The sequence below is a fragment of the Quercus suber genome, unplaced genomic scaffold (genome assembly GCF_002906115.3).
Source record: "Quercus suber isolate HL8 unplaced genomic scaffold, Cork oak 2.0 scaffold_19, whole genome shotgun sequence".
Classification (NCBI taxonomy): Eukaryota; Viridiplantae; Streptophyta; class Magnoliopsida; order Fagales; family Fagaceae; genus Quercus; species Quercus suber.
In genome coordinates this window covers 967,554-1,032,830 of record NW_027069484.1, presented here as the reverse complement: position 1 = coordinate 1,032,830, position 65,277 = coordinate 967,554, and the positions used below count along the sequence as shown (strand labels likewise).

At 35.1% G+C, this 65,277-nt stretch overlaps 4 protein-coding genes and 2 long non-coding RNA genes across 7 annotated transcripts; 4 read left to right on the top strand and 2 right to left on the bottom strand.

Moving 5' to 3' along the window:
* Nucleotides 1-695: 695 nt before the first annotated feature.
* LOC136062554 (uncharacterized) lies at nucleotides 696-1,956 on the bottom strand. The gene is made up of 2 exons (XR_010624280.1): nucleotides 1,710-1,956; nucleotides 696-1,603 (listed from the first exon to the last, which is right to left on the bottom strand). It is a non-coding gene; the product is annotated as an uncharacterized LOC136062554 (long non-coding RNA).
* A 589-nt stretch (nucleotides 1,957-2,545) lies between these two features.
* LOC136062750 (uncharacterized) lies at nucleotides 2,546-3,169 on the top strand. Its single transcript, XM_065762247.1, has one exon. It carries the CDS (start codon nucleotides 2,546-2,548, stop codon nucleotides 3,167-3,169), a length of 624 nt encoding a protein of 207 aa, XP_065618319.1.
* Nucleotides 3,170-27,238: 24,069 nt separating this feature from the next.
* LOC136062552 (uncharacterized) lies at nucleotides 27,239-29,090 on the top strand. The gene is made up of 2 exons (XR_010624278.1): nucleotides 27,239-27,494; nucleotides 27,957-29,090. It is a non-coding gene; the product is annotated as an uncharacterized LOC136062552 (long non-coding RNA).
* A 571-nt stretch (nucleotides 29,091-29,661) lies between these two features.
* Nucleotides 29,662-42,113, bottom strand: LOC112000338 (transcriptional elongation regulator MINIYO). Of its 2 annotated transcripts, none has more exons than XM_065761710.1 (10): nucleotides 41,741-42,113; nucleotides 38,581-39,895; nucleotides 36,327-36,454; nucleotides 35,879-36,066; nucleotides 35,254-35,359; nucleotides 34,900-35,160; nucleotides 33,130-33,318; nucleotides 30,722-33,001; nucleotides 30,363-30,572; nucleotides 29,662-30,169 (listed from the first exon to the last, which is right to left on the bottom strand). In XM_065761710.1, exons 1-10 carry the CDS (start codon nucleotides 41,969-41,971, stop codon nucleotides 29,981-29,983), a joined length of 5,097 nt encoding a protein of 1,698 aa, XP_065617782.1. In that variant the 5' UTR covers nucleotides 41,972-42,113; the 3' UTR covers nucleotides 29,662-29,980. The 2 variants fall into 2 exon arrangements, with proteins under 2 accessions (XP_065617782.1, XP_065617786.1); XM_065761714.1 differs by having other exon boundaries at nucleotides 38,581-39,879; nucleotides 41,741-41,836.
* Nucleotides 42,114-46,067: 3,954 nt separating this feature from the next.
* LOC112000335 (F-box protein SKIP23) lies at nucleotides 46,068-51,797 on the top strand. The gene is made up of 3 exons (XM_024032445.2): nucleotides 46,068-47,349; nucleotides 50,536-50,605; nucleotides 51,472-51,797. Exons 1-2 carry the CDS (start codon nucleotides 46,123-46,125, stop codon nucleotides 50,566-50,568), a joined length of 1,260 nt encoding a protein of 419 aa, XP_023888213.2. The 5' UTR covers nucleotides 46,068-46,122; the 3' UTR covers nucleotides 50,569-50,605; nucleotides 51,472-51,797.
* Nucleotides 51,798-59,334: 7,537 nt separating this feature from the next.
* Nucleotides 59,335-60,881, top strand: LOC112000340 (F-box protein SKIP23). Its single transcript, XM_024032451.2, has one exon. The coding sequence runs from the start codon at nucleotides 59,409-59,411 to the stop codon at nucleotides 60,537-60,539; it is 1,131 nt and encodes a 376-aa protein (XP_023888219.2). The 5' UTR covers nucleotides 59,335-59,408; the 3' UTR covers nucleotides 60,540-60,881.
* The last annotated feature ends 4,396 nt before the right edge of the window (nucleotides 60,882-65,277 follow it).

The window sequence follows — 65,277 nt, the reverse complement described above, 5'->3', positions numbered from 1 at the left end:
TTTTATCTGTTTCAAGGCACAGCAGAGCTATGTTAGGGACTCAAAAACAGTATCACAAAAGAAACCGAAAACGATTAAAATACAAGGACTCTAAGCCTATGGTTAGTGTGCCTAAATCTAACATGGCCCACCTGGCTTTCCACGCTTAGTCGGGCAGTGATGGCCGTCATGCCATGCACCCGAGACGATCACATAGTCGTCTTTCATCCCTTTGTTGGATTTGGGGAGGCAAGAAATGAGCCTGACCACGTCCGACCGGGATTTTAAGTAGTACCCCGCGTCTTGCTGGCTGTGGCATTCGTACAGATGCACTACATCGAGCCAGGTGAGGCCCAATCCTAGGTGGAGGTTAAGGTGTTCAATGGCCCCTAGAATCCTAAACATGTTGGGCGCGCACTGCCAGGGAGTGATCCTATGGTTTCGGAGATAGCTAGTAGTAATGGGACCCATGGGGATGGTCATCCCCCCTTCTTTGAAGGCGATAAGAGGAATAACTACTTCTCCCGTCTCCCGGTCCGTTAGAATTTTTTCTGGGGGGCAGTACCTCACACCCACGTTGGGGGGAATGTGGTACGTGGACCTAAATGCTTCTAAACGCTCAGGGGTATCCACCATGTATTCGAGTTTTCCCATGATGCTCAGTTGACACTGATGGCCGAAGAGAAAATTAAAAGATTTGGTGAACGATGACTCACCGGGATTAAATCGGAGAGAGGATTTCAGGCTTGTGGGAAGGTTTTTGATGGCTCTCAGGAAGCCTGAAAGCAGCGATTGGGAGTTTTGGACGGAGCGGTGCGTCTGTTCTCTCTGGAGCGTCTGAAGATTCGCGAAGTGAAGAAGAAATAATGTCCTCTGAAGCTTTATACGGGGTCAAACGAGGGGTCAGGGGCACTCCCGCCCAAATTTCGAAGAACAACCTCAGCCGTTGGATCATTTAATCACCGTTGGATAGGAAGGGCGAAGCGTCACCTGGTGCAATTAATGAGGCGCCTGGGGAATAAGGAAGCCGCAGCGACATTAATGAAGCAGCAGTGCCTATACTTATACACGTGTCAATTCAAGTTTGCCTGTTTACAAGCTTTTGCCCCAGGGGAAGTCAAAATCCTACTTTTTCTCTTCGGATGCGTACGAAAAACTACAATTTTGAGGGGCTAATGTGGGGGGAGAAAAACCCAGCCCAACTTATTGGGCCCGAGGCCCTGAATGAGGAACACTCTTCATCCGAGGAGATAAGGCCTTCAGTCGGAAGCCCACGCCAATGGGGGACGCCTGGGGATGAGCACGTATACCATCCGAGGAGATACTCATATGTCCGAGTAGTCATGCGTCCTCGGATCCGAAGAGGTTTGATCAAACACGAGTATGGGAGGTTCAAGTGATCTATTTGACAAGTGTCAAGGGGGAGAAGGACCTCGGACACACATAGAGATAACGACAACAGAGAAATATCAAGGAGGCATACTTCAACCACCGCATTTAATGCACTGCACCTACCTTCCTGGCCGCATTTATGTGGATAGGACCCCTGAACAGTGCTTTCTCAGCTACCGCCACTCGCATAAGGCTAAAAGTGGGGTGATGGGACATGTACTCAAGTGGGTGCCTGGATGACGAACAAATGGACGGAGGAGATGTAAGAAGGCAATGCTATATAAGGGAAGGGTACCTCTGATAGAGGGGGATCGAAAAACAGGAGAGAGAAAGGGTACCTTACATGGTTGTAGCTCCAGCAATTGTAACCCTTGATTATCAATGAACAACTTCTCTTCGGACAGAGTACTCATTAGTCCGAGAGCACATTAATTCAACTTCTCTCATTGGTGTTGCTGTTTAATACTGTAATTTTCATTATTTGCCTAGCCCTTTCGCCCACTCTCTACAAAATTTATTGTTTTGGGCTCAGAGGGTTCCAAATCCATACCTCCTTGGGCTTGGGCCGCAAAAACTGACCCTACAATTGGCGCCTCTGTGGGAAAGAGCTTGTGCAAGAGTGAAAACAACAGTTGATGATGGCGGGACAAGGTGAACAGCAAGCAGAATCCAGGGCATCCCAACACATGGACCATTTCGCCAACCTGGAGGGAAGGCAAAATCGTGAGGGTAGCGTACACACAGTGCGCCTTAGCCAGGGCCAATCGCAGAGCGGAAGTCACATGTCCCATGCAAAGGAGAACCGCGACTTGCAACTGGAAATAGAAAAACTAAAGAGAGAGCTGCGCCATGCAAAGAGGAAACGGGCTTCCTCGTATTCTGAGGATGATCTTGATGATGAGCGAGATGTCTCTTATCAGCACAAATCCAAAACACCAGCCAGCGAGTCCTACACTTGTGAGGAGGAATCCCATCGTAAGAGACAACGTAGAAGTCCATCACACGAGGACATGGAGAACGATGCCATGAACAGGGCTTTGAACCAGATATCTGAGTCGCCTTTCACGCGCAGGATAGAGGGGCTAGACTCCCTCGGCGTTTTAACCAACCAACGTTCACCATCTATAATGGTAAGACTGACCCCGTGGAGCATGTGAGTCATTTTAACCAAAGGATGGCTGTCTACGCCAGAGACGAAGCCCTGATGTGCAAGGTTTTCCCTTCCAGTCTAGGGCCTGTGGCCATGAGGTGGTTTGACGGTTTGAAGGCAGGCTCCATCAACTCCTTCAAAGAACTCACTCAGGCATTCGGTTCCCGTTTTGTTACATGCCGAAGAGCGGTCAGACCTGTTTCTTCCCTGCTATCCTTATTCATGCGGGAAGGTGAATCCTTGAAGGCATACTCAGATAGGTACTGGGAAATGTTCAATGAGGTGGAAGGTAACAATGATGCAATGGCCCTCAGCACATTCAAGCTCGGCCTCCCTACTGATCACGGTTTGAGGGCGTCTCTATCTGGCAAACCGGTTGCAAACGTGCGTCAGTTAATGGACCGCATAGAGAAGTATAAGAGGGTTGAAGAAGATCAGCAGCAGGGCAAGGGAAAAGACAAGGTTATCTCTCAGGAGAGGAGGGATTCGCGGTCGGACCGCTACAATTACAATAAACCGCGAAGGGATTTTGCCGGGCAATTGGGATCGATGAATCCTCAGCCGGTCAACGCCGTGTTCAAAGAGCCAGTACACCAGGTCCTGGAAAGATCAAGAATGAATCGTTCTTCAGGTGGCCGAATAAGATGATAGGAACCCCGAGAAACGCAACTATAATCTCTACTGTCAGTACCATCAAGACCATGGGCACACCACGGAGGATTGTAGGAGCCTGTGGGATTACCTGGACCAACTGGTCCGCGATGGTAAATTGAAACACCTCCTGCACCCCTCCAGTGGCCGAGAGCAAACGGGATCGGGGCCACGCAGAGATAACCTCCCAAAGCCGCCGCTAGGGACTATAAACGTCATCCTCGCTGCGCCAGGAAGAACAGGATCCTGGCCATTGAAAGTTATGTCGGTAGGTCGACCACCCGCAGGGAGTCAAGCCGAGGGCCTAAGAGAACTAAGTCTGGCGCCCCGTTAGTCATAGGATCTCTATGTGTGTCCGAGGTCCTTCTCCCCCTTGACACTTGTCAAATAGATCACTTGAACCTCCCATACTCGTGTTTGATCAAACCTCTTCGGATCCGAGGACGCATGACTACTCGGACATATGAGTATCTCCTCGGATGGTATACGTGCTCATCCCCAGGCGTCCCCCATTGGCGTGGGCTTCCGACTGAAGGCCTTATCTCCTCGGATGAAGAGTGTTCCTCATTCAGGGCCTCGGGCCCAATAAGTTGGGCTGGGTTTTTCTCCCCCCACAACCCCTATTAATTTACTAATTCAATTTTTTAATAAATTTTTTTAAGGATAGTTTTGGAAATTTATACATTTTTAAAAGATAGACAAGACAATAAATGATGTTCCCTTAAAAAGTTTGACATTTCAAACAGGACAAAAAAATTAGGACGGAGGGAGTACTACTTTTTTTCCCCTTTAATGATGGTTGATGTGGAATCCCATTCTTTTATTTTCTATAAAAATCGAATACCAAGGTATACTTTTTTTTTAGATTACTATACCAAGGTATACTTAATTGGGAAATTGGCCTCTTTTTTATTTATATATAATTTATTTAAAGCAATCCATGGCTCTTAGGCCTCTTTTTTATTCAAGGCAATCCATGCCTCTTTGAACCCATGTCTACTACTAGCTTACAGTTGGCTTGCACTACTTAAGAAATTGATAAAATATAAATAATACTAATTTTGATGACAATTTGTGTGATTTCATTTGGGTGACATTGCAAAATCCAAAAAGATTAGTGTGAAATCTCACAAGTAAATGAGAAATTATCAAAATTGAATTTTTATTTTTTATATTTATTGTTAGAACCTTGTCAAAACCGAATTAGAAGATAAAGAAGTAATACAATGAAAAGATTACATGGGCATTAATAATAATCATTATAGCGTTAGAAAATGATAAATTTGTCATGTAATAATATTTGACAATATATAAAAAATTAAATTAAATTATGCTTACAGAATTATATTAATAAAAATTGTCACAATTGTTTCGTCAAAATAAGTTTTTCAAAACTAAAATTCAAGAAATCCTATCTAAAATCTATTATAAGTAATGAAATTAAATGGATTTGTCTTATAATCATTTGATGAAAAGTAGATGTTAGAACATTAGCTCATGCAAAATTCATGTATATTTTAATGTAAGAACTACTTTTTCTAGTTTACATATTCACGTTTCAAAACACTCTACATCAGATTACCTATTTTACATTACATTTCATTAAAATATCTTTTTTTTTCTTGATCTTTTAATTATTTATCTTTCTTCACACACAACAATCATCACACACTCTCTTCCTTCATTCTCGAGACATGTAAAGAAAAAAAAAAAACTAAACACAAATGAATAGCACCAGTTTAAATTTACATAATTACCTTAGCAATTATGTTTTTATTTTACAAAATTTTGCATGACTGGATGTGTGTGAATTTTGAAATTAATTAGCTAAAATGTAGTTATTTTTCTATTAAATAAATACTAATAGTGATTTGAGTGCTCTTAACAAACTTAAATATAAAAATTTTATATTAAAAAACAAAAAACAAGAGTTTTAAATAAAAATTTTAATTAAATAAATTAAATAAATATTATTTAAAAAATTAAATAAAGCTAGCCAATTACGTTGGGTAGGAAAATTCTTGGAAGCTTCATCTTTTTCAAATGCCCCTAACATCTATATTTATTACAGAAGAACCAAATTGTTCTAGCCAATAGTTATGCTGTTTCCACGAAATTTCCACCAACTTGGTAGAAATCTTGCGCATCTTCAGTTGTTCAAGAAGGTAAAAAAGTGAGAAAATGACATAACAAATTCCTCTAAAGTTTTGTTTACTTTTCGCACAATGCCATTATTATTTATCGGAAATCAGATAAATTCCATGAAAGTAATTGAATGTTTGGGTTTACTACCAACTAAGTGCAAAACTTTTAAAATTAGTTAATTTCATGTTTAATATCAAATTAGTTTTTAAATATTGTTTTAAAAATGATGAACTGGCCTAATAGTATATAGGGACTAAGTTGGATTTAAGAACCAAATTGATTAGTTTTGAAAAATCTTGGATCTGGTTGACATTTAACTAAAACTTCAGGATATGATAATGAAATTTACCTTATTTATGGCTATTGAAATCTTTATATTTGTGTGTTTTGGACAAATTTATAAGCTAATTTTTTTTACTCTTTAGCTCTTCAGTTGATATATTTTAGCACACTATTAAACTAAAATTTTTTTAGCAAAAGGCTGAGGCAGGTTCGCTAGCTGAGCTGTGAAAGCCATTGGGATGAATGAGCAGAAGATTGATAAAGGTAAGGAAACGAGTAAGATAAGAAAGGGAGTAAAGTAGTAAACGCCTTGAAAAAGAGGCAATAATGAGTTAAAAGTAGGCATGGTATCCTTTTTCCACGAAACGGTGCAACTCATGCAATTATTCGATCTAGCACTACCAGTGCCACGCTTGGAAAGTATCACTTTTTTTCCTCATCCGACAGCACGTAATGCATGTTGGAAGGAACATCCTTATTTAATTCCATAGTTTTATTTTTTATTTTTTATTTTTCACTAAAAAATAACGTATTTTTAATTTTTTAACAAAAACTCACTTCATTATAAAAGCTCTTAAAACCTCCCCACCACAGTCTTACAATTTCGATTTACTTTACCTTATTTCCATCTCCACTTTACAAATGGCTAGAGTAATTTTAGTTTAACACCAAAAAAGCCACTACTTTTGAGAAATCCTATTCTTTTATTTTCTATAAAAATGAATACCAAGGTATGAATTTTTGGAAAAGATCCCCAGAGAATGATTATGAGTTCTTAAAAGTTTTTTTATTTTTTATTTTTTTATATAAGATAGAAATTCTACTTTAACTAATTTAAGTGTATGTACGTGAATCTCTTTCTTGGAAACTTGAACCACAGCCCTTGCGGAATGACCATCACACCAAAAGAGTGCGGTGGTGAGTTCTTAAAAGTTTTAATTGGGGTATTGTTGTATTGATTTCAATTAAAAACTTTTCTTTCTCCCTAATCAATTCTTCACACCTTAACATTGTTGAATTATATATAAAATACTAAAAACTAGAAAACCCAAAGGAAGGTAAAGCGCTAAATTTTCGGATAAAACTTACACTACCTTAGGCGATCCAATTAAATTCAAATACCATATTATATTCAACTTGAGAAATTACCTAATTAAACAAGACAATAGTTTAGACCTCTCAATTTTAATTATACAGCTTAATCAATTATGCCATGTGTACATTAAAAAAAAAAAACAGGAGAAGCAAACCAAAGATAAAATGCTAACATATTTTTAGTAGGAGTGAGGCCTGGTCTACAGTCTACTCCCTTTCTCTTTCAATATGCCTTTCCAGTTGCTTAGTTAATTTGAACGGAGGAAGTTAATATGAGATACTTGTTTAAGATCCAACGTAATTGGTGACAATTTCTATAGTGTTGATAAGTTTTTTTTTTTTTTTTTTTTTAAATGTAATAAAATCTTGTTAGAAAATTCAACAAGTACACCTGGAGTATACTAGCTGAGAGTTACATGATAGTTCTAAAATTAAGTGTTGATAAGTAGGACACTGTGGGAGTGTTTTGATTTAACTTGACATAAACAAGTGTAAGCATTTAATGGTGTGGATGGAAGCCTCTGCAGATACTTGCATATTTGAAAGCTCAGTTGATTGGGTAAAACAGTTTTTCCTCTTTACCTTGGACTCCAGGTGCCCAATTTTTTTTCCATGATTTATTTGATGTCTTGAATTCTTTGTTTGCTCAGACATTAGTACATTACACATCCGGCTCCAGATCTAACTAGATATATCACAGAGTAGCAGATATACAGGCAGTTGCACAAGTGACAGGTAAAGTTTTAAATGAATCTCATTTAACATAGTAGTTCAATGATGGGTAATAAATTTCAGGGGGATGTGGGTTCCTTATTATCATAATTCAAGCAACTCTCTCACTCTCACTGCCACTGCCACCGCGCCAGCCACAGTCAGGTAATCTCTCTCTCTCAGAGCCCTGCCTATGTCACGGTAGGGACGAGGAGGCAACTCAAAAAAGTTTACCAGTAATATCTGGAAAGTCACTCACTCTACTCTATTTAGAATGTTTATTTGAGAGAGATGAAGGATTTGTACTTAGACTACTCCCGCTCACTCTTAGCTCTTTTTGTGTGTGCCATAAGCTATTGAGTATGTTACTAAGAGGACTACGTGTGTGGCTATTAATTTTTAAGGATACTTCTAATATTTAACTGGTTAAATTGGTTTAACTTGAAAGTTGAAACGTTTGAGGTTTTTTTTTTTTTTTTGGAAAACGTTTGAGGTATGGACTTTTCTTATCTTCTCTTTGTTTACATTTTTTTTTTTTTTTAATTCTCAATCAGTAGAGCTATAAGGTTTGAAATTGAAGAAACATTTGAAAATTAATTAAATAAATGACAGAACAAAGTAATGGAAACATTAATTTTTATAAGATAATCTCATTTAGTTACAAGTCAAGAAATTTTTTTAACATATTTTTTGCCCCCCCTAAGTCATAAGTCTGGCTCCGTCCCTGCTTCTTCTTGTTGGTTGGGACATGCTGACCTTAGTCCGGACTAGCTAAGAATTTCCCTACAAATACAAATAGAATGTGTGAAAAGAAGAGGACAGTCAAAAAGGAAAAAGAAAACGAGAAAGAAAGAAAAAAGAGAAAAGTCAAAAAGAAAAAAAAAAAGAAAAAGAAGAAAAGAAAATATAAAGAGAAGACGTAGGAACAAAACTGAGTGGGGTGGTCAAAAAGGAGAAAGGAAATTGTGTCCTACTTTCTTTAAGCTAAATTTATGGAAAAGTGTGAAAGTGAATAAAAATTGAAATGTAAGTAACATAAAGTTGAGTTTTTGAATGGAAGACCCATTGAGATTTTTCAGCCAAACGACCCAGAGAGCAGAGTTATTGGTTTGTTTGAGTTAAGAGTTATAAGAATTGAGTTATGAGTTTGAAAGAGTAGATTTGAGTGAGGGGTGATGTGTGATGAGTGACCTCTAAACCACACAAGGCCTTAATGTTTGTAGTCTTTACTTTCCAAGCGTGGCACTGCTAGTGCTAGATCGAATAATTGCAGTTGCCCCAAGAAAGTTTCGTGCAAGGAGGACATACCATATCTATTCCCACCAATACAGCTTCTACCTTCTACTTTTCAAAAAACATTTGTTCCAAAATTGATTCATGTCTTTGGAAATTTACTTGGGGTCATGCTGGCTGAGGAGTGAGGACAAGAATTCTTTTTACCCAATATCCTAAAAAGGATAAACTTAATGGTTTTGTGCTTGTGCCAATTATAATGATAGATAAACAAATTTGAGAGTAAAGAAGGCCGCGGGTCAAATCAATTTAATTGGTGATATACTAAATATAGCATAAAATTTGAAATTTGACTTACTTCCAATACTTTTCTAACTAAATTAAAAGTGAAAATTAAAATTTACTATTACTTGTTTTTGTGTATTTAAAACAGAAGGAAGTTTTCAATTAAAAAAATATTTGAGGTAATAAGCTAAAACCTTAAAATTTGTTTCATCAATCTACTATTCGACAACCCAAAAAAAATTGCAAAATTTGTACCGCATTTACTGCCAAAAAAAAAAAAAAATGCAATATAATGCTTTCAATTTGCATGTTGGACATCGAACTTCCATATTGGAAAAATGTAAGAACAGAAGAACAGGATCCTTTCCATTTCGTCAATTTCATTTTATTTTCTGGATCTAAGAGCGTAAAAAGTATACAGACTATCACATTATTAAAATTTTTAAAATACATGCTTGTCGGGATTTGAGAATTAGAAAGATGGTAGACAACTTGGGGTCATGATGGTTTGTGAGCCCAAATATTGTGGGGGTTTGAGAATTAGAAAGATGGTAGACAACTTCAACCCCACTCACCCCCTTTGTTGAGGAAAATTGTATTTAATAGACAATGAGTGCTTTGTTTGTTTCTTGGACATATATACCTCAAAAAGTTCTTTTATGGTGATGTGAATTGGATTTGTTTCAGCTTGTGTTATTGAAGTTTTTGTCAGGTTCTACATGCTTGGCTTTTATACGAGTAATAAGGTCACGGCTTTGTAGTCAAAACAGTTAATCAAGTAGAAAGAGAGTTTTTAGATTGGAAGATAATTGCCCTGTTGTGACTGTAGCTGGCTATATCTGTTTAATCAAGTAATAGTAATAGAGAATTTACTCTTTTACTCTTTAATAGTATTAGAGGACTACATCAAATGCTTGGTCTGCATGACTATGCACTTGCAGCTGTAGCAAGGGATTATATTCATTGCTTGTGTTTGTCTTTTGATTATTGGCTCTNAGTTAAATATTAGAAGTATTCCCTTAAAAATTAATAGCCACACACGTAGTCCTCTTAGTAACATACTCAATAGCTTATGGCCACACACAAAAAAGAGCTAAGAGTGAGCGGGAGTAGTCTAAGTACAAATCCTTCATCTCTCTCAAATAAACATTCTAAATAGAGTAGAGTGAGTGACTTTCCAGATATTACTGGTAAACTTTTTTGAGTTGCCTCCTCATTCCTCAAGAACAATGCAGAATGGGATGTCAAAGAGGTTTTATTTATTTATTTATTTATTTTATATATATATATATATATCTCTTACAGTTCAAGGATTTGTTACTTGTTTTTGGGGAATTTGTTTGTTTGTTTGTGGAGAGGCCATCAACTAAAGTGATGGATTTTATTTTTCATTTTTTTTTAAAAAAAAAAATCTATTTTGGATGGGTTGTAAGGGCCAATTTGTAAATTGTTGGGGGAGAGGGGTGGCCAAGAGTAATTATCTTGGACCTAAATGTTAAAAAAATTCAGAATATATATACTATTATGATTTTTTTTTTTTTTTTTAAATCTATGGGGGGCCATTGCCCCCCTTAGTCAATGAACAGCTACGTCCCTGAGAAGAAGACAAATCATCAAAATTGATGACATAAGCTTATTTGCCACATCACCCCACTCCAGCTTATTATTCTCTAACATCCGTCTAACTCATTGAAAGCAGAATCAAAATAGCAAATTCAAAATTAAGATGTGAATAGGCGGGTATTAAAAATTTCGTACCTGAAATCCTTTTCAAAATTTGTTTTACATATCGTGGGTCATTTCCCCAATGCCAAACAAAATTCTTTTTCTGCTGAAGCTGGGTCATTGTCCAACTTCTCACTCGGCACTGCCCCGCTTATCGCCGCACGCCTCCTTCAGATTTCCTCCTTATAATCCCTCACTTCCTGATCTGGATATTCAAATGCTTTGATGAGCAATCCAAACTTTTAAATCTGAGAGGTAGTTGTTCCTCTAACAAAGGATGATAATGCTTGCTCCAAGATTCAAGCAATCACATATCCTTTCAAGCAATGAAGAGGGTAAGTCTACTTTCCCTTTCTTAGAACAAAAACAAAGAACCAAAATATCGAGTCCCAAATCTCAAACACACATTTTATTATCTCAATGAAAAGAAATCATTTGTAAATACCAACATATAGAGAATGTGATAAAGTAAAGGAAAATAGGCTAAAAACACTTCCATTTATCCAGATTTAATTGCCTTAAGCAGGCTTCCAAATCCACACACACACACACACAAACTCGAAAAAGCACTCTAAAATCTTCATTGGCTTTTTACTTTCATTCTTGTGCTCATACCAATACTGCACTAAATAGTAGTAAAAAAATTGCAAAGAAACATATTAATTATGAGTTCTAAAATAGAATTAAAAAAAAAAAAAAAAAACTAATCTCATCTATTATCTATTAGAAGGTTTTTTTCTTTTCTTTTTTATTTCTCTTTAGTATTAAAACAAAATACATTTATGACTTCCCCACACCAAATCCCAAACAACCTAAGACCCAAAGCCAATTACAACTTTTACAAAACCCACAACTGATGACCTCAAAATCAAAATCATAAGTCATCATCAGTCAATAAAAAATGCATGCTCACTTCCTTGACCGTAGCCAACTCATACAGATTACGAGTAGGCGGGATGGCAATGTTGGCATTAGGTAGGTGTCATTGAAAGGTTGAAGGTAATTGATATCATTCTTGGTGTTGGTGTATATGAGATGGGATGAAATTAACGATTGTGGGCAAGTGTACACAAAGGAGTAGAAATACAAAAAGTGAAAAGGGATCGGAAGAGTTCTTACTTTTTAATTGAAAATGTCTTGAAACATTTAACCAAATGAAAAAAAAAAAAAAAAAAAAAAAAAAAAAAAAAAAAGTCTTACAAAGAATCTAGAAAAGTCTTAAAACATTGAACATAAGAAACAAAAAGTCTCTATTTTTAATTTGTCTTATCTCTGAAGTGGCTTAGGACTGAAAGAGTATTTCAATTCTCTTTTCAAAAAGTGTGCTACATGACAGAACTTCATACTTATCCACATAAGATCTCTACTTATATATATATATATATATATTGATGACTAGCATTATGCTCATCTAATGCATGGCTTAATCAAAATTCACATGTAAATAATTTTTTTTATTAATTTACTAAAAATTAGATAATAGAATTGATAATAAAAATAAATGAATATTTTACTTTTAAGTTATATAATTAATGCATATTGTGTGAAATTAAGGTATTATAAAATGCATATATATATATATATAGAGAGAGAGAGAGAGAGAGAGAGAGAGAGAGAGAAGAGAGAGAGAGAGAGAGAGAGAGAGAGAGAGAGAGAGAGAGAGAGCTTTAAGGCTCAATTAATCACCAACATATATTTAAATAAAAAAACACGAATTTAATAATTAAAAATTATCCAAAAAAATAATTGAAATTATATTTAAGTGAAAACCCAATTCAATAATTAAAAACAATCTAAATTACTAAACATTTAAAATTAATAATGAAAAATTTTGCAAAAATATTAATGACAAATTCAAATTCACATAAGTTTGAAGCAAAGCTTACAAATTTTATTTCATGAGATTGGTAAAAAATAATATACGAAAAAAAAAAAAAAAATAAATCATCTTATGCATTTTAAAAACAAACATATTCATTGCACTCTTTTAATAATTTATTACTTATATATATATATATATATAGAGGATTATATTTGTAAGCTTCATTTAAGTTACTTTTTTAAGTTACTTCATTTGTCCGCTATAGGATTATATTTCTTTCTTTTTTAAGCTTCATTTAAGTTACTTTTTTATTATTATTTATATTTCTTTCTTTTCGATACTTCATTTAAGTTATAATTAAATAAGTTTAATCTTTCAATCTCTTTTTTTATTTATGTGAAAAATTGCACACGCGCGCGCGCACACACACACATATATATATATATATTGGTAATAGGATCTTAACCCATGTGCTTGAGGCAGCAAATGAACCAACTAGATTTACTAAATTTTGTTTAGTGGAGCATAAAAATAGAATAATTGATATTAAATAGAAGAATTTTTATTCCCAAAGTGATATGCACAGTGACTACTCAAAACTTAGTAGGTATATAACATAAGAACTAGGCTTTAAAGTTTAAACAATAATTTATGAGAAATGAAATGTCTACAACATTTTTACAACAAATTCTAAGTGGCAGGACGTTGTACCTGGTTATTATTATTGGGGCAAAAAAGTAATCTTAGTGTTAGTTTCAAATTTGAACCAATAACAACTAACCATTTATGATTTGTTGTAAAAATGTTGTAAACGTAGCATCTCTCATAATTTATTGTTTATGCTTTCATTTATTTTACTATTTAAATTAAAGAGTGAAACTAATGATACTATAAATTTTATTATATAAACCTTACAAATTCACATGTGAACTTTTAAACACAAAACAAAAAAGTGGCTAAATTTTTATTTATTATAGTATTTTATGGATCAATTACATTCATTATTATGTCAATTTGTAAACTTTTTGTGATAAAATTTATTTATCTATACTATTATTTAAGGAGTTTTCACTATTTGGGTTCTTCATTTTGTGATTCAAAAATATCCCTACACCTAATGTTTAAACATAGATAAAACTGGAGGATAACCCAGAAAAAATACATTTCTAACTCCCACGTAAAACATGGCATACAAAATAGGACCACTCTATCGTTGATTTTCAAACTCAACTCTCCAATATTCCTCCCATTACTGAAAATTAACTCACCCCAAGCCTTTTTCCTTTATCAAGAATTATCTGTTTCTTTTGTCCCTTTTTGTTTTGCAGTTTCCAAACTCTAATATCATGTTTTATTTTTTTCTTTTCTTTTTTTCAAATCTCTTCTTCTTTATTTTGAAATTTTTTTTAAAAATCCTACTATAATTTCTCATTCATATCCTTAAACTTAGACACTACCGTATCTTCTTTTCTTTCTTTCTTTCTTTCTTTCTTTCTTTTTTTTTTTTTTGAAAGACAAGCCAGTTCCCAAAATAAAAAACATAAATAAATATCCTCTCCCTTCCCTCTCTTTTTTATTGAGACATAAGTAGAGGTAATTTTCTTAGTATTCATTCTTTTTTTATGTTTTCTTGCTCGCATTTTTGTATGTGTGTCTCTATTTTATATACAACTTTAAAATTCTAAAAAGATTTTCCTCTAACTCTCTTTAGGTGTTCAAAAAACACTTTTTTTATACTAGAACCATTGTATGTTTCAAATTTTCATTTTGTATATAGAAATACAAAGAAAGAACAGAAAATACAGTATAGAAACACGAATTTTTTTAAAAAAAAAAAAACACTCTAAACACATGCACTATTTTTCACTTTTTTTTGTCATGTCAATTTATAAACCTTTGTAATAAAATTGATGAGTTTTAACAAGAAGCTAAAAACCCCCACCAAACAGTAAGAAATGATTCAAATGAAAGCCCAAACACCAACAAAATCTTAGAAATAAGTTGGTAAGGGCCTTTGATATATAATTAACAAAAGTCGAAACTGGAATTAGGCATAGAACATGTATGGAAATTTGTTTACAAGATACTTACAACTTACAAATAATAAAATAAAACATTTCTTACAAAAGAATCCTTACAAATTTCCTTGACTCTACACGTATTTCATAGAGAAGCAGAAATAAGGGGCATGGTAGGAGAAGTCTCCTCCTTTTTTTTTTTTTTAAAAAAAAGGTAGCTGAACGAGAGGTAGTACATATACATAAAAGAGCATACCTTATCACTAATTCCATTTTCTCCTTTGCCTTGCCTTAAGCCACTCACTAATCCCAAACAGAATAAAGTAAAAACCATGACTTTATGATAAAAGAAAAAACCAATTAATCGAGCTTGATAGACACGTCTCCTTTTAACGTAATAGGTTTTATTTTTTTGGTATGAAACTCTCTGAAGAAACCCACATGTTATATGTGTCATCTATCTTACAGCATTTTTTTTATCCCTATCTTACAGCATATTGATCCCTTAGATTGTAGAGGCCCAGATGTTTCTGAGAGAAACAATACGCGTATCATATGCATAAGACAATTATTATACGAGAGGAGGATGTGATCCACCGGATGTGCGTACGACACCTTCTTGAAGAAGTGCAGCCTTAAGTCTCTTCTTTCTATCACTATAGCAAACGAAGCCAAATACCAAACAAAAGATGACAACGGTAATGATGAACATCACCACACTCTCGGTGTCAAATACCAATCTGCGATTTTTAATATCTGATACAAGCGCTGCCACAAACAGGACAATAATGAATATAAATATACACTAACAGACACAAAAGTCTGCAAATTTCCATTTGGACCTCCTCTCATCCATTGCAGCATTATTATTCATAGTGATAGTGGTGCCCAACCTGTTCTCTATATCCCCCATATTTCTTTCCATTTTTTCTTTGTCTAGGGAAAATTCAATAAGATACAATACCAAAGTTGTCTGTGTTCTTGTAATGATCTACAACTGTGTAAGAATGGTTCTTATAACTGTGTAATAGTGTAAGAATGGTTCTTAAATACTGAAAACTAAGTTGGTATGAAGGGACGGTGCCAAAGATTATATACCTCTATGATATAACCAAAAAAATAAACTGACATGAAAAAGCCATTATCTAATACGGCATTTGTTAACATGTGTGTGGATACAAGCTGCTATATCAGAGAGCTTACTATTTTATTTTAAAAATTTTATAAAAACAGAAAGCTTACTATTAATAAAGAAGAAATGGATGTTGGATTTCAACATAATGTAAAAACAATGTTAAAATTTTATTTTTATTTATGAAAAAGTGTTAAATATTTTGGTCCCAAAATAAAAAATGATACATTGTAGTATGTCGTGTGTCTAATAATTTTATTTATTTATTTATTTTTAAATTTAGATATTTTATAAGGAAAGAAGAAAGATATTTTGCAAATGTAATTATTAGAGCATAAAAGTAGAATACTTAAAATGAGATTTTTTTAAAATTATTCCTAAAATGATAGGCTGGTGACTATTCAAAATATAATAGATATATATAACATAAGAACTTAGCTTTAAATGATAATTTTATTGTTTCTGCTTTCATTTATTTCACTATATAAATACTAAAGAGTGATATTAATGATAATATAAATTCTATGACAAAGTTTAGTTACAAAATCAGTTGTAACCTAAGGCTATAAACTACTCTAATAAAATGACGTGTAAAAAATAGTATGTGCGCTGCACATGATTACTTAACTAAACTTAACCCAACAAACCCTAGTTAACCACACCACCTATAAAATAAAAAAATAAAAAAACCTATACGAATGCGTATTTTCTCTCTCGCATTAACATCTCTATAAGATTGTAAGTCTATAATTCAAAAATAAATAAATTAAAAATTAAAAAAAAAAAAACCTATACGAATACGTATTTTCTCTCTCGCATTAACATCTCTGTAAGACTGTAAGTCTGTAATTCAGCCCCACTGGTCACCCCCAAACTCTCCTTTGTCTCCACCACCAGTCACCCTCAAACCCTCATCTGTCTCCACCACTAGCCCACCCTCAAAGCCTTTTCTGTCTCAAAGAAACTCTTGATTAGACTTTGTTTTTGTCCTTTTGTTCCTTCTAGTTTGTTTTGTCATGTACCAGCTTGAGCCTCATGGGCGGCTCTAGCCTTTGAGGTCTTAATTACCTGGATGTTTTACCCAGGTCTTAGTGTTTTTTCTTATACCATTGGTTTGGTTTTCGAAAAAAAATTTTCTATCTTTGTCAAATGTAAACTAGCTAGTTTGACATCGTTAGGCCCAAACCTTTTAGAACAATTTTTAGTGATATGGTACACAACAACTGCAGAACAAGTGGTAGCATTTTGAACCACAAACTTTATCACTCACAATAGCTCAAATAAATTCAGCCTAAAGTGTAGACAGAGGAGGGTTTGAGGGTGGGCAGGCGGTGGAGATAGAGGAGGGTTTGAGCCTCTGAGGGTGATCGATGGTGGAGACAAAGGAGAGTTTTGGGGTGACCGGTGGAGGGAGAAGAAAGCTTGGGTGATTGGTGGGGTTGGGTTACTGAGATTTCAATGAGAGAGATATATATATGCTATAGGTTTTTTTTTTTTTTTTGATAGGTGGTGTAGTTAACTAGGGTTTATTGGGTTAAGTTTAGTTAATTAATCATATGTAGTGCAACTGTGCAAACGCTATTTTTTACACGTGTTACTTTATTAGAGCAGTTTGTAGCCTTAAGCTACAACTGGATTTGTAGCTAAACTTTGTCCTAAATTTTATTATATAAATCTTACAAATTGATGTGTGAACTTTCAAACGCAAAACAAAAAAGTGATTAAAAATTTTATTTATTATATTATTATATGGTATAATTACATTTATTATCATATCAATTTGTAAACTCTCCCGTAATAAAATTGACGAGTTTTAGAAATTTGCTAAGCTTAAAGTCCCACAAAATAATAAGAAATTATTCAAATGAGCATAAACACCAACAAAAAATGAAAACATGATTATTAACATCTATTGTCCTTTCCTCATTTCCATTTCAAGTGGTCGTTGGCCACCAGGAGTACTCTTGTAACTCAATTGATAAACTTTGGTGTTTCAACAGATTGAGAAATTCAGGGTTTAAATCTCTTCTTTTCCAATAATTGCATAATTTAAATAAAATAAAATAAAATAAAAAACTGTTCATTAGCCAACTTATTGTCCATATCTGCCATCCTTTTTTGTTTTATTTATTTTTCTATTTTTCCCTAGGTAAATACCACAGTTATCTAATTTATAATTTCACAAAGCTTCACAGGTGTGTAAAGCCATTGATCGAGAAAGCGAGGAAACTAATTGGATGGGGTGCTTGTCTTCAAGTGGGCAATGGAAGATCAATAAATGTGTGGGAAGATCCATGGTTTCCAAGGCTTGAAGGTTTGAAACCCACTCCGAGACTGTTGGGAATTTAATCAAAATTCCAACCTATGAGAAACAATAAAAATAGAGAAAAACACACGCCAAAGAAAAATAATCACACGCACAAGACAGTATTTACGTGGTTCGGCAATTTGCCTACGTCCACGAAGTTGCAGGGATTTCACTATTATCAGGGAAAAAAATACAAAGTGCGGCTACAGTGTTTTTCTCTCTCCCTAAAAAACACAACAACAGTAGTAGTCTAAAAAAAAACCTAATTATAAAAGCGGCTTTTATATCCTACTTACAGGGTTATAATGGGCTAGGCCAAAAAATAAACTAGGCTCCACAAAACCCAACAAATCTCCCACTTGGAGACTAGTTCAATCATCAACATCAGCCGCTATCCTCCAAAAACAATCCCTCATCCCTGCAACTCATCCTCCTGTCCTCAAGCTAGAAGGCCAACTGAAGCTGCACACAGCTTCAGTTTCTCAATAGTGACACCCTTAGTCAACATGTCTGCTGGGTTCTTAGATCCACAAATCTTCTCAAGTATTACCAGTTTATCTTCAACAAGGTAACGGATAAAGTGGTATTTCATTTGTATATGCTTCGACTTTGAATGAAAAATCGAATTTTTGGCAAGAAAGATTGCACTCTGACTGTCACTGTGTAGAATGCCCATCTCTTGCTTCTTACCCAATTCATCTAAGAAACCATGTAGCCAAATCATCTCCTTTCCAGCTTCAGTTGCTGCAACATACTCAGCTTCTGTAGTAGACAAAGTAACAATCTTTTGCAGATTTGAAGCCCATGATATAGCTGTACCACCCAGAGTAAATACAAACCCAGTAGTACTCTTTCTACTATCAATATCGCCAGCAAAATCAGCATCTACATAACCTTGCAACTTCAAACTTGCACCTGTGAAGCAAAGACATGTATCTGATGAACCCTTCAGATATCTCAGAATCCACTTGACTGCCTCCCAATGCTGCTTTCCAGGCCTACTCATGAATCTGCTCACAACTCCCACTGCATGTGCAATGTCTGGCCTTGTACACACCATAGCATACATCAAGCTGCCAATAGCTGAGGCATAGGGCACCTTGCTCATATGGTCCCTTTCTTCTTCTGTCTTCGGTGACTGTTCTTTGCTCAGTTTGAAATGACTACCCAAGGGTGTGCTCACTGGTTTAGATTCATTCATGTTGAACCTGCTGAGAACTTTCTTCACATACTCTGACTGTGAAAGCTTCAATGTACCATTAGCCTTGTCTCTAATGATTCTCATACCAAGGATTTGCTTTGCAGCTCCCAAATCCTTCATTGCAAACTGTTTTGACAATTGCTTCTTCAGATTATTAATCTCCTCAATGCTAGACCCTGCAATGAGCATATCATCCACATACAACAGTAAAATGATATAAGAATTGTCAAAGAATTTAACATAGCAACAATGATCAGCTTCACATCTCTTGAACCCAATTCTATGCATAAAACTGTCAAATTTCTTGTACCACTGTCTAGGAGCTTGTTTTAGGCCATACAAGCTCTTTCTCAGTTTGCAAACTAGATTCTCTTGTCCCTGAACAATGAACCCTTCTGGCTGAATCATGTAAAGGTCTTCCTCCAAGTCACCATGAAGGAATGCCGTCTTCACATCTAACTGCTCAAGATGTAAATTTTCTACAGCCACCATTCCCAGCACCAGTCTAATTGTTGACATCTTCACAACTGGAGAAAATATCTCTGTGTAGTCAATGCCTTCCTTCTGCTGGAACCCTTTAACAACTAATCTGGCCTTGTAACGTTTGCTACCATCATGCTCATTCTTTATTCTGTATACCCACTTGTTGTGCAAAGCCTTCTTTCCTACTGGCAATTCAGTCAGTTCCCATGTCTGATTCCCCAACAAGGAATCCATCTCATCCTTCATGGCTAACTCCCACTTGCTTGAATTTTCATCTTGCAAGGCTTCATCATAACACTCTGGCTCACCACCATCAGTCAATAGTAGATAATTTAAAGCGGGTGAATAACGCTGTGGAGGTCTAATGTTTCTGGAAGATCTGCGGACTTCAGCTACAGGTGTACTCTGATCTACCTGTGAATCTACATTCTCCTTATTTTCTTCACCCCTTTTCTGGACAGTACTTTCAGTCAATCCATCTAAGTTGACAAACTCAGATTTCTTTTGATCTATCTCTGCAATATCTGAGACTACAGTTGACCTGTCCTTGTACATAACCTGTTCATTAAATATCACATTTCTACTTCTGATGATTTTCCTGTTTTGTTCATCCCAAAACCTATAGCCAAATTTCTCATCACCATAGCCAATGAAAAAACATATTTTAGACTTAGCATCAAGTTTACTACGAGCATCAGAATCAATATGAACATAAGAAACACAATCAAAAACTTTTAAATGGGAAAATTTTACCTCTTTACCGCTCCAAACCTCCTCAGGAAGTTTGAACTCCATGGGAACTGATGGCCCTCGGTTTATCAGGTAAGCTGCAGTGCTAATAGCATCAGCCCAGAAAGTTTTTGGTAGTCCAGCATGCAACCTCATACTCCTAGCACGCTCATTAAGAGTTCTGTTCATGCGCTCAGCCACACCATTCTGCTGTGGTGTCCCAGGAATGGTCTTTTCCATCCTAATTCCCTGTGCAGCACAATACTCACTGAACCCTCCATCTATGTACTCTCCTCCATTATCAGACCTCAAACATTTTAGTTTTAAACCTGTTTCTATCTCAACCATGGCCTTCCACTTCTTAAAAGTTTCAAATACATCAGATTTATTTTTCAGAAAATAAACCCATACCTTTCTGCTTGAATCATCAATGAAAGTGATGTAGTACCTTGAACCTCCAAGGGATGCAACCGGAGAAGGCCCCCACAAATCAGTGTGTACTAACTCCAATTTTTTTGCCTTCGGTGTCCTGCCAGTTTTCAAAAAACTCACCTTTTTCTGCTTTCCTAAGATGCAGCTTTCACACATGTCAAAATCAATGGACTTCAATTCTGGTAGTTTTCCTTTTGACAGCAGCATCTTCATCCCTTTCTCACTCATGTGACCAAGCCTGCGGTGCCATAGGCTTGTATCAGTACTTGCATCAGCAACTGCAATTGTGTCTCTTGGACTTGAGGTCATATAGAGAGTGCCAGTCTTCTTTCCACGAGCCAATACTCTAGCTCCCTTTGTAACCTTCCAAGTACCACCAACAAATAGTATTGCATGCCCTTCATCATCAAGTTGTCCAACAGAAATCAGATTCCTCCTTAGGTCAGGAATATGTCGAACCTTCTCCAGTAACCAAACAGACCCATTGGGTAACAATATCCGGACATCTCCCATACCCACAACATCCAGGGCTGAACCATCAGCCAAATACACCTTACCAAAATCACCTGCAGCATAGTTCTGTATGATTTCTCGGTGTGGAGTGGTATGAAACGAGGCTCCTGAATCCAAAACCCAATCATCAAGTGGACTGTCTACTGCAAGAAGTAATGCATCCTGTACCTCTTCTGTTACAGCATTAGCAGAATCATCTTCATTCTTCTTCTTAGGACTTTTGCATTGGTTCCTAAAGTGACCTGTTTTCCCACAATTCCAGCATTGTACTTGTTGGCCTGATCTAGATTTACTTCTGTTCTGATTAGTATTTCTGGATTTTGATCTGCCTCGATTTGAATTTCTGTTATTACCTCTGCCTCTTGTCTCAAGGTTTAGGGCAGAACCAGATCCTGAGGTTTCACCTGCATCTCTTCTGCGAATCTCCTCAGCCAGAATTAAATCTCGTATATCATTGTACTTGAGCTTTTCCTTTCCTGTAGAATTGCTTACTGCCATCCTCATTGCCTCCCAACTGTTTGGCAAAGAAGCCAAGACGATCAAAGCACGAATCTCATCATCAAAATCAATTTCTACAGACGACAATTGATTTGTAATAGTGTTAAATTCATTCAGATGTTGTGCTACTGATGCGTTCTCTGCCATCTTCAGATTGAACAGTTTCTTCATCAGATGCACCTTGTTGTTTGCTGACGGCTTTTCATACATACCAGACAAAGCCTTCATCAGATCTGCTGTGGTCTTCTCCTTTACAACATTATGTGCAACAGACCTAGACAGAGTTAACCTGATAACTCCTAGTACCTGTCTGTCAAGAAGAGCCCATTCATCAGCCTTCATCGCCTCAGGTTTTGTCCCCAAAAGAGGCAGATGCAATTTCCTCCCATAGAGATAATCTTCAATCTGCATCCTCCAATACGCGAAGTCTGTGCCATCAAACTTTTCTATTCCAGACGTCTTTCCTGCTTCCTCTGCCATTGCTCCCACTCACACCTAACCCTAGGCTCTGATACCAGTTGTTGGGAATTTAATCAAAATTCCAACCTGTGAGAAACAATAAAAATAGAGAAAAACACACGCCAAAGAAAAATAATCACACGCACAAGACAGTATTTACGTGGTTCGGCAATTTGCCTACGTCCACGGAGTTGCAGGGATTTCACTATTATCAGGGAAAAAAAATACAAAGTGCGGCTACAGTGTTTTTCTCTCTCCCTAAAAAACACAACAACAGTAGTAGTCTAAAAAAAAAAAACCTAATTATAAAAGCGGCTTTTATATCCTACTTACAGGGTTATAATGGGCTAGGCCAAAAAATAAACTAGGCTCCACAAAGCCCAACAGAGACACCCATCACACTTATTCACAACCCCTCTTATGGTGGATCGATTAATCAATCCTACCAACAAAACTTGGAAGCAAGAGAGATTGCTGTAGTTGTTTGATGATGAGTCAATAGTAGCTATTAGAAGAATCACCATTCCTCAAACAGATAGATAGGACATGCTCATATGGATGAAAAAGGAAAATTCTCAGTCAAGTTAGTGTACCACCTAAGCTAAGCAAAAAAATCATCTAAGCTCAAATACATGACGGGCTAAAGATGTTAATTTGGAGAATAGGAATAGATGTAGTGTACTATCAGCAAAAGATAGACTTGCACAAAGATTGAGAATAATAGACACAAATGCACATCTTCTTTTATTGCCCAATTACTAAGGGGATTTTGGTATTTTACCCTTATTTTAAAAAAAAATTGGCAATATGTTCCTGTTTTCAATCTATTTAGGTGCGTGTCTCTGTTTCGATATTCGATTACCTTAAAATCGAGTTTCAATTAAATACTCAATTTGTAAAAAATCGAGTTATGCCCGATTACCTAAAAAAAAAATTTGCGCCCCATATTTCAGGGAGCCTTATAGTAACGTTTTTAAGCCCTATAGTGACATTTTAAAGCCCTATAGCGGCGTTTTTTCTGCAAATTTTTCCACATGAACCCTATAATGGCGTTTTTAAGCCCTATAGTGGTGCTTTTCTGCAAAAACCCCATACCAGGTTCATGGAACCCTATAGTGGCGTTTTTTAAGCCTTATAGTGATGTTTTAAAGCCCTATAGTGGCGTTTTGGAACTCGATCTCCATAAAGTCGAGTTCCATGCATTTTTTTTTTATAAGTTTAATCAGGCATAACTCGATTTTGATAAAATCGAGTATCGAAACAGGGACACGCACCTAAATAGTTTGGAAACAGAGGCATATTGCCAAATTTTTTAAAAAATAAAGGTAAAATGCCAGAATCTCCCAATTACTAGAGCCATACGGTTTGGGAGTAGATGGAATATCCGCCTAGGTATAACATGTACTGAGGATATTAAAATAGTTCTTGAGCCACCAATTCCAAGGGATCTTAATTATTGGATAGGGGTTACTACCAGCATCATTAGACGCCATTTGAAGAAGAAAATGCAGCAGACTAGATCCCATTCTAGCTCCACAAACGAATCAAGAAAATAGGCTAGGAATCCACCAAAAAAATTCGAGAAAATTCTCAGAGAAGTACTACTTTATTTCAGTTTACTAAAAAATAGTCTTAAAAAATACATATTTATAGGAGCAAACTAGTCTTAAATTTCTTACCATATCATAAAAGACCAAACTACCCTAAATAAAGTAGTTTTTTTCTTTTGAGAATCCCCTAAATATATAAAGTAGCTCAAATAAATAACTAAACCTTTTTTTTTTTTTAAGAATGAAATAAATAACTAAACTTAAGTATGAAATTAAGCGATAACAAACAAAAATAATTAATTACGCATCCTTCTAGCTTGACTTCTAAATATCCAACTTCTCAAAAAAATCTAGGAATACTTGTCCTACATTATGGAGCCTTTGAAATAACAACGTGGTGTACACAATGGTAGCAAGGTGAATTTAATAGTCAAATTGACTAAGTGTGCATTTGACATGACTTAATTTTACCAGCTTATTTTACTATTCAGCTTATTTTTGTTACTATTTATGAGTCCCACTGCGATAACAAACAAAAATAATTAATTATGCGTCCCTCTAGCTTGACTTCTGAATATCCAACTTCTCAAGAAAATCTAGGAATACTTGTCCTACATTATAGAGACTTTGAAATAACAACGTGGTGTACACAATGGTAGCAAGGTGAATTTAATAATCAAATTGACTAAGTGTGTATTTAGCATGGCTTAATTTTGCCAGCTTATTTTACTATTCAGCTTATTTTTGCTATTATTTACAGGTCTCACTGCACTTTTTGGTACTATTCATGGGTCTCACTACGCTTTTTGATACTATTCATGAGTCTCACTGTACTATTTCAACTAATTTTTACCTTTATCTACAGTACTTTCAGCAAAAAAATTTCAATTTTAGCAAAATAAATGAATCCCAAACATACTCCAGTTAGAAAATTTTTGTGAGCACACTACTCTCATGGAGAGTCTATTGGGAAATGGTCATCCACAAGAATTTTAGAGATAGAATAAGCCTTCTCCAAGAGCAATAAATGTGATATAATTTTGGCTTGAGCTAGGCTTATTGATATCGATGACCCCATTGTTGCAGAAGCTCTTGCAATTAATTGGGCTTTATATTTTGCTTGTGATGATGATGAGAACCTCCAAAACATAGTATTGGAAGGGAATTTGAAAGTTTGTTTTCATGCTCTCACTAGAATTTCAAATGAAGTTGAGTGCTACATCTCTAGCTTAATTAGTGATGCTGGGTTTTTGTAGTAAAATCTTTTGTTTTTTGTAATTTTTGTGGAGGTGAAAAGGGAAGCAAATGGTATAGCACATGCTTTGAGCCTTTGTGCAACTTTGTCTTGCCTTCATAAACAGTTTGTTTTAATAGTTTCTCCCTCCCTGCTCAATTTCAGGAAGCAGCTTGGAGAAAATTATGTTTTTTAGGTTCTTAAGTATATGAATTTTAAAAAAATTGTCTCAAAAATAAGTTAGTAAGGGTTTTTAACATATATAGTTAACCAAGGGCTGTGTATAACATGATTTTCCCATTAACCAAAATTGGAACTAGAATATGGCAAAGAACAGGTGTAGAAATTTGTATGCAAGTGTTGTTGAGTATGAAAATTCCTAAATTAAGATGCTTATAGCTTACTAATAATAAAAGAAAAAATTTCTTACAAAAGAATCATGCAAATTTTCATGACTCATAACATAAAATGGTACAAATGTTCATAGAGAAATAGAAAATTTTAAATGCCATCCTTTTTGAAGAATAAAAAAATAAATAAATAAAACCGAAGAAACATTAACTTTATGAAAGGAGCTACATATACTTAGATAAAAGAATTGTCTTATCATTAATTCAAATTTCTCCTTTGCCTTGCCTTAGGCTACTCTCTCATCCCAAACCACACACCAAAAAAAAAACCCAACTTTATGTTAAAAACCAATTAATTAAGCTTGACAAACACATCTCATTCTCACATAAGGGTAGGCTTTTTGCATGAGACCCACCCTTATGCGGTATCTTCACTCTTACAGCATATTAACCCTGTACAATGTAGAGATCACATGTTTATGAGAGAAACAAACACGTGTCATATGCATAAGATAATTATTGTGTGAAAGGAGGGCGGCGACCGGATGCACGTACAATACCCTCTTCAAGAAATTCAGCCTTCAAGTTCTTTCTTTGCCTACAGAAAATGAAGCAAATTACCAAAATATAGAGGACCACGATAATGGTGGACATCACAATATCAAGGGCGTTGAATTTGCCAGGATGAGAGTCCGTTGGGTATTCATTCTCAAAATGAAAGTCTATTGGGCGATATTCCAATTCCCCTTTCTTTGCCTTTGAAATCAATAGTAAAACTATTGCCAAAAAAGGCATGAGAAAAATGAATGAAAAAAAACAACAGCAGCAAACAGTGTGTTTCCAAGTCCAATTTTCCCTCGTCTCCTCCTCAATATTTCCAGCATTCACAGTGGTGCCCAAGTTGTTCTCTACATGAGCCATCATTTTTTCCTTTTCTTTCCTTTTGTTTTTGTCTTCGAAATCTTTGGTTTATACCACCCCGGATGATTCAATAAAAATGCCAAAGTTGTTTGTGTTCTTTCTTGGTTTTTTGATTGAAATTTGTTTGTGTTCTTGTAACCTATAATTGTGCAAGAGTGGTCCTTAAATACTGAGAAATAAGTTGGAATGTACTAACGTTGCCAAAGATGATACCCCTATGACATAACCAAAGAAAGACAAACTGACACGGAAAAGCCATTACCTGATACGGGATTTGTTAACAAGCTGGTGGATACAAGCTACTACATAAGAAAGCTTTACCATTTAAAAAAATAAATAAATGAAAATAAATAAATAAAAAAACCAACAACAACAACTTCGATATACTTTTCTCTCTCTCTCTCTCTCTCTCTCTCAAAATAAAACTCATGCTTGTTAATGTAGGATTTATTTTAAACAAACTTACTAAGATTCTTGTAGCTCAATTGATTGACAACTTCTTATATGTCCATGTCATCTACGATTTAAATTTTAAACCACAAGATTAGGATTCTCGATCTAAGTTTTAGAATTTCATGCCCAAGCCCATTATTTTTCTAAAGGAGATATTGTGTTTCTAAAGGAGATATTGTGTTTCTAAAGGAAATATCTTCTTTTTTTTTTTTTTTTTGAGGGGGTCCAAAGGAAATATCTAGGAATCAAATTGTCCTCTCTCATTTACCGAATTATCGAATATATAATTTATATTACTATTTAAAGGGCTTTCACTGTTTAACATGGATTTTTTTTTTTCAGTTTAAAAATACCTCTATTTTCTTAGGTTTAAGTAGAAACAAAATTAAAGGATAATTTGATAAAACTATATCTTTTAACTCTTTGTAAAAACATTCTCTATAAAATAGGATTGAATCGCCCCAACAACCCACGACCTTCCCACAAACCCAGTTCCCACTACTGCATCTTCTTAAAAAAAAAATAATAAAAAAAAAATACCCATGTATAATGCAAAACATACAGCCAACCGGTTATTCAATCTTACCACCTCCGCATCTCTTAAAAAAATAAAAACTCGATCTTACCCACAAGGCCACAATTAAACGGTTTCTAGAAAATTTTACTCCCCATTTCTCTTTTAAACCACAACCATGGCAATCCACGGCCACACAGCCACCCATACGACAACTCTTTGCCCAGAGGTTTTTCCTCTAAAAAGGCTTGGTTCAGTTTCTTTTTTAGAGAATTTTTTTGGTTTGGTTGGATTTGATTAGTGGGTTTGATTGTTTGGTGGGTGAAAAATAGTCCAAGGGTGTGGAATTGAGAGAGAGAGAGAGAGTTCCATAGCAGAGAGTATCATCTATACTATTCAACTAGCAGTATCATCTATAGATAAGGATGGTAGGATGAGATGTTCGAGAGTATCATATTGTTTGTTTTAGGATGGAAAAAACCCTCATTGGAGGGACCATTTGGGTTTGTTATCTGTTTTAAGCATCTCAATTCCTATTTTATTTGTGATTTTTTTTAATAATGTCTGCAGTTAGTTTTTGTTATTCCTAAATAATTATGATTGGAACAATCTACAGCTTTTAACATAAATCCATCTGGTATGGTTGCTAAAGATGGTTTTGAGAGGTTTGTTCTTTTTCTGTTTGATACAGTTGTTTCACTTGCGCCGTTTCCCTTCTATTGTGGAATTTAATCAATTGCTAGGTGCCACTGCAAGAATGAAGCATTACTCTGAAGTCATTAATCAAATTAGAGATATGGAATCATTAGGAATTGCTCCCAATATCTTTGGCTGAACAGTAGCAGATAGCAATGGTACCTATTACTTGGTTTCTAGGCTTAATTATGTTGCAGTTGATCTATTCGTTCTTCCATTGTGGCTCAACTTTCAATGCGTAGATAAATTCAAATGCCTTTCCATGTTAGCGAATGCTCAGATTTTTAGTGTGCCACTCTTATTGAAGTAGTTGATTACATCTCTGTGGGTAGGGATGTTTATGAAATTTCACATAAAAAGAAGTATGTCCCAAATGTAAGGAAAGCGTGTATTATATAGCACCAGCAACAATATTTGCAGGGTTATTGATAATAGTAAGGAATATCTTGATTCTTCATTCATTTTGCAGGAAAACCTGTGGAACCAATGGTGTTTCAGGGGAGAAAGAAAAAAAATTAAGGGAATGAGCATCAATGATGAAGCTGTTATGGCATTCTGATGAAATTTTCTTTGCACTTGCATGGAAGCCTTTAATTTCTTCACAAAAATCTATTAAGGGGAAGCTAAATCAAGGCTTCCATGAATGTATAAGTTGGCAAGGTATTCTTTTAGTGTCAGATTGAAGATTAAAGAATAAAAGATTGGAAGGGTCAGGTTTTATTTGCAAAGATCAAGAAGGCAAAGGGATCAAGGGTCAAGTTACTAATATTTCAACCGAAGTGAAATATCCAAGTTACATACTCTATCATAGCATAGGATTTTCGTTTTTTAGTTGGGATTGTTGTGTAGCTACCATTATTGCCTTTTATTTTATGCAAAGTTGCTACCTGATGTTGTACTCTTGACTATAATATTAAAAAAAAAAAAAGTGATACAAAAAAAGAGAGAGAAATATAAAAGAGATTGTTGTAAGCATACTTGCAAACTCGAAAGAGCTATATGGATTAGGAAAGAGGAAAAATAAACCATTTTTCTAAGAAGTAATTACGCAGAAGATAAGATCATGTGCAAAAGTTATGCCAAATCTTTTTTGGCACACATTAATAGTGGGTTAGATATTTTTAAAATATGTTTTTGTGCTTAATTTTTTTTTTTGCAATATATCTAATTAATTTTGGATAATAATAATAGTGTTGAAATTAAGGAAAAATGGACATGAAGAGTCCTATTTAATTGGCCTAGTAAAAAAATATAATGCAACTAAGTAAACAACGGATTAATCCCACATTGGAAAATAAGTGTGAGTTAAAGAAGTTTAAAGTCTGTGTTGTGTATTCAAGAGTTAAGCCCTTTTTAATATACATCTTTGTCAGTTTTTTTAAGATCTTCTTTCCTTTTCTTGTGTATGTGTGTGTTAAAAATACTTAGTATTCAAAAAAGTAAGACTCTACTAAAATAATAGTCCTTCACAACATCTTATTTATTTTTTCACTCCCACTAAACAATATACTAGCCTCGTTACATGTGCAGGCTTTAAGCTCTTTTTTTGAGTTTAGTGTTATAATTTTCCAATCATTCCAATTTAAGATTTTATATGTTTATCCACTAATATTACGCATTTGCAATCTTTTGATACAGCCAAAAGTAAGGCTAGCTCCAAAAAATGAACACCAAAATAGCATTGAAATACAAGGCACAAATGCGGAAAAGGTGTTTCCAACTTTTCTGAATAATTCATCATTGAAGCTTTTGCCCAGATATCATACACATGCTGGTTTCATTTCCACGACAGATTCTCCCCTTAGCAACTCTGCTTTAGCATCTTACTTTTAGGAAGAACGTACAAAATAAGCAGGATAGTATACCCATGTCGCAGATATAGAAAACAAAATTGACAATCTTTCCTTTTTCTTGTTGCTCTGATCATATTTACAGAACATTGTTGTGAATTAACTAAGTTGGTCCCCCTGTCTTCATATCTTTCTCGCACATACACTAATATATATAAGTTCTATGTGTTTACAAGATTTCTTTGAAGGAGGACTTTAGCTTGTCCACCACAGTCAACAGAGAGGAATTTCCTTCACAAGCTTCTGTTAATACCTCGAGCCTCTTCTCCATACTGCTTCTCTCCAGTGGTGAACCATTTTGGTCAGGCATTTGAGATGTGGGTAGCTTGTTATATTGGATAAGATTCAACATCATTCCCTGTAACAATATTCCACAATAAACAATTAGAAAACTTTCACTCGTGTACTTCTCTAGTAATTGCCCTCTCTATGTTCATTGACATGTAGTATTTCCACTTCTATCTAAATACGTTCAGTTTGTTTGACCCACTCATTTTACCAGACTCATCTGGAGTTTGACAGATTTATTAGGCAAAAAAAAAAAAGAGTACCTCATGGTGTGGCTTCTGGGAGTAGTCTCGCAATAGAGATTTTACAAGCTTGTTGCGCAGAGATAACTTATCAACAGTGTAAGAGTTAAAGATAAAAGAAGAAAGGTGGTGGAGAACCAGTGTATTTGCAATTGATCCTCGAGTTGCAGCCCTGTCAAGGGCACCAGAATTCCATGACTTCAAATAAGCCTCCAAAATACCAGCATTGTCCTGTAAAGAAACCGGTTAAAAAATTTAAAGACATTTACATTAATTTATCATGTATTTTAGAAACTTTTCTGCTCAAAATAGAAAAATACATGCAATGAGAAAGAGAAGCAGTTTTCCAATTAAACAAGTTGACAATTAGGCATTCATACCTCAACAGGTTCTAGGTATCCTTTGGCCTGGGCAATGCATTTCTCAAGAGGTGGTAGAAGATCAAGAACACGAGCATTAGATAGCATATTCCAGGCCGCAAGTCGTACAGGAGCTTCAACACGACGGTGTAGATAAACTGCTACTTGCCGGGCAAAAATCAAATCACCATAAGATATGGCAGAAAACTGCTCCACAAGAGTTTCAATAAAGGTTGAGTAACTCTCAAAAATCTCAGATTGAAACATTAGGACCTCAAAATTGTTTTTATTCCTAGATTCTGGCAATAAATCTGCATTCCTCTCCAAAATGACATCAACGCTTATACTGGTCCTCGCTTGGTCAAGAAGTTGCCCATAGATATCTTGCAAAGCTTCATAAACATCCCTGCTCTTTTCATCTTCAAGCACACCCATTCCAACAAGTAAGATTACAGATAAAGAATGGAATTTCCAAACTAATGGAACGCTCTGAACAGGAGAGGGGACATCAGTGGAATTGAAAGTGGAAATTGCTTCAACACCTAAATTAAAGAAAAGTCCACCTTTAGCAACTTCAAACAAACTGTTAGAGTCCTGCACAAGATTTTGTGACTTATCTTTTTGCAGGCCAGCATGCTTACTATCACAGATGGTTGAGATTGGACTAAGAAACCAGTGCATTGGAAGTGGCAGTCTCTGATAAGCCCACTCTACTAATAAAGAAGAACAATCTTGATTATTCTTATTTGATGTGTCCACGTCCTCATATATGGTATCCAGACCAACACTACCCTTTTTAAATGTTTTATTTCCAGAACTGTTGTGGCCCACATCTTTTAACTTTTTCTTTGTAGACAACCATCTGTTCTTGAAGTGAGAAGCCAATGTTTCACTGAAAACCAGGTAGTCCTCTTCTTTATATTCCCACACAAATGGTTTAAATCTCTTATCAAGGTGGAGAAAACGTCGAGTACAGAGATCAATGAACTTTAGAACAGGGATATGGAATAAAACATTTATTGCCTTTTCCACAATAAACCTATCCCTTGGGCCAGCAGTCAAACATACAAGCAAGGCAGAATTGATCCTTTGCATACTAAAGGTCATTTCTTCAACAGTTGGTGCATCTGCAGAAGACTCAAACTGAAAAGTTTCAAGCAAGTATATGAGAAATCCTGCATCGATTTGTGTCAACAAAACAGCTGCAGACCAAAATCCTCCACCAGAGGCACCCCAGCCGACACCCAACCCTGGAGCAGGGCCTCCCCTGCCAAATATCTCAATGGACTGAACAAGGTGCCACTCTGAAGCAACTAACTTCATAAAAGTATTCAACAGACTTCTCAATTCAACCATAGAACCCTTAAGTATCCCATCCTCAAGTGTTTTCCCTTCTCTTGAGATGCTATATTCTTGGGAAGAACCATGGATGTTATTCTTGGCTAGCTGGATCAAGTTATCAATGTTTACAACAACCTGGACAATTCCATTAAGGCAACGTACAGAAGCCAATGATGTTTCATAGTTACTTTGTTGTCTCAAATAACATAGTGCCTCAATGAAAGAGCTAGCAGGTTGCTCTGAACTATTGGCACCTGAAAAGCTCAAAATTCCATTTTTGACAATTTCGAGTCCAACCTTAGGAACAAACTCTGGCAGCCATGGCACGACTCCACCATGCAGGTTAACCCTATCCTCTGGCATCACCCCTTCAAGCACTCTCGAAATCATGTTCATGACAGCTGAATACACCCACAACAAGGGAGTAAGAGAAAAATCTTGGGTGATAAAGTCCCTCCCTAATCCTTTTCGCCATTCAAAAAGTTTAGAAATATGTGGATCACTATTCAACTCCATCCACTTCATTGCTAAATCAACCATTGGACCAACACAACTCCAAGACCAGACTTCTGTATCATCACCAGCACGCTCCTGAGAAAAGAGATTTGGAAGTCTTCTAGCCAAAGCCTCAAGAACAAGGTATGCCTCCTTAGAGATGGAAGCAAATTCAGTAAGAACATTGTTCTGTATAAGTTTTTCAACTGTAGGTCGATTCAGCCACAAGCACAAGGCAGGGAAAATATCTGAAAAGTATGATATACAATATCCATACTGAATGCAGACCTTCCAAAAACGTAATTGTTCAACCATCAAAGCTGATGAGAGTTTACAATTTTCTCTTCCTGATTTTATCCAGTGGTCAAGGGAGGGAACACATTGATACAAATGCCATGTCATAGTTCTGAAAGTCCCTTTCTTTAAAAATTCAATACAAGTCTTCTTGTTGCATCTAGCCAAAACCTTGTTTGTTATATGAAAAAACAGTACAATAGTATCAGTTTATCTAGCATAAATGCAGGATCACTCACAATCTACTAAGAAACACTATAAAAACAACTCTCCTAAAAAAAAGTAATAAAATCGCTTACCTTCAAAAGAGTAACTGAAATTATTTTTGAAGGATGAATTTGTATGTTATCTTTCATAGTAAATCTGCGGACAACTGTTTCAACAAGCCTTTGGCATTTCATGATTGCAGTTGCACCTGCTGGTGAATGCCTTGCTATTCCAACAAGTATAGAGATTATGCATTCTTCTAAAGCTATTGTAAGGTCTGTCTGAAACCATTTAAATGAAAACCTATTAGAAACTACAACATGAAGTACACTAAACACTTCAGATTGTGGGAAAACCATTCCTACAGTCACATGAAGCATGATAGAGAAGTTCAAAAGAAATGTGCCAAAAAAATCACAACATAAATGATGCCTTTTCCTAAAAATCTTGAGATCATCAACTAACAAGTGAACCCCTATTTTTCATGATTTTATTGTGCACATCTATTTGATGACTGGCGTGTTTGACAAATATCAATACAACAACCACATTCACACCAGAATACTCTAATAAAAAAGTTTGCCCTTATTTATTTAAATATGAAAATCAATTAGGAGATAGACATTTTCTTTTTTGTGAATTAAACTAAGTTACTATATTATTCTCCTTATGGGACAGTCAAGGTAGTCAAAGGTGAAAGGTGATCTTAAGGCGCCTAGGCCTTGTATGCCTGAGGCATGAGGCAAAGAAAAGGTGCTTGCCTGATTAAAACCAGGTGCCAAATTCTTTTTGTTTTTTTTTTTTTCTTTTTAGATAGGTTCTAAATCATATGTACCTACTACCTAGTGTATTATAATCAAGTGTTTTGAAAAATGTTGCATGAAGAAATTAGGTCTATTGATTGATATTAAAATAGGCTTAACATGGTTTAGGCTCTATTACTTATTCTAACAATAGGTTTTTACAACAAGCTTCTTGATGTGGTCCCTTCTATAAATTGATTAATCGAATAACAAGTTCTACAAGAAGTTTCTATAAATTAATTCATCTAGCAACCATTACAAGCTTCTGTAAATTAATAATCCATTACTAGGTTTTACAACAAGCTTCTATAATAGAAAAAAATAATAATAAATAATAATAATAGAATAGAATAAAATAAATAAATAAATAACCGAGGCTCTTGCCTTAGTTCCTTTTTCATGGCTTAAGGCAGTCCCCTTGTTTGCCTGGGCTCTAAAAGCGAGTGCCTCGCTAAAGGTGCCTCACCTTAGAGTGTTAGTGGTGACTAGGCGAGCACCTGGCTTGCCTTTGTCTACCATGGGAACAGTAAAACAATAAAAAATTGACAACATGCACATGTATATGACTGTTTGTGCGTGCTCACTCATGAACATGTGTCACAACATACGTGCACACAAACCCAACACACAAGTGCTCACATAAATTGATAAATGACATTGTGCTTAGCTCATATTGAGTTTCTGTGCCCAGCAGGCACCAGTGCCCGGAATTTTCTTTTATAAAGCCCAGAATTCATATTTTTATACCACAGAATTCATATTTGAATACCACATTAAGGGAAAAATAAGATATTTTTTCAATATTCATTAAATCCTTTTCAAATTTGACTTAGCAATATCAACTATCTCATGGTCTCACTTAATTATTTTGACAATAGAGGAAAGATGAGCTAGACAAATATGAAGACTGCCGGAGGAGGAAGGATTTTTATAACTCAGAAGAAGTGTCTGGTTCTCTTTCATAAATCTAGGACAAGTAGCAGAAACCTTGGTCTGTTTAATTATAGCTGACAAAAGTAAGGAGACAATAAGAAACATCTTTTCTATTATCATTTTTACCTCCAATAGATAGCGAAGCCTTGGAAGGATTCCCATCCGGACTAAACCTGCAGCAAAATCCTGTCCAGCAACCACAAGATCATCCTGAATTGTATGCTTTCCCTCAGACTCATCTTCCACCATATCCTCTTCAACAGGAATAATATTAGAAGGCTTAGCACTGTACTTCCAAAATCCACCATGTAGAAAACCAACATCAATCTCTGGTTTACTTCGGAACACAGGGGCAGTAAAGATTTCCTTCTCATAAGTCGATATTTTCTGGAAACAGAATACATTAAATTGAACTTAGAATAATATTGATAAAAAAATAAAAATTTAAATGAAAGTTAAAAAAAAAAGAAATTATTGTACCTCCGAGATCTCAAAGAAGTTCTCGTTCACATCACAGCTTAATATACATTGAATAACTTTTGCACAAGCTAGAACTACAGAGTTATGGTTATCATCAAGAGATATCCTATAAATTAAAAAACAATATATATTAATTAAATTGCAACATTTATAGCCAAGGCTCAAAATATGGTTATAAATTAATAAATAGAAGGGAAAAAAAAAATAGAAAACCACTATTTTCATAAATAAGAACCATTGCATACCAACAAAGAAACATTAAATATACTTGGACATACATATAAAGCAACAAAAGAGAGCATGATGAGAAGTTTTTTTTTTTTTTTTTTTTTTTTTTTTTTTTTTCCAGAAAAATAATACTATATATTCATGAATTAATGATAGCATATAAGATTCATTTAGATTAGGTTTCTTTCCTTTTGTGATCCAGGATATGACAAAAGATTCAGGATAAGTTGTATTGCATGTATTTGATGAATTATAAGAAAACTAGTGGAAATCTAGGGATAATATTATGCCTCTTGAAAATATTATTATAAATGTAAACTTCCCAAAGGCATAGTATAATAACATACACTGATAAAACAATGGAAATCAGCAATATAAGCATTCAGATGGTATTCACCTCAGTGATAAAACAAGCTCAGGTTCTGGGCCAAGTGCAAAAGCCCAGATAGCCTCCCAGTCAGTAGATCTGTCAAGTTTGTTAGCATCTCCCAAAGTAGATCCAACTGGCTTCTGATTAATATTATGCAACGCCTTATCAAGAACTGAGTAGATCAGATGCAAAGCAAGGGCTCGTTGTCCTGGAATCTGAAATGGCCAAACATAGACAAGAATAGAAGAGGAGAACAAGAAAAAAATATAATATATCAGTTGTGATAATTAGTATTTCATTAGGAAACCATTTTTGTGAGTAATTTATTACATATCAGGAAAGCATAAATATCTTACATTGCTTGGCTCAAACATCAGCAAAATTTATAATACAGCTAAATCAAACAGAATACCATTCAAAAATCATGCAATCAGAACAATTAAACAATAAGATACAAAATATAGCATAAACTGACCACACTTCGAGTGAGTGCCACAGCTTCTTTGATTGTGTAACCTGATGCACCAGGATCGCCCTCTGTCCGCAGGAAGTCCCTCTCTGAAACATTATCAACACTATGCCTATTCTGAACAGAAATATCACCTAGAGCAAAAGAAATAAAGAAGAAATTGATCAATATCATATTGAGGCATGCCTTATTCCTTGATCTTAAATCAAATGAATACTATTGTACTTCACATTATCTAGACAGAAAATATTACTAGTTCGCTAGGAATTTTATTGTCAAAACACATGAAAACTTTTTGATTAAGAAATCAAGTCAAACAAAAATTTCTGTTAATAGGTAAAATGATGATTTTTAAAGAGAAAAAAAAACTATAAAAGCAAAATATTAAAAACAAAACTTTTTTGTTACTAGTTAATGCTTTTCGCTTCGAACTATCTCATACAAAAGAAAGTTGAATGGCAATAGAGAATAGGGTTAAACATTTAAAACTTCAAGTTGTAATTATTATCACTAATTATTATTTTGAACTTTAGTTACTCTATTTTTTTTATAGTTACTCTATATTAAGTATTATCACTAATTAACATAAAATATGCTTACAAATTCAAAATATACATAAAAAATAAATGAAATTATTTTAATCGGCATGCCACAACCGTGTCATAGACGTGTCTTAACCTTGTTTAAAAAATAATCCCTAGACATCTAGGTAACTGTGTTCAATACAGACATGCTAGCATTTTGCCATGCTTGTGCTTCCTAAGACATAGCCCTACTACATGGGAGATATACAATGGGACACCCTAAAAGAGACAATAGCCAAGTTGAGCATCTAAAGCTCCAAGTGTCAATAAAAATCAAAAAATCAGAAGTAGAATACAGCCTGGCAGCTTGTTCCCACTCATAAAGAGTTCCCAGAAAGCTAAGCCTTTAGTTGGATCTCCAAATTTCCAAGAGTTCTCTTTCTTCAAAAGCATATCCATTCTTTCTCTCCATATACTCCACATCAGATATAAAGGAATGGCCACCAAAATTTCGGCCAGTGTCTTTTTGCCAAAAACCCCTCTCCAACAAGTCAAGGAGTGAGGCATCAATGTTGGTTTATTAAATTGGGCGAGCTTTTGTTCTTAAATTGTGGGGATTCTCCACTTAAAGTGTGCTTTTGTTCTTAAATTGTGAAGCTTTGGACAGATCAATAGTGTGGGGATTCTCCACTTAAATTGACTTTTCCAAGTGTGTATGGGATTGCATCCAATAAAGTTGGCCTCTTCTCTTGAATGGTTGGGGATAGAGGAACGAAGAAGCTGTGGTGTTCATTTTACTCGGAGACCAAATGATTGGGAAATGGGTGGTGTGGATGATTTTCTCCGTACCTTGGGCTCAAATCTACCTCCCACTGAGAACGGAGATCAGATGCGATGGAAGTTGACAAAGAATGGGGATTTTGATGTCCGATCGTTTTACAATAAGTTGAGAAGCTCCTTGCCCATTATTTTTCCTTGGAAAAGTGTTTGGAAGGTTAAGGCTCCACAGCATGCGTCCTTCTTTGTGTGGACTACTGTATGGGATAGGATCCTTACAAGTGATAATTTGAGGGGTAGAGGGATGGATTTTGTCGACTGGTGTATCATGTGCCGTAGTAATGTGGAGACGGTGGATCATTTGTTACTACATTGTGGCAAGGCTTATCGGTTGTGGAGTTTGGTGTTTAGATCTTTTGGGTTTTCTTGGGTCTTGCCTAGATCGGTTGCAAATACTCTATTTGGTTGCTGGAATTGGCTTGGAAAGCATTTGTCTAGCATTTGGAATTTAGCTCCTTTATGCTTGATGTGATGACTTTGGAGAGAGCGAAATAGGAGGACATTTGAGGACATGGAAAGTTCGGATGACCAGCTTTTGGCTTCTTTCAGTGGCTCTCTGTTTGACTGGTCTAGGGCTTGGGGACTCACCTCTAGTGATTCTCTCCCTATGTTCCTTAGCTCTCTCCTGTATATTTAGTATCTTTTCCTTTCTTTTTTCTTTTTTCTCTTTCTTTTCCCTCTGTATTTTTCTCTCTGCCTTACGTTTTTCTGCATAAGGTAGTGTTCTTCAATATATATCCTTATTATTTATCAAAAATAAATAAATAAATGACTAAATCTTTCTCATCTGAGGTAACAATATGCAGAACTTGAGATAAATAACATGGTTGGATAAACAATGAAAAGCCATATGATATCATTTAAAAAGTAAAACAACAGTAACAAGTAGTTGGCCTTACCACTCCCAGGTACCTGGACAAAATCATTCTCAATAACAGTCCCTTCCAAGGAAAATCTTAAGTCCCTTACAGCCTCAACTCTTTCACTCCAGGCACTCCACAACCTGCTACTGGTTGTGCCTACTAACTTCTGTCCTTCACCTTTGTCTTGCCTACTTTGTGTATCTTTAGTGTTTGTTGTCAACATACTAGAGAAATCACTGTCAGAATGTGCAAAACCTTTTGCATCTTGGGTATTCCTGTTCTGGGGATTACTCACTTCACCATTGGTGCCTGCTTCTGAGCTTAAGCCATTCTGGATTTTCAGTTTGTCTTGACCTCTCTTTTTTAGTGCTTTTATAATTGCAGGGTCCATTTTCTCCATTATCTCTGCCTGTGCTTCAGCAATCTCGTCAGGTGACATTTCCTGTAATCGGGCACAATTCTCAGCATCGATCTGACTCTCAAGAGATGTGGACTCTTGTTCATTACCAAAGTTGTTGGACTTGGAACTAGAAACTATGTTTGATTGCTCTCGCCTTCTTAGAACCTCCGGAAACTCAATACCGGTATTATTGGTTCCTACTTCTGAGTTTAAGCCTTTCTGCCTTTTCAGTTTGTCTTGACCCCTCTTTTTTAGTGCATTTATAATTGCAGGGTTCATCTTCTCCATTATCTCTGCCTGAGCTTGAGCGATCTCATCAGGTGACATTTCCTGTAATCGGGCATGATTCTCAGCGTCGATTTGACTCTCAAGAGACATGGATTCTTGTTCATTACCAAAGTTGTTGGACCTGGAATTAGATACTGTGGTCGATTGCTCCCGCCTTCTTAGAACCTCTGGAAACCCGATACTGTCATATTCTGTTCTCTCCAAACTAATATGGTTGTTTTTGGACACAAATTCTTGTTCGCCCTTGAAGTCAACTGGGCTGGCATCTTTAACATTCTCCTTCAGATTTGTTTGGTTCAAGTTCTCTAATTCCATGTCAGTAACTGAACTAAAACATCCATCCTCTGACACACTTCTCATGGCCTCACCAGATTTATATTGATGCCCACAGGCATGTATATTTGGTTCTACGTCCATTTTTCTATCTTTTTTAGTTTTCTGAGTGCATAAGTGATTTTCTTCCACTTTATTGGCCATGGATAAATTATCGCCCGGGACAATCTCCCTCCAGCTGTTGAAATCTAATCCTTTTTTCTCCCTCCTCTGCACTGGATTGGCAAAAGGCGCTATTGGCTCAAAGTTCATTAAACTTTTAGCTTCCTCATCATCCACAGTATTGTCACTATCTTTATCATCCTTTACGCTACCTATTGGACCCCAATGCTGGTTATTAAATTTAAACATCAGTCATTCTCAAAAACAAATAAATAAATAAAAAAGGTATTCTTTATTCTCAGAATAAAATAAAAAGACACATAAAGACACCTTTGAACCACATTACAACCATAATTCTCAATTTAGTAGCTGAACAAATAAACAGAAATAATTTTTCAATGTTTAGAGCTCCATTTCTATTTTACTATTTTTTTTTTTCTAAAAAAATAACCAATGAGCCCTGGCTCAGATAGCAATTGCTCCTCCCATAATAATTGAAGGAGAGCAAGGTTTTTCAAAACCTATTGGGTTTATATGTAACTTACCAGTTAAAAATAACCCAGCTAAGTCAAATTTCTATATTCATCAACTAATCCAAAGTTAATTCCATATATTTCCCACATTTTATCAGCAACCAAACTAGTACTTACTAAAAAAACCCCATCTTTCTAGGTCTCACAGATAATAGTTATTTCTTCCATCCCTACACAATGAAGTTTAATTTCACAAATTCTATTCTATTTCCAAGAGACAAAGTACCATTTCACAATAAAAGCTTTCATTTTTTTCATTGCTCTTCAGCATTAGCATTAACTATTTAGCCCATCAAGGGTAAAAGCCCCTAGATTACCCGGCAACCAGTTCTAGTAAGTGGGATCAATTGTCCATAGGTTTTTCTAACTAGAGGCGAGTCCAAAGGGCCCTACATTATCAAAAAAATAAAAGCTTTCATTTTTCACCAGCATTTGAAGGTCAATTATCACTACTTGGTAAAATAAGATTTTAAATAACGCAATACCATGTACACGTTTTGCCCTAATTGCTTTGTTTTCCACGTTATTTAAAATCAGTTATCATTCAAGGCAGTACTACCATGTACTCCTCCTGCCCTAATTCCAAGACAAGACAAGAAGTCTCATTTCACAGTAAAGCTTTCACTTTTTCACCATTCCTTTAACATGCAGCTATCATTCCTTACTAGAATAAAAAATTTTAATAACGCAATACCATGTACACATTTTTCTACAATTCTATATAATAGTAAGGCTTTAATTTGTTTTCTGCATCATTTAAAATCAGTTACCATTCAAGGTAGTACTACCACGTACTCCTTTTGCCCTAATTCGAAGACAAAGAAGTACCATTTCACAATAAAGCTTTCATTTTTTTTCACTATCATATAAAAATCAATTATCATTCCTTCCTTACTAGAATAAAATTTTTATTAACGCGATACCATGTACACATTTTTTTCAACAATTCTATATAATAAGGCTTTGATTTGCTTTCCACATCATTTAAAATCAGTTATCATTCTACCATGTACTTTTTTTTCCCTAATTCCAAGTCAAAGAAGTACCATTTCACAATAAAGCTTTCATTTTTTTTTTCACCATCATATAAAAATCAATTATCATTCCTTCCTTACTAGAGTAAAATTTTAAATAACGCAATACCATGTACACATTTTTCTACAATTCTATATAATAGTAAGGCTTTAATTTGTTTTCCGCGTCATTTAAAAAATCAGCTATCATTCAAAGTAGTACCATGTACTCCTTTTGCCCTAATTCCAAGTCAAGAAGTCCCATTTCACAATAAAGTTTTCACTTTTCACCATTCGTTTAAAAATCAGTTACCAAGTACACATTTTTTTTTTCAACAATTCTATACAGTAAGGCATTAATTTGTTTTCCGCGTAATTTAAAATCAGCTATCATTCAATGCAAAACCATTTTCACATTAACTTTAAAATCAGTTATCATTCGCTTTTTCGCCGAAGCAAAATTTTAAATGACGCGACACTGAATGAATACACAGGGTTGGTAAAAGTGAAGAGAATGGCGAAATTACCGGGCCGTGGGAGCGGTGGCGAGCGACGGGGAAAGGGAGGACGGAGAGCTTGGGAGGCGCAGTGGGAGGCGGAGGGTTATCGGAGATTCCTTTCTCGACGATTGAACCGATCAAGCTGTTCGAAACGACGCCGTCGTTGTCGTCGCCGATTTGGAGCGAGCTGGCGCCGAAAACCTTGGAGCGAGACGAGGTCTTGGAGTCTTTGCGTTTGGGCTTTTGCTTTTTGTCCATCACTGTGAGTGAGTGAGTGAATGAGAGAGTGAAAAGTGTGGGGTTTGTGAAGAGAAGGGTTTATGGAGTAGGGGAAAGAAAAGGGAGAGGTGGTGAGAGAGGTTTCGCGAAAAGGACTCAACGCTTGGACTTGGCGCGGGCTTAACTTGCTGTATAGACTAATTAAGGTTTTTTTTTTTTTTTTTCCTTAGAAAAAGGGTGATGGAAAATGACATTCAACTTTCATATTATGGAAAATATATATATATTAGAAACTCTTTATGAAATCGTTTTAAAACATAATTTCATAATCTTAACTGAAATAGTTTTTAAAAAAAATACAAATTCATAATTTTAACTAAAATTATATTTTAAAAACATAATTTTAAAATGCATTTAATACTTAGTGTGCAATAAAAATTGTGTGATAAGATTTTTTTTAAACAAACCCTAGTTATAGAAAAGAAGTTAGAAGGTCATGTTCAACCTTCAAACATATAAATATATGAAGCCATTTCTAATATAAAAATTTTCAACCTATCACTCGTTGACACATATGAGGATTCGAGAAAGATATCAAGAATTTGAATAGTGAGTTTGTGGAAGCTGATATCTAACATGACGAGAAACAATAGGAACGATGACTAAGGGTTCTAAGTTTGAATCTTGAATTCATAAAAAATAAACTTATTGATATGTTGAAATCCACATTAAAAATGACTTGAAGCTGGCAAAAAGGCTACAAATTATAGACATAGGAAAGAACCAATTCTTATTTGAATTCACACGTCTGTGGATAAGGAAAGAGTGATTTTTTTTGGAGGAAAAAGGGTGATGGTTAATACTTCATACATATGTGATAAAAACCTAGTTTATGTTAAAGAACTTCGAAGGTCAAGCTCAACCTTCAAACATACAAATAAATAAAGCCACTTTCTAGATACAAGTTCTCAAGCTATCACTCATTTACACGAATGACGATTCTTAAAAAAAAAAAAAAAAAAAAGAAGATATCAATCATTTTTTGTCATTTCAAATATCAATCTCTTATACCCACGATTATATTACATAATTAATAGTCATGTAATTTATTTATAATACATTTTAATCAATCATGTATATATGGATGATTGGAGGGTCTTCTTACCAATGAATAAAACTTTCCTTTACCGTGTACCACACAACACTCAAACTTTCCAAGTTTAAGCCAAGTCAAACCAAATCAAAGCAATCTATGTACTCAACCGTCCCCCTCATTATTGTAACAGTCTAAGAGAGTAGATTCTCCTTTTTTTATTTTTATTTTTTAATAAACAGTAACTTTTACTTACTTTTCAAGAGAAAACATTTTCCTTACTCGTTTCACTCCTATTTTCCCACACTTTTCTGAGGATTTTTTGAGAAAATAACTATTAAACTCAGACTATATCATTAGTTAGGCAACGTATCAAATTAATTTGGTTTTTAACAAATCCAGTTCAAAGGACTCGATTTTGCTATGTGAAATCGCATTGGAAGTCGAGTGTCTCACACTCTCATTTGAAAGTCGAGTGTGAGACACTCGATTTCCAGTAAGCAAAATCGAGTCTTCTAAACTTGATTTATCTAGAAATGAAATTAGTTTGAAACGTTGCCTAACTATAACTAATAATATAGTTTGATTTTTATAGTTGTTAACATATATAGTGTTGTGGGCTTTAGGCCCAGTTAGGTTACTTGTATAGCACACATATTTACTTGTACTGCACACATATGCCTCCTATATAAAGACATCTATGTACATTCTTTTATACAGGAAATACAATACAATTACATTCAGTATTTCTAACATGGTATCAGAGCCACTACTCTGACCTTTTCTTAGCAGTCTTATCTTTGTTGGTGTTACTGCACTCTCAACATCGCTTTCGCCATCACAACAGCCGCCGCAGCCTCTCGCCGTTGAACCCCCGACGTCTTCCAAACGTTGTCTTCGGATTCCGGACCTGCAGCCGCCATCGTTGAGAAGTCCAACACCGCATAAGATCACTGCACGTGTTAACAGCCCCCCTGAAGATCTTGCACAAGACATTCCACCTCATCACTCAACTCGGGTAAGATCTATTCCTGCACATTTACTTGACTATCATTGTTACACTGCTCTTGCTACACTACACGAACCTCACACCTATCGTGAGGCTTCCACTGACCCTTTATGGCAGATTGCAATGAAAGAGGAACTTGATGCATTATCTAAAAACCATACTTGGGATTTGGTGACACTTCCTCCTGGAAAATCTGTGGTTGGTTGTAAGTGGATCTACAAGATTAAGACTCGCTCTGATGGGTCCATTGAGCGCTACAAAGCTCGTCTTGTTGCAAAAGGTTTTATTTACATATGACTTATAGTTGTAGTCTAATATACATAGAACTTTTCCCATTTACACAAAAGTGGATTTCCCATATCCACGAACACAAACATTTTTCATAATTGCTATTAGGTCATTTTCTAGTAAGAATAATTGGTTGAGCCAACTTTGGTTTAAGAACTAACGCAATGTTAAGTTCCATAATTGACACTTTTATATACATGATAGGATTATGATAAAATTTTAACTTATGACATTCACTCTATGATTATTGTTCATATTATCAAGATAAGACACAAATCATTAATAAAAAAAAAAAAAAAAAGAAAGATATCAATCGTTTTTTGTCATTTCAAATATCAATCTCTTATACCCACGATTATATTACATAATTAATAGTCATGTAATTTATTTATAATACATTTTAATCAATCATGTATATATGGATGATTGGAGGGTCTTCTTACCAATGAATAAAACTTTCCTTTACCGTGTACCACACAACACTCAAACTTTCCAAGTTTAAGTCAAGTCAAACCAAATCAAAGCAATCCATGTACTCAACTGTCCCCCTCATTATTGTAACAGTCTAAGAGAGTAGATTCTCCTCTCTTTTTTTTTTTTTCCTATTTATAAAATAAACAGTAACTTTTACTTTTATTTTTACTTTTAAAGGGAAAACATTTTCCCTTCTCGTTTCACTCCTATTTTCCCACGCTTTCTTGAGGATTTTTTGAGAAAATAACTATAAAACTCAGACTATATTATTAGTTAGGCAACGTATCAAATTAATTCGGTTTCTAACAAATCCAGTTCAAAAGACTCAATTTTGCTATGTGAAATCGCATTGGAAGTCGAGTGTCTCACACTCTCGTTTGAAAGTCGAGTGTGAGACACTTGATTTCCAGTGAGCAAAATCGAGCTCTCGAAACTTGATTTATCTAAAAACTAAATGTAGGGTTCAAATTCTTTACGTAAACCCAAAGACAATTAATTTGTAGAGTATGGGTCAAAGAACTAGAATTAGCAAGGGATTGATAACAATGGATCTTCACTATTTCAACTGTGTATTCATCAGTTTGTATATATTGATAGTTTTAAACACACTCCTGTTTTTCTTCTCTCTCCTTTTCTTCCGGCCCTTATTGACAGGTGCTCCTCTCCATTTTATAGTCACTCTTACCCTCATCTCCATCGTCCACGTGCTTCCCATCCATGAACTTGCTCAAGTACTTGTCACGTCAGGCAGCTTCTTTTCATCTCTGTGTGAGTGGCGGTAGGTTAGGATGCACTGTTCAGAGGTCTTCTCCACATAAATGCGGCCAGAAAAGCTATTGCAATGCATTGAATATGGTGGCAGCAGCCTTTCCTTCAGATATTTCCCCATCCTGATCGTTCCTGAATATGCTTTGAGCTTATCTTGATCAGGTGGAGTCCTCGGGCAGTCATTCAGGCTTTTCCCCTACTCAGTTAGTCTTCGATATTACATCAGAGCAAAATATCTTCCTCGGACAGGAGATGTCCTCCTCGGACAGAGAAGATCCTTCACCAAGAGGATTCCACTCCAGTCTGGGCCTTATCCTCTTCGCATCCCTCTTTTCGGATGTGCAACAGTCTTCTCGTGGGCATTCGGCTCATTAACTTGGGCCTGACCCCTTATTCCCCCACACTAAATTAGTTAGAAATGTTGCCTAATTATAACTAATAATATAGTTTGGGTTTTATAGTTATTTTATAAAAAAAAAAAAAAACCCCTTTCCAGAGAATCAATAAGAAAACAAAATAAAAGCAAACAAAAATCAAACACCCATCTCATCTCTCACGATGGCAGATTGGTCCCAACTCCCCAAAGACCTCCTAGACTTAATCGCCAAACACCTCGACAGCCCATTCTACCAACTCAACAAGCTCCGTTTACGATCCGTCTGCTCCTCATGGCGGTCCTCAATTTCCGACCACCGTCCCGGCCGCCGCCGCTTGCCTTTCCTCCCAAACGACGGATTCATCACCACCCATCAATCCACCTTCGCTTTCCACCTATCCAAACGCACGGTATTCCTCATCACCCTCCCCACCGATAACAACAATTCATGGCTCATCAAAACCGAAGAGCACCACCCAAGTCAAATGCAATTGCTAAACCCTCTTTTGAGGACCCAGATCAAGTCTCTGCCTAAGGATTCCCCAAAGGTGATAAATTTGTTGAATTTCAGAATTTTGGAACTGGGTCATGAATATGTTCTCCATTACATGAATTTTAAGCCTTTTGGTACCTCATCTTTAGGAGATGTGTCGAGTTTGTACATGGAAAAGGTTGTTTACATTTGTTTAGGTTCCGAAAACGAAACTGATGATTTTGCATTGCTTACAATTCATGTTTCTGGGAAATTGGCTATGTTCAAGTCTGGGAATAAAAACTGGTGTATAATTGATGATATGCCTTCGGTTGATGATATACTTTCGCCATATGATGATGTTGTTTTGTTTAGAGGCGAGTTTTATGCTGTTGATAATACTGGGAGGACTGTTCTTGTTGGGTTGTCGTCGAGTTTGAGTTTGGTTGCAGGGTCTGTGTTTGGTGGTGATAAGAAGTTTTTGGTTGAGTCTGTTGGTCAGTTGTTGTTGGTTGATATGTATTTGAGTGTGGTGTTTGATGACGTGGATGGTGGTGCTGAGGATGTTGATGAGGCTTTTTTAGATGGGATTATGGGGGAGAGGACGGTGAGGTTTAAGGTTTTCGAGTTGGATTGGGAGGGGAAGAAGTGGGTGGAGGTGAAGAGTTTGGGGGATCGGGTGTTGTTTTTGGGAGACAATTGCACATTTTCCGCCCCGGCTTCAGTGTTGTCGGGTTGTAAAGGGAATTGCATATTTTTCACGGGTAACTTCAATAGGAACTGCGAAGAATGTGGTAGCAGTGATGGGGTTTTCAGGAATAGGGAAATAGGTGTATGTGATTTAGATAATGGAAGTATAAAACCTTTGGGGGATTATCCAGAATATTCGAAGCTGTTTTGGCCTCCTCCTGCTTGGGTTGCATCAACAATGTTGGGAGTAAGTATTTTTCTTGGTGTAATGAAATCTTTACTTCTTTAATTTGGTTCGCATGATACTCTTTTCATATTCATTTTCATGCTTATTTTGTGAATCCATTAGTCATGCAAAGCTTTAATGGGATTAAGCGTTTAGGATGCGAGTGTTTGTGGGAAAGTGTTAGGAAATAGAAATGAAATGGCTAGTTTTGAGGTACTCAACCTCCATAATAAGAGAAACAGATTGAGAGAAGAGAATCTAGAAAGAAAGTAAAGGAATGTGCATTATTCAACATTATGGCAGTTTACAAAGGCTACAGGTATTTATAGGAATGCTTATACAAAGCATTGGCCAATTGAGGCTAAAGAATGACTAACTAACTAACTGACCAACTGCATAACAACCTCTAACTTCTTAACTCACTATTACTTGCATAGGTTAAACTATCACTTAACAGCTTATCAACTAACTAGTCACTTATCAAGTAGTTAATCGTGCACTAGTCAAGTTTGCACATGTATTGCTCATGAGCTAATGCCAGGCTCATGACACTACCTCTTTTAAAGCGCATTGCCCGCAAGGTCAGGATATTGCTGTTGAGCATTGCGAAGATTTTTTTAAGTTGCATTTTCTTCTTGAGTGCCTTGCCACTGGATCAAAACTGCACTGACTGCCTGATCCTGTAATTTCTTCGTTCTCCTTTGCAAAATAGCTTTAGGCTTGGAGTGAAATGGTAAGTCCAGCTTATAAGGCAATTCTCCTACTTTTTGGATTACTTTGAGAAGTTTAAAGAACCTAGGAGAGAGCTTGAGATTCCTTCTAGTTGCTAGTGATTTATGCTTATAGGGCACTAACCTAAGGAACACCCAATCATCAACAAAACGCTCTCTATCTGTTCTTTTCTTGTCAACTTGTGATTTGATCCTCTCCTATGCTGCTACAATATTACGATTGAGATGATTGAGAATAGCCTCCCTCGTTGTCAAATGTGCATCCACAACTTGGCCTCTGTTGAAGCGTGGAAGTTGGTGTTGTTCCAAAACTCTGAAAAGGGGAGCCATGTTGACCATTGCTTGGGATGTTCACCAGCATAGCATCTTAGATAATCCTCCAGTCCCTTGTTAATTATTTCAGTTTGCCCATCTGTTTGTGGATGATAGGCAGAAGACATTGCAATAACAGCACCCTGCAGCATGAACAACTCCAATGAAGGTAGAATACTAGAATCCCTTTCACTGACTATGGATCTTGGTAATCCATGCAATTTGAAGTCATTTTGCATGGATAATAGGGCTACCTCAGAAGCAGTGTAGGGTGTGTGAGAGGTAAGAGTCGGCATCTTGGTTAATCTGTCCAGCTATCACAAAGGTCACATCAAAGCTTTAGGACATTAGTAGGCCTTCTATGAAGTCCATGGGAACATCCACCCAAGGCCACTCTGGTTGGACAAGGGCTGTGGCTTCCCCATGGGTGCTGTGTTCACAATTTTCTACCTTTGACAAGGATCAGATTCCCTCAAATGTCGTTTAATGTCATGCTTTATTCCATTTCAATAGAAATCCCTCTTTTATCTTTGAAGAGTCTTTTGAAGCCTTGAATGTCCAGCAATAGGATTGTCATGAATGTGCTGCAGGACTTTTGAATTCAAAGCAGAGTCTTGCCCCACAAAAATCCTTCCCTAGTACAATAGTATGTCAACCTTCAAAGAGGACCCTTTCCCTTTGTGACTGTTGTCTTTAGCCTTGAGGGCTGTGATAATGCCCTTGAGACTTTCACCTCTTCTATTACTCAATGTAGTTAGGGAAATGATATAAGGAACAGGGCTGCTGTTGCTTCTTGAGTCTCTTCTTCCTTCTTTGAGGTGGGGTTCACAGTAATAGGTCTGTTTGCAGTGAACAATTGTTGTTTCTAATCTATGAAAGTGCTACACAGGTTAAACTTTGTTTTTTATTGTTTCAAGATAATGACTCTCCCCAAATGATTATCTTTTTGAGAATTGTCTTTTTTGTGAGAATTTTAACATGTAACCAGGGTCAATTATAGATACTCATCAAAGCCTAGTAAAATAAGAATATTTTTTTTGATAAGTACTTTATCAGAAAAAAGAGGGAAAGACACAGTGTGCGTACTAGCCCTACTAAAAGAATAAAACTCAAAAGATAAGAGAATCAACAAAAGACATGGAAGGGATGCCATAGATTCCACATTACACCCAAAAGAATAGCTTGCCACACCTTGGCACCTCTATCATGCTTAAAACGACCCTCCTACCATTCCAATAGATTAATCACAGATTTGGGCATCACTCAGGCCAACCCAAACAAAGAGAAAACAAAGGACCATACATCTGTTGCCATAGAGAAATTGAGAAGCAAATGGTCAATAGATTCGAGTAAAATAAGAATATATTACTCGACTTTGTTGTACACGTCTAGCCGAACATGGTTATGTTTATTATGCATGAGAGAAAACATTTATAGGGAAATGATTTTTACTTGGGAAAGATCTTCCAGTAAAATTAGTGTAATACCAGAGATACCTTAGGTAATTGAGCACATCGAGGATGTTGTCCCTCAATTCTAGTCCCAGGATCAAGTACTGTAACCCCAAGAAAACTTATTTGATGCATGTGTTCCTGATCCTTTTGATTTGAAGATCTGCCATTCAAGGATCTGCAAGGCCTTGTTGACTATTATCTAGTGGATTGGCAACCTCCAAGCACAGGTGTCATGAGCGGCTATTCTTGAGGCACCAGAGATCCTTAGTCCCTTTTGATGCTGAGAAATAAGCATTGCCATTTGCTAGTTGGCAATACTTCCACTTAAAGCATAGAATAAGGTCTATGACATGTAAGCTGTGACTTATAGTTGAGAAGAATTGTAATGGTTTCAAATATGGTTGGTGGAGGTTGAAGAAAAAAAATCATTGAGAGGATATTTCTATGCCCATTATTTTTAAACCTGAAGAACTTAAGTTAATTGTTCATTAAGATTTTAGCTACATTTAAATCCAGCGAATTTCCTGTTGGGCAGTACAATTTTGAGTGGCCGCTTATTTAATAAGTTGGTGTACAATCATGATTTTATTTGTTACATCGCCCTTAAACAGTATATATGTGATTTTTTTTTTCTTTTCTTATCTCGTTCAGAAATATTCCCTTATCATTATAGCATGGTGTGTGAAGTGCTAATTTGGGGACTGCAACAGGTGCAAAATGAATTCGAAGAACTGCGCTTGTAAAGTGAAGATTATTTTCTTGGTTTTGTGGCCCTATGAGGTAAATTTCCAAATAGCTTGATAATTGTTATGATCTAGAGCCATGATTGCTTCTTAACTCATGACTATTTTGGGTTCAAAAAATTTATTGTACTTGTTGTTTTGCCTTTGACATGAAGGAGTTTGATCAGTGCATGATTTTTTCCTTAATTGATTATTAAACTTGTTAGAGTTACTTAAGACTCCCAAGTTATTATAATATTGAGCCAGGCAACTTGGACAAAATTATGTTCCATATTCCTGTCTAGCAAGGACCTTTAAATTGTTGGTGACTTGAAATGCTTGATCATTTCAGTGGACCACCATATGCCATCAGCATATATTAAATGGTTTTTTTATTTTTTATTTATTTTATTTATTTTTTATTTTTATATAAGTAGCATATATTAAATGGTTGTTCTTGAGTGCATATTTGCATGCTGATACAGAAATAATACATCACATCTCCCCCGCCCCCCCCCCCTCCCCCAAAAAAAAAAAAATCAATGCCCAGTTTAGTAATTGCCTTGGAGGAAAAACGTTTAATGCCCAATTTATTATATGCTGTGGATACAACTTGAAAATAACAAAGCTGAATAAAATTGAAAATATTGTCAATTGATTATCCTAGTCTGCATTGACTGCTGTTTTTATCGAATCTGCAACTGCTGCTGTAGAGTTATTTTTACTTCTGAAATCTAATTAAACTGATAAACTTTAGCCTCTTTCATGCTGTGTCTTGTGTGTGGCTGACCCTTGCTGTCTGAGCTGAGCTTTTGAATTCCGATGGTCTTAACAAATAAAGAGTTTCAAAGTGTGGTTTGATTTGGATGTGTTATTTCAACAAGTAATTTATTCATAAGCAAGTAAATATCTTTTCTTTTGCAGATTGTAGAGAAAGTGCCTGGTGGGTCAAGCAAGAAGAGGAGCTTGATCTTCTGAGATGGTTTTGTGGGGGATACAATCACAGACGGAGAAGTATAGTAGGCAAGAGAGTGCTTATATCTAATGGCTCCTAAAGATGTCTTGACCAACAGAGTTCAAATTTGGAAGATACTCGCACCATGTGGTGTGCCTGGCTCACGAATTTCTTTGAATGATGTATAGTTACAGTTAAAATATTATAGCTGCTTTTGCTTTTGATAATGAGCTGTTGCAGTTGGAAGAAGACCAGGAAAACAAAAGAAAGAAATAAGAGAAATTTAATTCATTTAGTGCTCCCATTGTTGTTTCTCCAACATATTTTTGTTAAATAATGCATTCTTCTGAAGTATTTTACCAAAAAGACCTTGTTGACTATTATCTAGTTGATTGGCAGCTTCCAAGCACAGGTGTCATGAGTAGCTATTCTTGAGACTGCAGAGATCCTCGGTCCTTTTTGATTCTGCGAAATAAGCATTGCCATCAGCTAGCTGTGACTTGTAGTTGAGAAGAATTGTAGTCGTTTCAAATATTGTTGAAGGAGGTTGAAGAAAAAATGGCTGAGGATATTTCTATGCCTATTATTTTTTAACCTGAATAGCTTAGTTAATTGTTGTCAGTGGTGCCAGAAGGTGGAATTTAAAACATAAAATCAGATGTTGATCAACCCTTGATGCATAGAAGTTTTTGTTAGGTCTTACTGATGTATGGAAGTTTTTGTTAGGTCTCACAAGATTTAACCTATTTCCCAAAAAGTACCTAGACCATCCTTGCTTGAAAGCATTAACAACTTGAAAATAACAGAGCTGAATAAAATTGAAAATACTGCCAATCTGATTATCCTAGTTTGCATTTACTGTTCTTTATATCCAATCTGCAACTGCTGCAGCAGAATTATTTTTACTTTTGAGCTTAAAACTGATATACTTTAGCCTCTCTTATGTGTTTCTTGAGGGAGGCTGACCCTTGCTGTCTTAGCTGAGTTTTTGAATTCCAATGGTCGTAACAAATACAGAATTTCGAAGTGTGATTTGATTTGGATATATTATTTCAACAAGTTATTTATTCATAAGCAAGGAAATATCTTTTCCTTTGCAGATTGAAGTGAAAGTGCTTGGTGGCTCAAGCAAGAAGAGGAACTTGATCTAAACATCTTGCTGGGATGGCTTTGTGGGGGACACAATTAAAGATGCAGTAGTATAGTAGGCAAGAAAGGGTGTGTATATAATGACTCCTAAAGATTGTATCTTGACCAACAGAGTTGAACCATGTTAATGACATACTGATCCTAATTAAAAATTGGGAGACACTCACACCATGTGGCGTGCTTGGCTCATGAATTTCTTTGCATGGTGTACAGTTAAAATATTATAGCTGATTTTGTTTTTGATAATGTGCTGTTGCAGTTGAAGAGGACCAGGAAAACAGATTCTTGTACATAGTTTTGAGTCTTTACTGTACTTGCTTGGCTACCTCATGTTCTTTTTCCTTGTAATAGTCTTTTTTAAATGATATTTTATTTAACCTATCCAAAAAACAAAAAAAGACCAGGAAAACAAAAGAAAGAAAGAAGAGAAATTAAATTCATTTACTGCTCCTATTTTTGTTTCTCCATCCCTTGTTTCTTTTCTCTTGTCATGCAATAGATATCAGTCATATGACTGGAGTTTCAAGAGTGCTGGGTCCAATAATTTGCTTCAAATTCAATACTCGGCACCCCAGATGGGCCTTACATGTCAGGGACTAAAGTGGACCAAATTGGACCGTAGTAGACCCAATGGATTGAAGTGAACTACAATGGACCGAAGTGGAACAATAATGAATTCAAGAAAAAATAATGGTGATAAAATTGTTAAAAGAAGGTTAACATGTGTAACAAATTTTGTAATAATTTAAGTAACAAAAATTTGATTATAAATTGAGTTGAAAGCACAAGATAAATAAGAATTCTCAAGGATGAATGAGAATCATTTATCCCACTCTTATTGTTTCATTTTATACTTCACTAATTGGATAGTGCAATATGTTTCACCTTTTATTTTAGTTAGTTAGTTAATTGCAATGGGAAAAGAGAGTTTGAATCTTGATGTCATGGATACATAAGAAAGTGCGAATAAATTGAGTTACAAGGCACTTGGCGATTTTTCTTTTTTAAATTAAAAAAAAAAATTGTTGATGTTATTTATATAAAAAGGAATAATAATACGTGAAAAGTTGTAATTGGAAAAATATAACCTATAAAGTGAAACACAAACAATTGGGATGATATAGAACAATATTTTTATTGCCCCTTGTTATGATAAAAAATTTGATTAAAACACATTGTGGTAGGTTGTTAGGAACATATTTATATAATTGACTAATCTTTTAATAAAATGCACTTTACTTGTAATTGGATAGATCTAAGATGAGTTTAATACTTCAAGAAACAAGCATTCAAGTTGAGTATTGAAACCATGCAAGTCTAACCAAAAAACAAGTAAAGGAAGTGTTGTTCATTAAAGCTCGACAAAAGTCTCGACAGAATCCTTTTTATCGAGATTTAATGTTGAAGCTCGACATAAGCTGTATCTATCGAGAATTACAAAATCAAACTTTTCAAATCTGATTACATGCGTATGCTTATGCATTTGTGTAGGGTTTCTTTTCTCACAACCCCAAACATATGTAAGGCTTATTTTAAAGGCCGTCGCATTATGCACAAACTAAGCAAAGTGTATGCCAAGAGAATACAAGCATATTGTGACCTAGTTCATCATTCTTTCTGCAAAAACTATTGTGTCTTTGCGCCAAGGGTTTTGTGACCAAGAAGCTTCCTAATCTTCATGTTGATGAACTGAAAAACTTTGCAGCCAACATTTTTCTTCCTCAAGTTGGTGTGTCAGTCACATACTGGGATCTGTGCATTATTGGTTAGTCACGTACTGGGATTTATGCATTGAACGGAGAGATTGCCGCTACAATACAAGTCCAATTGGATATTGGGGTAAAAGTTCAACTGTAGGTTGGTATTTTGGGATAAGCCAAAGGGTTTAGTAAGATTCCTTATACTTGTAACCGCTTGTGATTGATAATAGTAGATTCTCGGGAGTTGTGATCTTAAATTCACCTAGTAGGGTTTTGCCTCGATAGTTCTCCCCATTTGTAAATAAATCACATGTGTCAAATTTAATTTCTGCTGCATTTAGTTATTTGGTGATTTGTTTGCGCTACCACGCTATTGCATGTATTTTGTGATTGATAATAGTGGATTCTCGGGAGTTGTGACCTTAAATTCACCCAGTAGGGTTTTGCCTCGATAGTTTTCCCTATTTGTAAACAAATTACATGTGTCAAATTTAATTTCTGCTGCATTTAGTTATTTGGTGATTTGTTTGCGCTACCACGCTATTGCATGTATTTTGGTAATTAATTAATTTGCAAGGCATTAATTCATTTTAACCCAACATAGGTGAAAGATGGAAATTATTCACGATTATTGCACATCCATTGGACCTTTGCAAAACTATTAAAACCATGTCATAGTAGGTAGGACTTGTGAGTCATAGTTAGCTTAATTGGTGTAGTTTTTTGTCTAACAATTAACTAGTGTCTTAGCTTAATAATAAGAACAACTATCACGGAGTAGACATTATAGGTCTGAATTCTATAATGTATCTATAATTAAACAAAAAAAAGTAATTATTTTATCAGATGCTTGAAATGCTAATTTGTCCATCAATAAAGTCTTCATGATAAAGGACGAAAAGCTGAAAAGGAAAAATAAAATACATAGCGAAGTAGTGCCACACTGGTGTTGAACAAAAGGTCTCAATAATATTAAGGCAACCTTCTTTTTTTTCTTTTTTTCTTTTTTTTTCATTACAATATTTGTTTCTATTATTTAGCAAATGTTTCTCGTACTGGTTTTCTTCTCCAAGTTGCCTGAACATGAAAGGCATAGGGGCTCCTCCAACCTTCAAGGAATAACCAATTATGATTAGATATAATTTGGAAAATATGGATCAAGAACTAAAAATAAAAATATATCAATCAGTCATTTTCATACAAGAATAAAGGTCAGAAGAGACATTTTAAAACATAATCAATTACCCGTTGACGGTATGAAAACCATATTATAGGAGACACTCTTGATATTCTATCATGAATAATGATCTTTTTTTTTTTTTTTTGGCATTAGTATCATTGACACAAAGATGATTAAATCCAAATATCTCTTTGATAACTGGATGGCTCATCACAAAAATGAACATTTTCAATAAAAAGAGATACTCCATCACAATTGTTATATCCTCACAAAATCGCTTTTCTTATATTGAAAATTGACTTGAAGCCCTTTAGATATTGAGTTTATATAGGCATAAAGATATAAATGCTTCCTACAAGGCATTTATTTTTAAATATTATGAAATATTATATTCTTCATAATTATTAGTGTACGATGTGCACAACTCTTCTAGATATTATCATTCTTCCCATCTCTTGTGAGCCCTCTTTTTTTTTTTTTTTGGTAAGCAAATCCAACCAATCATGCAACAACTAATAAGCATCCATATTTTCATTAATTCTTGAAATTTTACAAAGATATTACTAAGAAAATTTGCTAAATTTAGCTAGGAGACAACTATTACTATTACATTTTGCAAATGCTCACAAATGTTTTCTTTTTTGAGCATATGTAGAAGACAAGTAATCTTAATTTCTTTTCAAACAAGGCGTTTCTAATGTTCTACAAAGATATTGCTAAAATTATCAGGTAAATTTAGCTATGACTCACATTTATGAATAAATTTTGGAGGTGCTCACAAACCTGTTCTTTCTTTTTAAGCAAATGTGGAAGACAAGTAATCTTGATTTCCTTTTAAGATAATGCCTTATGTGGGGTTTATCTCATGGATACATTCCTTAAGACATTGCTTGTAAGCATTGATAAGTTTTTAATATTTATGGATACATTCGTAAGTTAGTTGTAACCAAACCATTTGAAGCACGAGTTCCGTTGGTCATCGAGGAACTCTTGATCAATGATTTAATACTCTTTGGAAACACCTAACATTATTAGTTGCCAAACTTCTTTTTTGATGCCTGTATTGTTCTCTTTAGTGCTTTTTTGTGAACTTCCTCAACTCAACTATCCAAATTTCCATATTGCTAAACTACATAGAAATGTAACTGAATTATGGGTGAGGATAGGAAAGTATCTCTCCTTGCTGAATATAATCATTTCAATTTTTAGTGGGGTAGGTCTAGTGGTTTATTGTGTGCTTTTAAAAACTGGATTGGACTAGCTAGTTCAAATGATAACTGGACCCTAAACTGGTCTAATAAAAACCATTGGTTCAACTGGTAAATTTCCGATTCTTAATCCTCCAATTTCATTAAAAGTCACATGCAACTTACATGAGTATAAAATGCTAAAGACATCTATATAAGAAATGGTTAGCATTAACTGACTAATAAATAACAATTTATGCGGAGAGAGAGAGAGAGAGAGAGAGAGAGAGAGAGAGAGAGAGAGAGAGAGAGAGAGAGAGAGAGAGAGAGAGAGAGAGAGAGAGAGAGAGGAAACATTCATTAAACTCTTCAATAAGGGAGGAAAAACTGAATTTCAATAAATGAGCTCTTTAGTGTGTTCGCAAGAGTTTCCATATCAAATTTAATATTTCACCTATTTATGAGCATAAGTATTTTCAATTAGTTGTGCTGATTCCATATTTTTCTATAAAAAAGTTACATATATTTTATTCTACAACTGAAAACGATTAACCCTTACTATCTGAAGAATTTCAAGAGTAAGTGTTAATGGAAGGCTACCAACAATTTGTTGTTAAGGCTTTTATGATTGTATTAATGGCATTCTTAGCTTTTATCGGAAGCACACAAGGGCAACCAATTTGTTGCTTTCGAGATGCTTGTTGTTGCCAAACTTGTACAAAGTTTCCGACCCCCTACCCTTATTGAAATTTGCAAAAATATATAAAATGTATGAGTGAAGTATGAATAACATATGAAACATATGAGTATAGTATTTTAACTTTTGGTATATGAGAATAGTATTCTCTCTCTCTCTCTCTCTCTATATATATATATATATTGTGGATATATTTTTATTTGCATCCCTATTTTTCTTATGTGGGCATCTCACTGTGATAATAGTGTAATGTTAATGGATAGATTTAGCCATAGTCTTTTCCTAGTGAGGCGGTGGAGGCCATCCTCTAGGATGGCTCTGTTTAAGGCTTTATTTTTTCGTTCTCTTGTTTAAATGGAATTTTGTTACTAAAAAAGAAAGAAGAAGAAGATCATTGTGAATTTGTGGTTACAAAAATTTTGTCCCAAGCCTACTAAACATGAGATCTCCAAGCTCAGCCCCATGAGCTACTTTTAGGGTCCGTTTGGATACAACTTATTTTTGCTAAAACTGAAAACATTGTAGCAAAATAATTTTTAAATGTGTAAATAGTACCGTGGGACTAATTTTTAATATTTTTTTTTCCTGAATAAAGTAACTGTGAGTCCATGAACAGTACATAAACAGCATCAGAACAGTGTATGAACAGTGTTAAACAGTAAGTGAACAGTGAATTTTGTCCCCTCTGAAACGCTTGCAGTAGGAAAAAAAAAAAATAAATAAGAGGAGAAAAACGCAAACGCAAAACTCAAACGTGGATCCAATGAGTCTTTTCTTGTTCGAGTTGGTTGTTTAGTATATTTTATTGACAGGTCTACATCCTTAGAAGCTAAGGAACACAATTTTTATAATTTTTCTTAATATGTCTTTTTCTTTATTAAAAAAGTTAACATCTTTTGTTTTTTTACCTAACAATATCATACAACACACAAAATAAAGCTTCTTTAAAAAAGTTGAATTAAATTTTCTAAGGTGGGGAAAGAAGATGGGGGCGGTGTGAGTGCAATGGGACTAGGTGTAAAGCATGTTGTACACATTAGGAAGTAAGAACACCTCAGAAAGCTTTGCCAACTCGAACCCCATTTGCAACCTTCACTTTCTCACAGCTCGAGACTCTTCTGTTCACATATACTACAATTATATCCGACAAATATGTACTCAGATTTTCATTTCCTTTTTTTTTTTTTTTTTTTATGTTCATTGCATCTTTTGTTAAGCCATTTTTTCTTCGTTTTCTCTTTAGACTTTTGTTATGGCTGAAAAGCATGTGATGTTATGTAAAGTGGTATATATATTTGTGCAAAATCTAGAATATTCATTTTTAGCTTATGATGCTATAAATACCACAAATTTTATTACATGAGAATTATGAATTGATGTATCAAATTTTATTATTAATATTTATTATAATTTATATATAGGTTTGTGATGTGTCATCAATTATATTCATTACCAATAATTTTAGCATGTTTCTTAGAGAAATACTATTAGGGATACAATACAATACTTTTCATAATTATTTATGTAATTTATTATAATTGAAGAAACATCATTTTTCTTATATCGTCTCATAAAGAAGATCATACAATACTCTCAAGCCATGAACAATCATGAGTTCAATATTATTGTGCACTGGTCTCAATAGGATTTGAACACTATTTAAAGTTCGTATACTTGAACAGCAAGACTTGATACACCACAATAATACTTTTAATATATATATATAGATATACACATATAAAAGTTGTATACTTGAACAGCAAGACTACTTGATGACACCCACAATAATACTTTATATATATATATATATATATATTTTTTTTTTTTTTAATTTTGAATAACTATGAAAAAGTTGTGCGAGTGGACTTATTATTTTCCTTTACTTATAAGACCACCCTTCTCACTTGACAAAAGTAAGTATTAAGTGACCCATTTCAACACTTTGTATATCATAGCTTTGTTAGTGAACCTTCACCGAGCTTTGTGTACTTCCATGGCGGATTGGTCTCAGCTCCCCCAAGATCTCTTACACCTAATAGCCAAACGCCTCAAGACCCGCATCGATCTCTTCCGCCTTCGCTCCATTTGCTCTTCATGGCGCTCCTCTATTTCTCTTCCACCCAAACAACACCGTCACACCCCAATTCCCACCACAGACGACTCTAAATTCACCCTCAGTCTCGACCTATCCGAACACACCGTTTATCTCATCGAATCACAACAACAAGGGTCTCCTCCAAAACGCTGGTTGGTCAAGGTATTCCAGGACCAACATGGTCGAATGCACTTACTTGACCCACTTTCACGCTCCAAGGTAGTCGGATTCGACAACTTGTTATTGGATTTGAGAGAGTTTAAAGTGTTTGAGTTGTGTCAAGAACATGTTCTTCATCGTACCGCAACGTATGGAGTCCATGAACCTTGGAGGAGTCGTCCAGTTGTCGAGGTTGACAAGGTTGCTCTCATGTGTGTGGGCCCAGAAAACAATGATTTTGCATTGGTGACACCACATCGAGATGGTGGAGGATTGGCTTTCTTCAATTCGAGAATCCAGCAATGGATCACTATTGGGTCCCACCCTGCCACGTCATCATGCATAGCAGTGACTCACTTTGAGGGCAAGTTCTATGCTGTTGATACCAAAGGAAGAACAATTAGTATTGACCAATTTTTAGATTCAAAAGTGGTCACTAATTTGGGGTCTGATGCGTACATGAAGTACTTAGTTGAAGCAGGTGGTGAATTGTTGGTGGTTGAAGCATATCTTCCTTTTCCTAATGCTGAGGGATCCATTGGCAGTGAGAGCTATAGGGGTTTGTGTATTGATTATTTTGAGGTCTTTAAGTTTAACAAAGAAGGGGATAAATGGGTTAAGGTCAACAGCTTGGGGGATTGGGTGTTGTTTTTGGGTGTTTATTCTTCGTTTTCTGTGTTGGCTTCTGAGCTTCCAGGCTGCAAGGGGAATTGCATAGTTGTGACTCAGCCAAGGTGGAAAGAATTTAATCTGGATGGTCATGATACGTATGTAGTTGAATTGGAAAGTGGTAGATCTGGACCTTTGGAGAATTACCCAGGTTTTTCCAAGTTGTTGTTTCCTGGTGATATGGGTACTTCTTCCGCTTGAATTTAAAGTTGGAAGTAAGTGTTTGTTCTTTGTATTATTATATGCACGTAAGGTAACTTTTCGCTATTTTCCTTGGGTTTATGGCTTGGCACTTTCATCGTAAGCATTCGGCATCAGCTTATACAAAATCTTTTCTTTATTTTATCTCTCTTCATGTATAATATATATAAAAAAAAAAAAGTTTGTATATGAACAGTAATCATGTATATTTGCAAAGTAGTCTGTTTTAGTAGCTAGAATGTCATTTTACATGAACTAATGTGGGTGTTTTTTGGTATTGGCTCAGCAAATTGTGAGGCTTATGCTATTTTAGATGGACAAGTGTTTGTTTGTTTGTGTTTTTTTTTTCTTTGCTGTGCGCTGTTGTATATGTTGTTGTTATTTTAATTACTTCTCCCCCTCTCAAATTACATAATCAAAAGCAAAAGCAGCTTTAATAATCTATTGTAAAGATACTTAGATAAATCATACAAAGAAATTTGTGAGCCTATGGCTAAAAGAAAAAAAGAAAATGCAACACCCTACTCATTGCAATATTTTCTTGAAATCAGCTGGTTGTAATCCTCGAAAAGGCCCACATATGGGGAACCGAAACAGGCTTGCATACCCACAAGTAAAGTGGATTCCACAGAAACTTTAAGACCTGAAGAGGTTTTAGGGATTTAGAGAAGTGTTCCTCCTTCTATGGCAATTATGATAATAATAAAATGAATTAGACTTTTGGTGGCCAATTATAGTACGCAAAGAGAATTCCAATTATAAAAAAATCAAGTAGTTAGAACCTAGAAGTTAGAACCATAGTTAAAATGTTAAACAACAAAAAATTATCAAAAAAAAGTGTTTTTTTTTTCATCTATATAATAGTCACAACAATTAAGAAGAGAAATTAGAATCCTAGATATCTTTGTTAAAAACACCTTGAAGTGTTTGTTGAACTACCAAATTCTTGTCAACAACAATTGTATTTTCAATTTCTTATCTCTTTTGAGTGGACCCGATGCATAGCTTTAGAACCCAATTACTTGAAACAAAACTCTATCTTTCTCCTTAGAAAAAAAAAAAAAAAAAAAACTAGAATTTAGTCAAATGGAGTATATAGGAAGAAGTCCATTCCTGAATAATGTAACTAATTAGCCTAGTCTGTTGAGGCCCAAGGATCCTTTACGCGTACCAAACAAAGACTAGGAGGACTATAAAAGAATCGGAGATTCCTAATCTTCCTTCTATCTTTCATTCCAATTCCCAACCTTACCTTTTAACCTTTATTATTCATAATGATTGCTCTTTATTGTCAAGTCAAGACATCAATTAGTTTATGGTGTAAGCGAGGTGTAAACTCTAGATCTCTTGGTATAGAACAATATTTTATTGCCCCTTGTTATGACGAGAAATTTGATTGAAACACATCGTGGTCAGTGAAAGATGGAAATTATACATGATTATTGCACATCCATTGGACCTTTGCAAAACTATTAAATACCAAGCCATTGTAGGTTGGATTTGTGGGTTCTAGTTATCTTAACTAGTGAAGTCTTTTGATCAAAAACCAATTGGTATCTTAACTTTATAATAATAACTATCATCATATAGTAGACACTATATGTATGAATTCTATTGTGTGTCTATTAAAAAAAAAAAAAAAACAAAAACGCTATTTTGGTTTTTATATTTTGGAGCCACAATCAATTTGGTCGATACATTTTGGTACCTGTCAATTTGGTCCCCCCTATTTTCAACTAGTACTCCATTTAGTCCCTACTGTTATTTCACTAACAGAAAATGCCTATGTGACAAACTGTTTGTAAAATTGGCATGCATAATATTAAAATATTAAATTAGATGCTAATGGGTCTAAATTTGAGTGTTTGATATGGCCACATCAGCATTTAAATGGGGGTAAAAAAAAGACCAAATCAACTTTTAATAATATATATTTTTTTTACCAATTTTTTTCCTTTTCTTTATTTTTTTCCTTCTTCTTTTGGAAACCCACAACTTCACAAAAACTTAAAAACACGTATGATTTTTTTTTCTTCTATCTCAATGATTAATCTTTTATTCTCTGTCTCATGGCCAAAGAAGCCAAATTCCAAATTCAAACTAAACCCAAGTCCACCAAGCCAGTCCCTTTCATCTCCATTGAATCAACTACGTCTTCTTCCACCATTCTCTGATCAAAATCTCTCACTTTTTCTCTTACTTAGATCCATCACTTTTTTGTTAAAGCTGATCTTTGTGAAAAGCTCGATTTGATCAACAACGTGAAGGCCAAGATCCAAGATGAAGAAGTCATCCCCCCAATCAACAACATTTAATCTTCATTGGAAAGCAATCGAAATGTACTCTCGCCGATTACAACATCTAGAACGAGTTCACATGCAATGCAGCGATGATGCGAGGTTGGATCCTTATGGGTTAGGCTTGAGGCAAGAAAATCCGGATTAGAGGAGTTGCGGTTGATCTATGGCCATGGTTCGAGCTCCGTGGTGGATCTGTGGTGTTGGGCGGTGTTGTATATATAGGTATATACAAGGATAGATTGTAATAATGATGTTCGAGTTTGGAGAATATGGTTTCATAAAGTGAAAAATCATGTTCTGAAATTTTCTAAGTGAAAATTTGAAAATTAGCATTTTCGATCGGTCGAAGCTTTTTCTCGATCGATCGAAATAGTAACAAAAATAATCCTGGAGTTTTTGGATGGTTCAATCGCTATTCAATTGTTGTTTGATCGATTGAAAAAAGCATTCGATCGATCAAAAAGACCTCTCGACCAATCAAAACTCGAAAGCTGAATTTTTTGCAAAATTTTCTAGTGATTGTTTGGAAAGGTTGAAGAGGTTTCAAGCCTTGCGAATGGTTTTATGAAACATTTTAAATCTCCATACGTGCCTTTTAATGAAATATAACTCTATGGGTATAAATAGATGCTTATGTTCACTTGAAACACAAGAAATCCTGTGGTCATTCTTCACAAAATAATAAGTTAGAGAGAAATACAAGAAATGATATAATGTCTCCAAGTTATCTATTTTTTGTTTGTCTTTTGTGTTAATCTTGTTCTTCCATTATTGCTTTGTGTAATGTCCTCAACACTCTACTATTAAGTGCAAGAGTTCTTGTGGGAGTTTGGACCATTTCGCCATGGTTGAGGGCAATAGAAGTGAAAGAAGTTGGAAAGGATATATTAATTTGGACTATAAAATAATTGATCCATTTGAAATGAAGAGAATCCTTAATTGTTAAGACTTGATGTGGGTATAAAATCACAAGCAGTAGGGTGCTGATTTTATAGCTGCTATGGCAGTTAATTGTATTCACCAAATTAACTCTTCAAACGCTTAACAGCTAGAACGATTTATTTATTTTTGATAGGTAAGGTAAAATTTTATTAAAAAAGTCATAGCCAACCCGAGTACAATATTGGAATTGTATTATAGGGACACCTTAACGGCTAGAAAGATTAAAAATTAGCTCTTCAAATACCTTAATGGGAAAATAAATTAAAAAGAGAGTGAGAGGAGAGATATAGGGAACTGATAAAGACTAATTTGAAATTGTTTATAGTAGGCCATACTCAGTGAAGAACCTACAGGGCACAAACAATATGGGGCCATATGCTTTGCCCTCTTGTGGAATTAGTCAAAACCTTACGTCAAATGACAATGAGATCGTATAGCAACGATGGGCATCATGAATGAACCAACATCACGTCCACCTCAAGGGTTTGAATTCAAGACATTGATCCTAAAAAAAATAAAAAATAAAAAGTGGAAAAAAACTCCAATTTGAGCCCAAAACTCACTGAATCTGCTTATAATTTTTTTTTTTCTTGATAATTCAATAGTTGGAAGGGAATATATGAATCTTTTTTTTTTTTTTTTTTTTGATTATTTAAGCCCTTAATTTAAAAAAAAGGGAAAAAAATATTACTCATAGGGGTTTTGGCAACTTGATGGTGGGGAGGTCAGTATGTAAGGTAAGTCTTCTCTCTCTCTTACAAATATTTTGTCAATCTCAAATATTTTATTTTGGTAATAGTGAAACAATGTGTTTCATTTAACAATCATAACATTTTCTTTCTCTCTCTCTCTCTCTCCTCAATGCCTTATTTGATTAGTTATTACTATTATTCCTTAATTATTATTATTATTTTTGCTCTTGTTTTTAATACTAACAGTGGGTTGGTAAAAGATATGAAGAAGAGAGAAATGTGTGGTGTAAGCTCAAACAATTCATGATAGATTAATGAAATACAGTAAAAATAAGTTAAAGTGAATTTTGGGTAATATTAAAAAAAAAAAAAACCTTAATGAAAAGAGGTAAAAAAAAAAGAGGCTAATGAAAATTAGAGTGCACTTGCAAGACCTCATGCACTCTTAATGAGGTCTTTGCTTTATTATATATATATATATATAGATTTGGTTGAAAATCTATGTTATGAGAAATATTGTATTAGGAGTATAATTTTTAGTTGAATGTATAATTGATTTTTGTGGAAGAATTTGTGTACAAATTTTGGAATATTCTGGTTTCTATTCTTTTGTTCTTGTTATAGAATATATCGGTTTTTTTCTTGGTGTTCATGACCAAGATGAACACAAATCTCAATAAATGTGTTTTTTGGTCTCAATTTTTTTTCTCATTTTTATTTGGTTAAAATTGATAACGTTTTTTTTTTTTTTAATTTAGAAAATTATGTGTAGCTACATGGAATTTTAAAAAAATAATAAATTTA

Bases quoted from the DNA above. Each gene is read 5' to 3' on its own strand.
- LOC112000340 (XM_024032451.2), top strand. From the start codon at position 59,409: ATGGCGGATTGGTCTCAGCTCCCCCAAGATCTCTTACACCTAATAGCC.
- LOC112000335 (XM_024032445.2), top strand. From the start codon at position 46,123: ATGGCAGATTGGTCCCAACTCCCCAAAGACCTCCTAGACTTAATCGCC. The intron at 47,350-50,535 runs GTAAGTATTTTT...GGACTGCAACAG, and splicing joins TTGCATCAACAATGTTGGGA to GTGCAAAATGAATTCGAAGA.
- LOC112000338 (XM_065761710.1), bottom strand. From the start codon at position 41,971: ATGGACAAAAAGCAAAAGCCCAAACGCAAAGACTCCAAGACCTCGTCT. The intron at 39,896-41,740 runs GTAATTTCGCCA...TTTAATAACCAG, and splicing joins GCCACCGCTCCCACGGCCCG to CATTGGGGTCCAATAGGTAG. The intron at 36,455-38,580 runs GTAAGGCCAACT...CTTTTGCTCTAG, and splicing joins TGTCCAGGTACCTGGGAGTG to GTGATATTTCTGTTCAGAAT.
- LOC136062750 (XM_065762247.1), top strand. From the start codon at position 2,546: ATGGCTGTCTACGCCAGAGACGAAGCCCTGATGTGCAAGGTTTTCCCT.